Here is a 71788-nt window from a genome sequence, read left to right on the forward strand (position 1 = left end):
CTCAAGCCGATTCCAGTACCGAGAGCTCACAACCCGAAGTTGATGGAGCTATTGAGGCAGAAAGTCGATATGGGTATTCTCGAACCGTCGAGCGCGCCATACTCGAACCGATGGTTCACCATACCAAAGAAAAACGGAACATTGCGCTTCATTCAGGACCTGCAGCCGGTCAACAGAGTGACCATCCGGAACGCAGGAATCGGACCGACCATAGACGAGTTCGCGGAGGCCTTCGCCGGAAGGTCGATTTACTCGGTCGGTGATCTGCACTCGGGGTACGACCAGTTCCAGCTAGTTGTGGAGAGCAGAGACATTACGACAATGCGAACTCCCCTCGGCCTAGTGCGAATGTGTACCCTGCCACAAGGAGGGACCAACTCGGTGGCCCACATGGTGAATGCAATGAACAAAGTACTGAGGGATTGCATCCCGGACATCACCATGCCGTTTCTAGACGACATCCCGATAAAGGGGTGCCCGGTGGAGGAGAAGGACGAGACAGTCAGGCCGGACGGATGCCGCCGATTCGTGGCAACACACATCGACGACTGCGAGAAGGTGCTACAGAGGCTAGAGGATGTGAGGCTCACCTTCTCCGGGGAGAAATCGGCCTTCGGGCAATCAGAAATCCTGGTGGTCGGACACCTATGTGGGCCATATGGCCGGACGCCGTCTCCGGCAAAGGTAGAAACCATCTCCGCGATGAAGACCGACTGTAGCTCGGTTACGGAAGTTCGGAGGTTCCTGGGGGCATGCGCATTCTACCACATATGGATCCCGCATTACGCCCACGTTGCGGAGCCGCTATACGGGTTGCTAAAGAAAGGGCAAAAATTCGAATGGCAAAACGAGCATACGGAGTCGGTCCGGAAGCTGAAGGAAGCTCTTGCGGCAGCACCGGCGCTCCGGAAGGCTGTCTACGGGAAGGGTACCCCGGTATACATAACGGTGGATACGAGTCCGACCGGGATCGGATGGGTCATCAACCAAGAAGACGAGGACGGCATTCGGTTCCCTATCCGATTCGGCGCGAAGGTCCTCAGTGAGCGACAGCGAGGGTACGCCCAGGTTAAACGTGAACTCTGGGGTATCGTTTCGGCAGTAAAGGCCGACAAAGACTACCTGATCGGGGCAGAAGTGATTATCGAGACGGATTGCCTGCCAATTCTCGGCATGGTTTCCGGATGCGCGACACCGGACCTGGCGATGCTCAGGTGGATAGCGTACATCAAGTCCCTGGACCCGGAAATACGGCACATTTCCGGAAAGGACAATGCCATGGCCGACATGCTTTCGAGGGAAGGGTTTGACGACGAGGGCGGCATGGTTTCGGAGGACGAAGAAGTCGGCGTGGACTTCTTCGAGGCGGCGTATGTGACGACCGATGGGACGAGCACTCCGGCACTTAACGACTTCGACGAGAGCAAGTACGACGGCGAGTGGCTCCAGATCGGTGGATTCTTGAGGACAATGACGCCGGATGCGTCATGGACGAAGGACGAGGCCAACCGGATCCGGAAGAAAGCTTACCGATTCTTTCTCCGGGACGGATACTTATGGAAGCACCCGAAGAAGAGGGACGGCGCTACGCTCCGGGTGGTGGCGATGAAGGAAGAACAGGAGGAGCTGCTAACGGCCTACCACAACAGCCCTTGGGCCGGACACCGTGATACCTGGGCCACGTTCGAGAAGATAAAGGGGAAGTACTGGTGGTCGGGACTGTACCGAGATGTGCATAGATTCGTGACAACTTGCGAGAGCTGTCAGATGCACTCCATAGTCCGACACCAGGACGAACTTCACCCTACGTACCCTCCGACCATCCACTTCAAATGGATGGTAGATCTGGTGACGATGCCAATGGGAGTAGGACAGATGCGGTATCTGGTCCTGGCTCGGGAAGATTTGACAAACCAGGTAGAAGGTCGGGCCCTTCAGAACAAAACGACCGCGGCCGTATGTCGGTTCCTGATTGAAGACGTGATATGCCGGTACGGGTGCGTCGGGAAGATTGTGGCCGATCGCGGGGAGTTGGACGCCGAAGAGGCCGAGGAGCTATTCGACCGGCTAGGAGTCAAGCTCTCGCTTACCACTGCGTACAATCCGGAGGCGAATGGAAAGGTGGAGCGCGGACACGGACCAATCGTGAAGGCGTTAGTTCGGGCATGCAGAGGTCAAGTCGGGAACTGGCCGCAGTTGTTGCCTTACGCGTTGTGGGCGGACCGAACTACGCACAATTCGGTAACCGGATTCATGCCGGCAGAGCTTATGTTTGGGCAGAAGCCGATCATGCCGATGGAACGCACGATCTCCTCGTGGGCAACCATGGACTGGAGAGACGAGATGAGCCGGGAGGAACTGTTGGCGGCGCGCATACGACAGCTCGAGCAGAGACCGGAGGACGTGGAGCAGGCTGCGGAAAAGCTTCGAGTGGCCTGGATGAGGAACAAAGCCCGGTTCGACCGAACGCACCGGCTCCGACCGGTGCTAGTCTACGACAGCAGCCTCGACAACCAGCACCGAGCGACACGGAAATTCGCAAGAAGGTGGTTTGGGCCTTACGTGATACAAAGCGCCAACGACAACGGGACGTACCATCTGGCGGAACTCGACGGCACGAGAGTGGCGATACCAGTAGCTGGGAAACGGATCAAAGCGTTCAAGAAGCGTCGAGACGACGAGCCGGATCCGGTTGACCTGGACCGCGACGATGAACGATCCGAAACCGAGGAAGAACCGACGGGCAGGGAATGAAGGCTGGACAGGTTTTCTCCGTCCCAACACAATTTGGCGCATGCCGGTGGATGCGCGGTTAGGTGGGGGCGGATGTCGTGAAGAAAACCGTCCACGAGCGGAATCGGTGCACCGGAGCGTAGAAACCGACTCTTCATGCACGTGCGACTTAAGGAGATCCTAGGTAGATTCGGTAGGCAGGGAGTAAAGGGGGAACGGCTCCTTCCTTGCCTATAAAAGGAGGGAGACGAGGAGGGTAGAGGAATCGCGGAGAGTCGAGGACGAAGTGTTGTCGGATTGGGCGCGAAGGCTTCTCTCTCTCTCTCTCTCTGGTTCGCAGAATCCATAGCTTCCTTCTGTGCAGGTTTCGGGAGGCTCGCGCTGCTCTGAGGAATGCCCGAGTGCTTCCGGCAGCACCTCTAACCTGTTCCTGTCTTTCTGTGCGTTTACGAACAGGCATCGGCATCTGTCCGCCGGCCTGTTCGGTTGTAACCGACTTCGCGTTTTGTTATCTTTGTGTTCTTGTTGTTTGTCTTGGCAATACATACATACTTTCGTGTCTTTCTGTGTGGTTGTCCCATTCGCGTCTTTGCGTCGAAGGGCCGTGTCCTTGTGAATCTACGCTCGCACGTAGTGGGTCTCTCTCTCTCTCTCTCTCTCTCTCTCTCTCTCTCTCTCTCTCTCTCTCTTACTCTTCGGTACAGGACCCCCGAGGTCCCGCCTCACTCCACGCATCCGCGAGGAATACCTCGATAGCGGTCCGTTTCATCTTTCCTCAGCCGCGCGCCGGCGAGGCCTTCCAGCATTGCCGACCAGAAACCGTCTTTACTCTCCTTTCAGGCCTCGCTGCCCCCGACCTGAATACCGGCTGACGCCGAGTAGTGGATGGCCTCCACGTGTCGGGCCGCTGCCTCTTCCATCAGTCTCTTCATACCTCCTCGCCCGTCGTTTCGGCTCAGGGCCCTCCTGGTGTCGCCAGCGTGCACCCGGCCTTCCCATAGGTACACCACCCGGTTTCTCAATGCCTCTGCGAAATCGCCGCAGTCCTTCCGAATGTGGCCGACCTCATCGCACCACATGCACCTGTTCCCCGCTGCCGGCCGTCGGTCACGAGCCGGATCGCCGCCTTCCCTTCGATTCTGGGCGATCTGGAGATCCTTTATCGCCCGCGTTGTCGTAGTGTATTTTGTACACTACGTGAAAAACGTATATAGTATTAGATTCAATAAAAAATGAAGAAATAGAAGAAAATAGCAAAATAAATGGAACATGCATAGGGCAAGATTCGAACCTTGCACCTCCATGTTAATAATGTAATGTCTTACCATTACACTAGCATTTCATTAGTGTTAAAGCATAGATGTCCCACATAGAAAGCTAAATTCACGCTAGGATAAACATTAGAAAAACGCATAACAAAAGAAAAAGTTACACATACACATCTAGCATGCATGATAAAAAACGCACAAGTTAGAAAAAAAGCATGATCACTTTAGATAAAGCATATAGTCTATCTATAGGAAAAGCATGGGGTCTATAGTTAGAGAAAAAGCATGGATTACTAAGACTTCCTCATCACTACATAAGGATGGGAAGCACAATGTAATTGTGTGTGAAAAATATTTGGAAACTGGATATGTTTCTAAAAAACACCAATTAATAAACTATACTCGTGTGATTCACGAGAATTCTATATCATTCTCTTTCAACCGAAGTTTATATTCTTATATTCATATTGATTAATCTAATACAATACACTCGTGGGATTCACGAGTTTGCTATAACTCTTTCTTACAACATATTTATATTCTTATTAGCCTTAAAACTCTCCTCTTCCTAGTCCAAAACCTCAGTGGTTCCCACCCGACTCACGCAAACGATCCGGAGCCGAAAGGCACGACACAGTTGGTGAACCCGACGTGAAGGCGGGTGGCAAGGAGATGGAGAATCAACAAGAGGCGATGAACATGATGATGATAATGTTTGAGCGGATGCAACAAGAACAACGTGCGATGTCGGAGATGAAGGCGGCAGTAGAGCGGCTTCTGCGACGAAACGGGGAATTCAACGGTAAGGGTGTGTCACGCTACCTACATGAATATAAGGCGGAGATGATGCAATATCGGATACCGGAAGGATTGCAAGTGATATCCTTTAGTCGGGTGGCCTCGGACGAACTACAAGAGAGAATCCACAAGATACAACAACAAAACTCGACATGGGAGTCCTTTGAAGAAGCTTTACGGGAGGCATATGACTATGAGAGATGGACGGGACGAGATCGACGAGAATTCGACGAATGGGTGGCGTCGGAGAAGACTCACCGAAGTGCAACGCAAGCGTTCCTAGAGTTCGAGCATCGTTTTGCTCGACTCTCGGAGCGGGAACGAAGATTGGTGGGAGAAGATAAAGTCTTAATGTTCGTAAGATCGATCGATCGAAAAGAAAGGATGGACATCGGGATCGAACTCGAAGATGATGACGGTGCGAACGGTCTTACCGAGGATTGGGCCAAAGTCGAAAGGGTATGCCGAAGACATGATGAAAGGAAGCTGAGAATCTCGTCAACAACGACATGGCCCATGAAGGATGGTCGATTGAGGAAAAACGATGAAGCCAATATGAAGGCCGAAATACAACATGATGGTACCACGGGAGAAAGAGTGGAACAAGACACCCACTCGTCTTGTGAAAGAACGATGGCGAAGGATAAGGCCGATAATTCAAGTGTAGAAGGAAATTTCGGGATACAAGTGCCCGAGACATCGGGTCAAAAAGGGGTAAGCATAATAGATGTTTGCATAATTGATGCAGATAAAGAGTGTGAAGCGGATGTGATTAAGGAGGTAGCCACAAAAGACGAAATCGAATCGGAGGTGGCTATGGACGAATCAATGGCGGATTGCCATATCGAGACTTCCCCACCACTGATTCCAGAGACTCCGGCGGTTGCGATCGAAAGGCAACGTGAGACCGAAGAGACGGAAGGTGGCGGAGAGAAAACGAATGTCGAAGCCGACGAATACGATGAAGAGATAGCCGAGAAGAATGCTAAGGGTGAAACTACGAAAGAAGGTAATACCGAGGATTCCTACCCACTAATCCTAGAGACTTCGGCAGTTGTGTCCGAGAACCAACGTGAGACCGGAGAGACGGGAGGTGGCAGCAAGAAAGGTAAAGTCGGAAGCCGGTTTGGATGGAAGGTGATCCGGACGGGATTCTGATCCGAAAGAAAGCCGAACCGGGTAAAAGACGATTTGGCCAAAAGACGAACCGAAAGAAAGCCGAACCGGGTGAAAGGGGATTCAACCGAAAGACGACCTGAAAGAAAGCCGAACCGGGTGAAAGGGGATTCAACCGAAAGACGACCCGAAAGAAAGCCGAACCGGGCGAATGAGGATTCGGCCGAAAGACGACCCAAAAGAAAGCCGACCCGAAAAGGGGTCGACTCGGTCAAAACCGATCGACTGAGTCTGACTTGGCCGAACGCGAATATGGATGGAGGCCGACCTAGCCGAAAGCCGATCGGACGAGACCGATCCGGAAAGAAGCTAATCCGACTCAACCGGAGGTTGGACCGGTCGAGGCTGGTGAAAACGAGGAAAAGAAAGCCAACCGAAACCGAAACCGATAGATCGAAACTGGGCCGGAAGGAGACCGACTCAATCGAAACCGAACAACCGATTCCGATTCGTCCTAATATGAATCCGATCGGAAGCCGATCAAACCGAAAGTCGATCGGACGAGAGCGATCCGGAAAAAAGTCAAGGTTGATGAAGACAAGAAAGAGGCCAGTAAAAGACACTACCACGAATGACAAGGGCCAAGAATATGACGAGAGAGAACAAAGAATATGGTGGATCGGATGGCGACAATGGTTCGGGTGGAAAGAATGGATGTGCTCCAAATGGAGAGACAAAGTCAACATAACAAGAGAAGTCGAGGGTACTACGAGCCGGCAACGAAACCAATCGGGTAGAGACCGGACGGAGGAGACTAACAAACACCAACAACTTCGGCACATACCGGAGGATGTGCGGGTTTGGAGGGGGTGAGTGTCGTAGTGTATTTTGTACACTACGTGAAAAACGTATATAGTATTAGATTCAATAAAAAATGAAGAAATAGAAGAAAATAGCAAAATAAATGGAACATGCATAGGGCAAGATTCGAACCTTGCACCTCCATGTTAATAATGTAATGTCTTACCATTACACTAGCATTTCATTAGTGTTAAAGCATAGATGTCCCACATAGAAAGCTAAATTCACGCTAGGATAAACATTAGAAAAACGCATAACAAAAGAAAAAGTTACACATACACATCTAGCATGCATGATAAAAAACGCACAAGTTAGAAAAAAAGCATGATCACTTTAGATAAAGCATATAGTCTATCTATAGGAAAAGCATGGGGTCTATAGTTAGAGAAAAAGCATGGATTACTAAGACTTCCTCATCACTACATAAGGATGGGAAGCACAATGTAATTGTGTGTGAAAAATATTTGGAAACTGGATATGTTTCTAAAAAACACCAATTAATAAACTATACTCGTGTGATTCACGAGAATTCTATATCATTCTCTTTCAACCGAAGTTTATATTCTTATATTCATATTGATTAATCTAATACAATACACTCGTGGGATTCACGAGTTTGCTATAACTCTTTCTTACAACATATTTATATTCTTATTAGCCTTAAAACTCTCCTCTTCCTAGTCCAAAACCTCAGTGGTTCCCACCCGACTCACACAAACGATCCGGAGCCGAAAGGCACGACAGCGTCAACTCCTCTAGCGCTGCTCCTCCGGACGAGCCATTGACCATGCTGGTCGAAGCCGGACCGGTTTCGAGCCATTCCCGGGTTTCTTCCCTTCGCACTTGCGGTGCCGGTTCAAGCCTCCTTGCTGTAATAGAGCCCGCACCAGCCGCCCCGTTGTCAGCCCATTCTCGCCGTTTGTCGAAACGGCCACAGACTCTCTTAACCGCAGCCCAGTCGGTTGTCAGCCCGTCTTCAATTTCTAGCAAGGAGCCGACTTGATCCCGGTCCCGCTCGTCCACCGACTTGACGAACAGTAGGACCCGGCTCGTATCCAGAATGGTTCGGTCAAGCGCCGAAAGGCACGCAAAGCGTTCTTCGAACTCCCGGAGGAGTGCCGACGCGTTTCTTCCTTTGCCGGGGGACTCCACCCATTCCATGAAGTCCCGTTTCGAAAGCCGGAGCGCGTCGTCCAGCCCATATTTCTCTAGGAGTCGGCCTTCGAACTCCTCCCAGGTACGGCTCTCCGCCCGTACCTCGACCACCTCCGCATGGATGCTCGGCATCGCCACTCGAGGGAACCCGGCAAGACGTCTCTCTTCCGGAATGTCCCGCATCAGCATTTCCGCCCCGTAGGACGCCAAATACTTCGTAGCATCCTTTCCGCTGAAACGGCCGATCGTACCGACGACCGCCTCAATGGCTCTGTCGAGGGCACCGGTGCCCTCGCGTGTGCTCAATATCCGATCCATGGCCGAAGCCATGGCCTCTGCAAGATCCGACCCCCTCATCTTCTGCTCTTCTGCCGCCTCTTTCACGTCGGGTTCACCAGATATGTCGTGGTATTCCTCGCGGATGCGTGGAATGAGGCGGGACCTCGGGGGTCCTGTACCAAAGAGTAAGAGAGAAAGAGAAGAGACCCACTACGTGCGAGCGTAGATTCACAGGGACACGGCCCTTCGACGCAAAGACGCGAATGGGACAGCGACACAGAAAGACACGAAAGTATGTATGTATTGACAAGACAAACAACAAGAACACGAGGACAACAAACACGAAGTCGGTTACAACCGAACAGGCCGGCGAACAGATGCTGATACCTGCTCATAAACGCACAGAGGGGAAAGAGTAGGTTGGAGGTGCTGCAGGAAGCACTCGGGCATTCCTCAGAGCAGCGCGAGCCTCCCGAAACCTGCACAGAAGGAAGCTATGGCATTTGCAACCAGAAAGAGAGAGAGAGAGAGAGAGAGAGAGAGAGAAGCCTTCGCACGCAACCCGACAGCACTTCGTCCTCGACTCTCCGCTATCCTCTCCTCTTTCGCGTCTCCCTCCTTTTTATAGGCAGGGAAGGAGCCGTTTTCCCCTTTACTTCCTACCTACCGAATCTGCCCGCCTAGGATCTCCTATGTACAACATAAGGCGCACGTGCATGAAGAGCCGGTTCCTACGCTCTGGTGCACCGATTCCGTTTGTGGACGGTTTTCTTCACGACAACGTAGTGGGCTATTAATAGGGTATTAAACCGTTGCCACATGGCACATCATTCTATTCTAGTACACGACGTGCACACACGCGGGTAAGAAAAACAGGCGCCAACATGCAACAAGAAAACCCCCACCGCATAGAGGTCTTCACATTTCGCGAACAGAGGAGTGCAAACACAGACAGGCGACTAAAGATCATTAGACGTGAGCCCACGCACACAGAGCCTCCTCACACACATCCCTCACCAACGCTCACCGACCTCGAAGAAGCCATGGACTGCCAAGCACTCTCTGAAGCAGCCAAGAAGTGGCTAAGGCAACACGGGTTAGAAGGTTTCCTCACGATCATGGAGGCGCCACTGCACCAGGAGGCGGAGAAGATAGTAAAGGAAATCGACACAGAGCTGATCACGGAGGAGGCCATCCATGCTTTGATTGGCCTTCCGAAGGGGGTCATCTTCACTATCGACAACCCTACCCCAGAGCAGCTCCAAAAATATTTTGGCGAATACTCTCTGGCCAGCAAGGCCTACAGGACACAGGGTGGCGAAGATACATTATTTAGAGAGATTGCCCATGTGCTCCATGAATTTGGACATGTATACCCCCGACCCCCGTGCATGCCTCAGAACCGAGCCGGCTTATTCATAGCAACATATGAAGGCGTGAAGGTGGATTGGCTGGTACTGATTGCGGACGGCCTCTGTGCGGCCATCGACTCTATAAGAGGCAAGGAGGGTCGGAAAATATGGACTGTAGTGGCACAATGGCTCACCCTATTGGCGCCACCTATCGAGCCTGTCAAGACCACGAAGCGGGGGAGAACGATCGAAGGCACCCCGAAAACGGCTTCGAAACGGCAACAGTCGTTGGCCTCTAAGGCACCCAAAGGGAAGGCGGCCAACACGGACAAGGCGGCAAAAGAGCGCGCCAATAGGAAGCGGCAGGCGGAAACGCAGGGAGACACCGGCACGGCCAATCAAGACTAGATTTCACCGACCGGTTCAACAAGAGTCGGACCCCTTGGTAGCAAAAATCAATATCGGGACTCAAGAGGAGGAAGCTGAGGAGGAACCGTTAGAGCACCTCTAGCTGCACCAGAAGGCAAACACCGCAGAACAGGCCGGGGAGCTTTCGGACCCAAAGAAGAATGGAACGCCTCTACTCCGCACTGAGCATCCTGCACCAAGGGTGGAACCGGAACCGGTTTGGACAGAACCGGTCACAGAGCTCCCTGCACAACAAGCTATACCGGCGGGTCAGGATACGGCAAGACCCGAAATTCAAGCGCCGGCAGTACAGTTGCCTCCCGCACCGGCAGGTCAAGAGCAATCAAAGGTGGAGCGGCCAACAAAGGTGCAACCGGAACCAGAACGGCAAAGTGGTCACCAACCAGAGACAAAGTTGCAACTCGACGCAACCGGACAAGACCGACCACTGGCTAGCGGAACCAATAGCCAACCCTCCGTGCAGACGCAACAACAGGGCACCGACAGCCAATGGCTCCGATGGATTGGAGAACAGATTGCCGGAGTGGTGCACTACATAGAGGAGGAAGAGAAAGCGCAGATGGACCGGTTGCTAGTCACAGCCGGAGAACTAGAGACGGCCCGTTCGAGAATCCGGAGCCTAGAGCAAGACTTGGACCTGGACACAGAAGAATTGGCCAAAATGGCCTTAACCAGACCACAGATCCAAGCACTGGTGACTCCGGTAGATGTACAGAATAAAGACACACCAGCACCTGTGCATAGTAATAAGACCCCGGAGACGGAACCAGTCCCAGAGACAGTGGCGGCGCAAGCGAAAGAGCTGGCCGAATTGAAAGATGAACTGGCCGCACAAGAAGCATTACGCACCCGAGAAAGGGACTTGAAGAAAGCGGCAAAAGAAGAACTACAAAAGACTGCTGAGAACCTCCGCTGGGCAGAAGTGAATCTGCGGAAAGGACATCAGGCATATGACCGGCTTAAGGAGGAGAAAGAGAAAGTGCTGCAAGAAAAGGATAAGCTACGATGGATGGCGGAAACGGACATTGAAAGACTTAAAGAAGCACTCCGTCAACAGAAAGATCGGGAAGACCGTGCTCGCCGGCAACTCAACCAGAAGCTGAAGTAGAAGACCGATGATTTTGAGCACCTACACCGGGACTATAAGCACCTGGATACGGAGCATAAGAAGCAACAGGAGAAGATGGCAAAGCTCTAGCAGGAAGTTCATCGAGCCGAGACAGCGCTAGCTAAAGAACGGGCTGAAAGAACAATGCTACTGGAGGAAGCCGCGCAGGAACGTATGGAGCTCCTAAGCAGCATTATGAAGAAAAGGAAAGAGTGACAATGGTATTACAGAGGTTGCAGAACACCTACCAAAACCAATTGTCACATTACCGGGAGCAGGAGGCGGACACGGTGAAGCTGATCAAGCAATTGAAGGAAGAACGGCAAGCCGCGGAGAACAAATCGAAGATGGGACTTGAGTGTATCCAGTTCATTGTCCATGCATGGAGGAACAAGACAAAACGCTTGATTGACGAAAGCTCCGCACAATGGTGGGACAAATGGGCAAAGCACATAACCGAGCTCCAGTTGCTAAGGGTGGCTACGGAAAACCGGCAGAAGGATGGCGACGACTGCTACATGCTAACAAAGGAGGACTTCACCGCCGTAAGAGATGAGTTAGCATAAGATTTTGTAACTCTGACGGAGGAATAGTCAGTAGTGGTCCGGCAACTGGTAGCACAACTAGATGATGATCGACTGGATGCTCAAATCCAGTTTGAAAGCTATGAGTGGACTAGGCTACGGCAAGAAGAAGCAAGGCAAGCGGCGACCGTCAACCTCAGTGATGAGGAGCCATCGCCGGGGCAAGGACCAGACGGAGACAAAGCCAAGGCAAGTCAACCAGAGTCAAATCCGGCAGAGCAGCTGACAGAGGAATCACCACCACAACCACCGGTACCGAGAGCCGAACAGATGCCACCCAAGGAGCAACAATCGGAGGAGCCGGAGCCGGAGCAACAGCAACCACAGCCACAACCGCAATAACAACAAATTCCCAAAGAACCATTGGACACCCTGGAGCAGAGTATTATGGATATCTTGGACGAAGGCTAAGGGCCGGATAGTGGGATTCGACGTACAAGGTACTATCCCACGGGCGTACCTTGTGTTACCCGACCGGCAAAGGAGTGAAAGACCAAAATGTGAGAGGGATTGTTTATTCGGAATCTATATTAATTAAGTAGTTTATGAGACGTGAACAGACGGACCGGAATCGGTATGCCGATCCGGATCCAGTCCAGTTCCAAGCAGGTGCCGATTGGCACCATTTTGTACTCATCACCGGTGACCTATATAAAGGCCCGGTTACAATCTAAAACTTTGACGAATAATTAATAGAGCTTCTTGTTTTATCTTTAAGTGTTGATTACCATTCTGTGTTAATTGTTCTATCATACGCGTGTATCAAGTCTAATGTCATATTGCTAAGTAACCAATTAAAGTCTGATTAATCGTTGAGTCTTAAGTTATCTCGCCGTAACACCCCTTTGGTGAAGTGTCTTCCGTAGACACCCTGTGTTAGGCCATTGTCCGGCCCTAAGGAATAACACTCCGACTTGCACAATCGGGTGAGGGGTGTCGTCTCCGGTTTCGACGATTCCCAGTTGTTTCGGTTTCTCCAAAAACGAGAACCACTCTTCGTGGCTCGTAATGTGGTTTGACGCTCCGGAATCAACACACCATACTTCCTCCGATTTGGAAGTAGTCTTCTTCATCAAGTTAGCCTTGTGCTTCATCACAAAGGTTGACCCCTTTCCGGTTTTCCCGGTTCCAAATCCTTCCGATCCTTCTATGTAGTGCAAGTTTTGCTAGTTTCCCTGTCCGGCCTTGCCGGATCCGGATTTGTCCGAATCGGCGTGCTTCTTCCAGCACTAGCATTCTCTGTGGCCTTTCTTGCCACAATACCAGCATTCCGTGTCGGCCTTCCCTTGCCGGTTTTTACGGCTATTTTGACTCCACTTGCTCGTGGAGGGTCCGGAACTGCTGTTGACACTATCTCGGTGCCTTCGATTATACTCTTTCCGGCCGCCTCCATTGTGTGTTGACCCACCTTATCCTCCATGTGCAAGGGGTCGGCCCGCCTCCGTGTACAACATCCGGTTGTCCGATTGAGTGGTCCTCAACCCACTTGCGTGGTTTTATTCCACCATCAACATTGATTGTAAGTCGAAGAAGGACAGTGGCTTCTCCCGGGTGCAAATTGCCGTCCGGATTGGCCCGTACCGTTGTGTTAGATCACAAAGGCAGATTCGGACCATTTCGTCTTCGTCCACCATCACATTGATGGGCCCGAGTGCATCACAAATCTCCATTATTTTGGTGGTGTACTCCATAACCAACATATCTCTCTATCGGTTGTTGTTCAGCTCTTGCCTGAGCTGCAACTTACGGGTTGTGGTACTTGCGATGAAAATCCTCCGAAGATTTTCCCGTGCCTCCTTCGGCATTTTTGCATCCTTGATGTAGTTGAGCATTTGATCGTGCACACAGGATGCGAGGTAGTACAACACTCTGCTCGCTCCTTGTTCCCATGCTGGGAAGTCCTTGTGTGCCGGCTCCGGCGCTACATTGTTCATTACTGGTGCATTTTATATGACTAGGATGCATAGTTGCTTCGATCGAGCTTTTCTGTGGGAAGCGAACTTGTCATACCTCTGTCCATCTTGGTTCTCTTCTGTTCTTCACCGAGTGTTAGGGTTTGTCTTCGAAAGCGTCTATAGGCTGCAGAGGAGTCTCAACCCTCGCGCTCTGATACCATGTGAAAGTTAATGTGCGGAAGCGTATGACAAACCGGCTCAACCGAATACCAACAAAACGTAGAGAAGAAGGTTTAATGGAGATCTTACACAGAGAATACATGGGAGAGACAGAGAGAGCAAAACATAAACTCAATTCAAAATGATAATACACTCTGTACATAGAATGTGCTCAGAGAGAACTTTTATACAAGTCCATAAAGGAGTGACAGGTACTTCAATGCTCATCCGAGCGACTGGCACTGACTCCCAAAATTGTGCCTACGTACTAGGCTAGATTTGTAGGCTTCTAACGGCCTCCCGGTTTCAATCCGATCCGGCTCTGGCTTATTCAGCCGATCCGAATCCAGTTTAGCTTGCTTAGTCAACATCTCCCTAAGAGGATATCTTCTTCCTTGGTCCTCAATCACCAGTTCCTCCGTTTTTCTTCATCTGAATCTGATTCAAGGTCTTGATCGGTTCCAGTGTCTGATTCTTGTTCGGTTGGTCTGGTTCTTTGTCTGAATCCGACCGGTTCATCATGGTCTTCGGTTGGCATCCGTCTTCCAACTGGATGTGTCCTAGCATCTTCCAATCGTTCTCTGTTGGTTGATCCGGAGTCCGATATCTTCTTCTTCAACTCCCAATAGGCAATAGTCTTGTCTTCCATGAAGACTATGTCATGACTCTAGAAGACCTTCTTGTTGACCAAGTCCCACACTCGGTAGCCGAACTCATCATCGTCGTATCCAAGGAATATGCATGGTTGGGACTTCGGATCCAACTTTGCTCTCTTGTCCTTTGCGACATGCACGTAAGTGAGACAACCGAACACCTTCAGATGTTGGTAAGACAAGTCTTTACCAATCCATACTCTCTGTGGTGTGTCTCCTTCCAAGGGTGCTAAGGGTGATTTGTTTATCACATAGGTCGTTGTCATAAGTGCCTCAACCCAAAACATCTTTGGTAACTTTGCATGTGCTAGCATGCTCCATACTCTCTCCATTATGTTCTGGTTCATCCTTTCGGCCAATCCATTGAGCTCTGGTGTCTTCAGTACGGTGAATTCGAGCCAGATTCCCTTCGACCGGCAGTACACCTCGAACTGCCCCCAATATTCTCCTCCGTTGTCCGCTTGAACTGCCTTCAGCTTCCGGCCGGTTTCCCTTCCCACTCTCATGTGGAAGTCCTTCGTCTTCAGCAGTGAGACCCACAGCTTCTGGTTGTTATCGTCTATGAATGTCATGAAGTACTGTGATCCGGCATGGGACTTCATGTCCACTTGGTATACATCGATATGCACAAGTTCCAGCGGTGCATTCCGTCTCATCGGTGGTCTCGATCGGAAAGAGGTTTGCTTTTGCTTATCAACCAAGCAATCGGTGCACTTCTCAAGATACACGTCTTTCACCTCTAGAATGAGGTTATCTTCGGCAAGTCTTCTCATCCCTTTCTGGCTCATGTGGCACAACCTCTTGTGCCATAGCTCACCAGCATTTTCAGACGCCATGTTCACTTCTTCCTGGCAAATCTGGGCATATAGAGTGTTGATCTTCCGCATATGATTTCCCGATTGATTTGCGGCTCAGAAAAGAGCCTCCATGGGGGCCAATTTATAACCTTTCACCCACGGAGTTAGAGGTTCTTCGGGAATATATCGATGAGAACTTGGTGAATGGGTTTATCCAACATTCAAGATCTCCTGCCGGCGCACCCATATTTTTCGTTAAGAAGAAAGATGGTTCGCTTCGTCTACTCGTGGATTATCGAGGATTGAATAAAGTAACTATTTGAAACCGATATGCTCTACCATTGATTTCGAGCCTTCTGGAACGCCTCAATGGAGGTAAGTATTTCACGAAGTTAGATCTTCGAGATTCTTACAATCTTGTTCGAATTCGTCCTGGGGATGAATGGAAGACTACTTTTCGTACTCGCTATGGCCATTTTGAGTATACAGTGTGCGAGATGTACAATGTTTTTTAGGGTTCGCAAACTTTTATCGCAAGTTCATCAAAGATTATTCAAAGATCGTATTGCCCCTCACTCAACTGACACAAAAGAATCGACCATTTGTGTGGAGTATAAATGCAAACTCTGCATTTGAAGGATTAAAGCAAACATTTACATCCGCACCAATTTTGATGCATGTTGATCCATTGAAGCGCTTTATACTGGAAGTTGATGCATCCGACTTCGCACTAGGAAGCGTATTATCCCAAATTAGCAATGATGGCCAATTGCACCCTGTGGCTTTTCATTCACGGAAATTCGAAGCTGCAGAAATCAACTATCAGATTCACGACAAAGAGCTTCTTGCCATTGTGGATTCTTTTCAACAATGGCGTCATTTTTTGGAGGGTTCGTCTCAACAAATCATTGTCTATAATGATAACAAAAATCTAACGTACTTCCAAAGTGCTCGAGTAATGTATTATTAGTTATTACAATATATTTAGAGTATTCTAGAACATTCTAGGATATTCCATGATTATATTAAATATCATAAATATCTAAAATATTGTAGAACATTCTAGAATACTCCATAAGGACCTATAAATAGGTGTCTATTCATTCATCACAACTCATTCGGTTCAACACCAGTTTGTAGCCCCTTAGCCTACTCTTTGTAATCCTTGCTCTCTTATAATATAAACTCTCTTTCCATTTCTAGTGTTCTTTCTCTCTCTCTCTCTCTCTCTCTCTCTCTCTCTCTCTCTCTACCTTCTATTGTCATCTTATTTTTCTCTCTCCTATTCTCAAGTCACGACACATTATAGTAAATCTCCATGGGGTGCACCAGTTCTCTTGGTTAAAAAGAAAGAGGGCACATGGTGTATGTGTATTAATTACCGACACTTGAATAAAGTGACAATCAAGAATTCGTATCCATTGCCCCGGGGTGACGATCTAATTGACCGTCTCCAGGGAGCTCAGTATTTTACGAAATTTGATCTCTGTACTGGCTACCATCAAATTCGTATAAGTGAGGATGATGTTCCTAAAACGGCATTTCGTACACGCTATGGCCATTATGAGTTTTTGGTTATGTCTTCTCAATGCTCGACTACATTTCAACAAGAAATGAATGACATTTTCCGAGAACAACTTGGAAAATTTGTCGTTATTTTCTTGGATGATATTTTAGTTACGTGATTTTAATATCGAATGTTTTCATTTATGGGGAAAGGATCTTGGTGGCCGTCCTCACATTTTTGTGAAAATGGCGTTGTCACCATCCCTTTTTTCAACAATGTTTTATTATTGACATTCTCGTTGGTGACTTCGATTTTATTACGTAAAGAAATGCCTATAGCCACAATGATGTTGAGAACGTAGGGCTTGACCCACTTCATGTGAGGTCGCTCCTATGACACACATATCCAACATCCCTCCCTCATTACATGGATACGATGCCACCATGAGATCATTCTTACGAGAGGCATTCGTAATGACGTAACCATGTGATGGGCCACGTGGGCCTACTACGAAAAGAGGGCTCATTTGGTTTGACCATTAGGTTGCACTTTAACGTATGCCATCATAATTACGAGACTTGAGGTTAGGTAACGTACCAACATATTTTGTAGTAAACGAGGGGGAAATAAGGACTCTTGACATATATGTTTCTTTTTAGAAAACATATATGGGCAAATGCCTCGCATATCACTTATACGCATGAAACATTAAACATTCAAGAAGAGCAACCTACTTGGTTGGCTCCAGTGTTTAATGCATTTGTTCTCGAGGTCTCGAGTTCAAATATAACCAAGACCATACAACATCATTGATACATATGACTATAACACATCTTTAGACTTGAGGTCTAAGTGCACTTCGGTGTCCTCGTAATAGGACTTAAAGAGCCAAAACCACATATGTGGGCACAGAAACATAATTTATTATCAACATTTTTTTCGTGTATAAACTACTCATGACGCGAACATGTTGAGCCTCGAGGAGCCGCCATGAAAAAATTGATATAGAGATAAGGGAAAGACATTAATTTGTCACCCCCATGGTTTTTAAAACACCTTTGTGTTACCATAGTAACCTGATCTTGAACCTCACCTCATACGTCTAAAGGGGTATTGACGTGAGATCATGATAACTATTAATGTTTGTCCATGATATGTTTACATCACGACATGATGTTATGACTATTTGTCTAACCTTATCCTATTTCTTTGCCAGAAATAATCATTCAATGGCTCAAAATAACAACCCAATGTCATCCGCTCAAGTAAAAAGGAACTCAAGGAAATCCTCCTGGACAAATGTCCATTGAGATGTATTTTTCGCAAATAACCCAATACCTTAGTTTCACCACTCAACAGATGACCTAACTTCGGCAATCTCAAAGTGCTCTCGAAGCACGTGTCATTAGTTTACAACATGAGACTAATAAACCTGATGAGCGACAGGGTGAACCATCATTTGTCGTTAAGCCATTTATGGGAGAAAAAAAGGAAAGAACCGAAGAAGCAATCTGCACATGGCTCGGCCAATGGGAGTCTCATTTTGAGCTCTATCCCACGCCAAATAGTACGAAGATTGCATATGTCGGCCAAGAACTAGGAGGTAAGGCTGCCACCTAGTGGCATGGGCTCCGAACTTTGGGGAAATTGCCCGATACCTGCACATATTTTGTCACAGTTTTTAAGGGCCAATTTCTGCAACCTCCCTCTCCAACCGAGGCAGCTCAAGCCTTAATGAACCTCTCTAGCCGGAAGTTTTCCTCGCTAGAGGATTATGTTCACCATGCTAGAACCCAAATCCAAAAGTCGGGTCTAGAAGGGGACAATTGGTTGATAGCTTGTTTTCTCAATGGCATCCCCAATTCGGACTATCACTGGATAGTGCACGATAAGGATCCAAAATCCTTCGAAGAGGCCGTTGAAATAGTTCTTCGCTATCAACACACTTCGAAGAAGGACCACAACAAACCCAACGAAGTGCCTGGGACTAAGCAGTCACAATTCGCTGGGAAACGCAAGACACCCAACGAATTCATGGATAACGATTGTAAGCGACAACATCCTTTTTGCGTATTCTGCAAAAAGAAGGGTCATACAAAAGAACAATGTCGAAAGCTCCAACGGAAAGAGAACGATAGCAAAGCTAAAGCTGCAGACCATAAAGCTCAGATTCCTAATGTCCTTCAAGTCTATACACATCATTTAAGTAATTCTCAATGTTCTTTCCCTCACTATGTATTGGGTCCCAATGATTTACTACGTGCAAACGGGTATATCAATGGATCTCCCGTACCATTTTTGTTTGATTTGGGAAGCTCACACAACTTTGTGAATGATCGTTTGGTTCAGATATGGGGAATCCAACCCACTATAAGTGATCACACCTATACGGTGCACTTGGCTGATGGAAGAGTACAATACATCAATGGGGCGATTCATTCATTAGGAATTTCTATTTATACTTATATAGAGGAAGTAGACATCCATGTAAAGAATCTTTGTACCACTTATGTAATATTGGGTTATCCATAGTTCTATAATAAAAACTCTTCTTTATCTATTGATTGGGGTCATCATTCAATAACATTTATATTGGACGATTGTACTCATTTTATTCAATGTGCAAAAAAATAATCCCTCTCGATTGTTTCCTCTCCATCAATATCCGAGTTGTCTTGTTCTACTCTATTTTATTGTGTACTCTACAATATCGATAATGTCTCGGTTCAATTAACATATTTTGAACAACAACAACTTGATGAAATCTTAAATGATTTTCGTGATGTTTTTCCGAGTGAACTACCAGATGGGTTACCTCCTAAACATAATATAGACCATCGTATAGATATTGTACATGGCGTTGCACCAATAAGTATACCTCCTTATCACTTACGTCGATCCGAAGAGGATGAGGTATCTAAGCAACTCAAGGACTATTTACGAATGGGTTATATACGTTATAGTAAATCTCCATGGGGTGCACCAATTCTCTTGGTTAAAAAGAAAGAGGGCACATGGTGTATGTGTATTAATTACGGATGCGTGAATAAAGTGAGGATCAAGAATTCGTATCCATTGCCCCGGGGTGACGATCTAATTGACCGTCTCCAGGGAGCTCAGTATTTTACGAAACATGATCTCTATACTGGCTACCATCAAATTTGTATAAGTGAGGATGATGTTCCTAAAACGGCATTTCGTACACGCTATGGCCATTATGAGTTTTTGGTTATGTCTTCCCAATGCTCCAACTACATTTCAACAAGAAATGAATGACATTTTCCGAGAACAACTTGGAAAATTTGTCGTTATTTTCTTGGATGATATTTTAGTTTATAATCGTTCATTACAAAAACATGCTAAACATGTCCGCTTTGTTTTACAAACAATTTTATGCGAAGATCTAAAAATGTGAGTTCTTCAAGAAATCAATTACTTATCTTGGACATCTCATAACTGAACGAGGAGTTGAAATTGATCCTTCTTGCATCGAGAAAATCAAGCTTTGGCCCACTCTTTGGAATATTTGAGAAGTTCGATTATTCCTTGGTTTTGTCAGGTTTTTGCGAAAATCTCTTCGTAATTACTCCCAATTGACAACGCCGTTTACTGATCTCCTAAAAGGTCAAACACGTAAGTCTACAAAACCTATTATCTGGAATGCTACACTAGACCTCGCCTTTAAGGAACTCAAGGACCTGGTGTGCAAGGCTCCTTCACTTCTTTTACCTGATCCTTCAAAACCTTTTGAGGTTGAAACCGATGCAAGAGATTATGTTATAGGTGTTGTCTTATATCAAGATGGTAAACCAATAGCATTCGAGAGAAAGAAACTTGATTCTGCTCAATGTCAGTATACCGTTCAAGAAAAGGAGTTATTTGCAGTTATACATGCGCTCAAAACATGGCGCCATTATCTTTATGGAAATCGCTTTGTGGTAACTATGGACCACGAGTCCTTGAAATATTTTTGTGACCAACAAGACCTAAAAGGTCGTAAGGCATGATGGGCTAATCTCATCCAGGACTTTGATTTTTCCATACGATATCGTAAAGGTTCCATGAACACTGTCGTTGATGCACTAAGTCACATCCATGAAGTTAACATACTTAGCTTCACTAAAATGCCATCAGATCTTTATGATCGCCTTCGAGGAAAGTATCTTGATGACAGTTATTTTGCGAAATACTGGGCAAGAGTTCAGTCTGGAATAGACACCACCACATCCTCGAAGGAATACTTCCACATTGCTAATGGTCTGCTCTACCGTAATGGGAAGGTTTGTGTTCCAAATTTGCCTGAGGTCAAAAAGAGAATTCTTTTTTAATGTCATGATGCACCCTCAACAGGGCATCCTAGAATACATCGTACACTCATTCTAATCTCCACTCAATTCTATTGGCCTAAGATGCGCCCTTACATACATAGCTATGTGACTAAATGTCACCAATGTCAAGTTAACAAAGCCGCATGACTTTTACATCCCTTTGACATTCCCAATAATAAGTGGGAAAGTATATCCATGGATTTTATTGTTAGCCTTGCTCGCACCCAAAAAGGCCATGATGCCATCTAGGTTGTGGTTGATAGACTAACTAAAATGGCCAGATTTATTGCTACTAAAACCACAGTAATAGCTCCTGAATTGGCTTACCAATTCGTTGACGAGTGATTTCGTTTTTATGGGTTACCGATGGATATTGTGAGTGATCGAGATCCAAAGCTTACTAGTGACTTCTGGACACAAGTCTTTAAGAAGTTAGAAACTACATTGAGCAAGAGCTCCATGGATCATCCTCAATCCGATGGACAGACAGAACGAGTAAATCAAATTATTGAGGACATGCTTCAAGCATACGTTGGTACAAAACCAACAAAATGGGAACATTATCTCCCAATTTTGGAGTTTGCTTATAACAACTCCAAGCATACGTCGACGGGATATAGTCCTTTTATGTTGATGTATGGTTTTCAGCCACGAGCCCCAATTGATGTTAATATACATCATGATGAGTTGCGAAGTACACAAAACTTTCTTCGGGATATGCAAGATATGTTGCATATTGCACGAGATAATATAAAAAGAGCTCAAGATAAAGCGCGTTTTTATGCCGATCATCATAGGCAACCTCGTGTATTCAACCCTGGACAGAAGGTATTTTTACATGTACCTCACAATTCTAAGACATTGTCTAAGGGTACGTGCGCTAAGTTAGCCCCATGGTTTTGTGGACCTTTTACAGTCCTCAAACGCATTGGCTCATTAGCCTATCGTCTCGCTCTTCCCGATGGTGTTGAAATTCATCCAGTTTTTCATGTGAGTTGTCTAAAAGAACTTCTAGGTTCTTGCGACAATACAGTTACAACTAAAACTCTGGTTACTTCTAAAGAATTATCTTCTAAACCACATGTACAAGGAAGAATTCTCAATATTAAAACAAAAAAATTATGTACTAAAGAAATTCGAGAATTTAAAATAACATGGATGGATAAATCAATAAAAGATGCCACGTGGGAACGCGAAAATTCTCTCAGAACTACCTTCCCTAACTTTCCATTGCAAGAGTGCAATGTTTTAAAGAGGGGGAGTATGTTATGGGCATGACGATATAATATCTTGTGGTGAGAATTTACCGTAGTATTCTATACACGTGGATAAGTGTGAGGGTTGGTTAAACGAGAGTGTAAAGAAAGGGAGGATTACTTTTAATCCTCAGGATTGAGACAACCCATTAGACCAAGTGTGAACTTGCCTGGGGCCTTGGGTATCGCTATAAATAAGAGGCCTAGGTACCCTCATTTCATCATCTTGTTGACTACGTGGAGACTCTGTCTTGTGGTGGGTCAACTCTTGTAGTTAGCGCGCCAGCACCAGGTATGACTCAACGCCACGGTGGTGGTATGGGACGCCGATCGAGGCTGAAGTCCGTCTCGATCCCTTCTCTCAGGGGTGGTCGGGTGGATCGGCACCCTTCTTTCTCTCTCTCCTTTCTGTCTAGATCTATCTTTTATCCTTATTTTATGCTTACATTAGTTCATGTCTCTAACAACTTGCGTCCAACTTCGGTTAGAACGGCATCAAGTGAGCCAAGTTGTTACACTCCATCACAGTTTGTAGCTAACTCTAGACAAAGTGTATTATACCAACACAGGTGGCTTCAACATCTGGCTCGTCAGAGATGAGTCTAAGGAAGTTCGATGGATCGAACTTCAATTTCTAGAAGGAGCAGATGCAAGACTATTTAATAGTCAAGGGGAAAATTGACCCCATTGAGAATGAAGACCCTCCAGAAGGATAAAAGTCACTTGAATGGGAAAAGCTCGACAGAATCGTCCGAGCCACCATTCGAATGCACCTATCGGAGTCCGTGTACTTCACGGTGCAATCGTGTTCGACTACCTTCCAACTTTGGAAGACACTTTTGGACACTTACGAAAAGAAGTTCGTTGCCACCAAGATGCACCTGATTCAGTGCCTTTATAATCTTCGAATGAAAGAGTCTGACTCGGTCCAGGCACACCTGAACGAGTACGAAAGCTTAAGCTCCCAAATTTTGGCCCAGGGGACAATTATCGAGGATGAACTAAAAGCAATGTTGCTTATGAGTAGTCTTCCTCCTTCGTGGGAAACTTTCGTCACAACCATGTGTAATGCGTCGACAGCTGCCGTCAAGTACTCTTCAGTCACAAGTGCAATTCTAACTGAAGCAGCTCGGACAAAATCGTTTGCTAACGATTCAGCCAACAACGCTTACGTAGTACAAGGTTCGACTAACCAATCGAATAGCCATGGAAGAGATTCTTCACGGCAGCCGAACAATCAGCAAAGTCAGAGCAAGTCACGGGATAATCGAGTATGCAACTACTACAAGAAACCTGGACACATCAAAGCCGATTGTCGTGCACTCAAAGCCAACAACAATAAGGCTCAGCGATCCAAGCAGAAGGGTGGCCGACACGAGGAGATCAACTACATCGGTTCTTTGGTCGAAGTATTGATAAACGACCCTAATATACTATCAATTGAGAACCCAATCGAATCAAAAGTTTTGCTTACGACTGAAGAATCGAGCACATGGCTCTTAGATTCGGGTGTGTCTTTTCATGTGACTCATCATCGATCCCAATTTTGGTAATACACGGCCCGACATTCCGACTCATTTCGGGTAGGAAATTCACAACATTGCGACATAATTGGAATCGGCATGGTAGAGCTCAACCTTGCAGGTGTCAGGAATAGTACTAAAACAGAGAGAGAATTAGTACTAGAGAAGGGAAGTACTATTAGTACTAAGAGGACGGACTACGTAAGACTCACGATGTCGTGAAGATCCGTCACTAGGCGCGGATCCCGAGGCAGAACCGCCAAGGTTCTGGACCAGAAGGATCGAAGTTCGCACCAAGCTTAGTGAGAAAGTATTTAGGATAGATTGAGAGAGAGAAAGAGATTAAGATTAAACGCTTGACTTAGATTGAGAAATATTGATATGGCCAAGAGAGAGAGAGAGATCGAGATTAAGATTTTAACTCTTGATTTAAGAAACAAGATATATCATCAATGAATTTTCTTCTCATTAATTTCTTCATTCATACATGGATCCATAATACATTTTCATCCATCCTTTTATAGATGCCCCCATGCATATGATGCATGTTTGCCATTTGGCGCTCGTGTATTACATGTGGTGCATGATAACCATGTCACTCGTTTTAGCTCTCACACATAAGAATTTACATGTAAAAGTGCGATGATAGAAATATAATTTAAACTAAATATCTTGGCTTAGTGGTAAGCCAATTGACTCCTAACTTGGAGGTGCAAGGTTTGAATCCTTACTTGCCCTCCTTGTATATGTATATATATATATTTATATATTTATATATTTATTTATCTAGTCGTCGAACGCCGGTTCACCGGGCGATGTCGTCGCCTCGTCGACGCCGGATGCCCGTCGGTTACCTGTGGCCGCCGCCTCGCCGGCCGGTTCGCCGGATGTCATCGCCTCGCCAGTGCGCCGCCAGATGTCAGTTCCACCAGCTCGCTAGCTCCGTCGGATGTCGGTTCCGCCGGATCACCGGTTGCCGGTGTGCCACCGTCGCTTTGCCGCCGAATCACCGACTCCATCGCCGGTCCAGTTTTAGTTGGCCAAAACCTTTACGAGTGGCAAGGCCACCTCCACTCTTAGTTCAAGTTACCTTGAACTCTCTATGCTCCACACATAGACACAAAGATAATAGCTTTTGCTCTACCTTATATATGATGAGAGTCGTATTTATCGTGCCTATGTGGGATATCTCACAATTTTCTCTTTTTCTTTCGCAACTTCTTACCCACATAAGTTGACACTTAGATGTCTGTTTCTTATGTAGTAAAGTGCACCTCTCCAAGATCTTCGTCTTTTGTAATAAGATATTAAACTTACTTAGAATTAGTATATTCACTATTATTGTTTTATATGATTGACATTTGATTTCGTACGTCTTATGTGATTTTCACACCATTGCCGAAAATCTTCACGACAACGAGAGAGAGATAGTGAAGGCGAGAGAGAGAGAGAGAGAGAGAGGATGATGATAACAGATGATATATTATGTGAAGAGTAAGTACAAAATAGCTATGAGGCTTAAGACTGGCGTTGAACCAATTTGGTTCGAAATAATGCCTTGTGCCTCTTTTTATAGTGTTCTCAGGAATAGTCCTGAACCTTCTAGAATGTTCCAGAGAAATCTGGAATATACACCACAAAGATCAAGAAAATTTGTGACTCACTCAGCCCCATCAACGTGATGGTGGACGAAGGCCCATTTTTGTTTCAATACCTTGAGGATGACAACAATCGATAAAAGGCTATAAAAGAAAAGAACATTTGCAAAACCAATCAATATTAATAATGTTGAAATGAGAAAAAAAGGCCCCATTAATGAACAATGTCTTGAGATGAGGCATTGGGGCAAAAGTGATGAGAGTGGTCGATTATACACACTTTGCCCCCAAACAAGTTTGAGAGTTTGAGTATCACACTTTGATACAATGCTCGCCTTTGATCATATTTGGCCATGTTTTCCACACATCCTTAATTGACTCATCAAAAAAATTCCTAAACTCCATAAATAATTGATCATAGACTAGTTTGTCGGGACTAACAAGTATTATGTTACACTACTATATTCACTTTATTATGAATATTACTTTAATACCATTCATCAATTTTATCAAGATTTAAAATAGTTTACACTTAAAATTTTCAAAGAATTTCTACAGTCATCCAAAAGGATATTTTCAAGATAAATTTATACACATGCAGATTATAGGTATAGGGGAATGCCCAAATCTAGACCTATAATCATCAATAGGACTATTTAGGGAAGATGATAAAATATGCTTTTGTATTTGGTATTTGGGAGATATACACAGAGAGAGTAGAACACAAAGGCTATATTCAAAAACAATATGGACACTCTCTGTGTATACAACTGTGCTCAGTAGCACTATTTATACAAGTCCTCATGGGACTGACAAAAGTACCGCGTACTTCAATGCTCACACGAGCATCTGACACTTACTACGAGACTATAACTACCTAGTAGTCTAAACTAATACTAGGCTTCCAATTACCGATTGGATACGGTTAACTGGCTCCCCAGCTCACCGGCTTACCGATCCGTCTCGCTCACTGGCTCAGGCTTATCCAGCCGATCCGGCTCCAGTTGAGCTTGCCGCTCAACACTCCCCCTCAAGCTCAACTTGAGGTTGGATCCTAGTGTCAACCTCTGTGGCATTCGGTTCTTCCAACCGACTTCTCCTGGCGTCACTCTGCCTTGCTTGCGCTCCTCGTCCGGTCCGGTTCTGTTTGCCGCGACCCCTCTTGTTCTGCGCACCTCGACCTCCTCGGTTGGCTTGTCTGCTCAACATGCCCAATTCAGCTCCCTTGCTGTTGTGACTTTGGCGCGTTCCAGTTCGCCGATTCCTTCGTGTTGGCGTCGACTTTCGCTGCCTTCTCGTCCTCTTGGCCTTGAGTTGATCCGGTTCTTCTGAATCTGTTTGTTGAACCAAATCGATTGTCTTTGATTCGTTCTAGCTCTTGTCCGAATCGGTTGCTCCCGATTCGTCTTCTGGTTCCAAGCCCTTCACCACATCGAACCATGTCCGGGTCTTGGCCTTCTTCCTTCGGTCAGCTCTATCCTTCTTGACTCTGCCACCGTTGCCGCTTGTTCCAACTTGTTTGGACGTGTTGACTCCCCTTGTCGACTTGGCTCCTTTTTTCTTCTTGACTCTCCCTTCGTCGGTTCTTCCCTCACCGACACAATCGGCAGTCTCTTTGCCTTTGCCCGTTCTCCCCCTCAAGTGTGGCACGTCGAGATGTTGAACACCAAGCATTTCGGTGAAGTGTTGCAACTTGTCCGATACGAGTGGTTTGGTGAAGATGTCGGTAACTTGCCAATCCATGTGAACATACCGAAGTTCAACCTCACCGCTCAGGAAACGCTCACGCACGAAGTGATAGTGCACTTGTATGTGCTTTGTGCGAGCATGGAATACGGGGTTCTTAGCGAGTTGCATGTTGCTTATGTTGTCGCAGTAGACCAGAATCGGGGTCGGTACCTCGATCCGTAGGTCTTGTAGTAATCGTCGAAGCCAAATGGCTTCACAGGTGGCAATGGTAGCGCCCCGATACTCAGCCTCAGTGCTCGACAGAGCAACTGTTGGCTGCTTTTTGCTGCTCCACGCAACAGCCGCGCTACCTAGGGAAAACATGTAACCAGAGGTTGATCGGCGATCCGATGCATCACCGGCCCAGTCGGCATCTGTGTAACCGACCAGCTCTTCGGGTATACCGCGCCGGTATAACAGGCCCCGGTCCTTCGTGCCGCTTACATATCACAGTATCCGATGCGCGCACTGAAGGTGCTCCACGGTCGGCTTCTGCATGAATTGACTTATCATTCTAACCGGATAGCTGATGTCGGGTCACGTGATAGTCAAGTAAATAAGGCTTCCGACAATTTGTCGGAACCGTTGCTCGTTGTAGGCCGATCCGGAGTTGGGACGAAGCTTTTGGTTCCGGTCCAAGGGTGTGGAGACAGGTTGGCATTCTGTCATGCCGAACTTGTACAGCATATTCAAGACGTAATGTCGTTGTGAGAGCAATATGCTGTCAGGGGTTCGGATCACCTCAATCCCAAGAAAATAATGAAGGTCCCCTAGGTCCTTCATCTCAAATGCGTCTGACAACTGGGACTTGACGCGGTTGACTTCTGGAAGACCCGGTCTGGTGATGACTAAATCATCAACATATAACAGGATACATACCGGACCGGCTGAGCCTTGCCGGATGAACAATGAAGAGTTGGACTTGGAGGCCGCAAACCCCATCTTGCACAACTGATGCGTGATCTTCGCATTCCAAGCTTGAGGGGCTTGCTTCAGGCCGTACAACGACTTCTTCAGCCGGCATACCGTCGACTTGTTCATCTCCGATTGAAAACCGGAGGGCGGAGTCATAAAGACTGCTTCTTCAAGATCACCCTGAAGAAACGCATTCTTCATATCCATCTAGTGAAGATGCCACCCTCTTGCTGCAGCAACCGCCAGCACCACACGAACCGTCGTCATCTTAGCTACCGGAGCGAAGGTCTCGTCGTAGTCGATTCCGTGGGTCTGCGCGTATCCCTTCGCCACTAACCGAGCCTTCTACCGGTTAATTGAACCGTCGGCGTTGTACTTTACCTTGTACACCCACTTGCATCTAATCGGTTTACAGTGACAGGGAGGGTCAACTAGGTCCCATGTCTCGTCGACATCAAGTGCCCGCATTTCTTCCTCCATAGCGGCACGCCAATTTGCGTCCTTTGCCGCTTCTGCGTAGCTCTCCGGCTCACGCACTTCTGCCACCTTAGTCATGTACGCATAGTGATGCGCCATGTACTCATTGTACCCGTACCGCGTGAAGGGATCCTTCTGGCGGGTGGACCATCATAACTCTCTGTTACCTGGTTTGAGGCCCTTTTGGTCGGTTCAGTCTTCGTTGCCGAAGATCTGCCTTTCTCCTTGCCGGAGTCGGATGCATACCGATCCGACTCATTGTTGCCAATTTCGAATTCCGACATCTTTTTCTTCCCTTTCTCTTTGCGCGTGAACCGTCTCCTTGGTTCCTTGCGCTGGGAGAGCACGACAGAGTCTCCACTACTCGCTGGTTCCTCATCGGACTGGTCAAATTGACTCAGTCTCTCGTTCGGCCCACTCAACCGAAACGATTCCGGACTCTCATCCTGAGTCCACGTTTCATCATCATTTACCTAGGCCGGTTCAGGCTCACTAGCCTCATCGTCCGGCATCGGGTCGGATTCGGAAGTCGGAGCCGGTAAGGAGTACCACGATGCCGATTCATCGAACTCGACATCTCAACTAACTTGGACCTGCTTTGTCCGGGGGTTATAACACTTATAACCCTTTTGCTCTTGAGCATAGCCGATTAGGATGCATTTTTCCGATTTTGCATCTAGCTTCCTCCGCTTCTCATCCGGTACATGCACATATGCAATGCTGCCAAAGATCTTAAGGTGTCTCAAATTTGGCTTTCGCCCGAAATACAACTCGTGAGCTAACACCTTGTCACCGATCTGATTCTGGATGTAGACAGCCGTTCGGACTACCTCCGCCCAGTAGAATTTGGGCATGCTCTTCTCCTCCAGCATTGCCCTTGCCGCATCAATAAGCGACCGGTTCTTCCTCTCGACAACACCGTTCTGTTGCGGTGTGTATCTGTAGCTGAACTCTCGCCGAACTCCCTTTTGCTGCAGATAACTATTGAATTGGCCGGAAAAGTATTCTTTTCCGCCATCCAACCGTAGGCATTTGATCTTACTCTCCTATTCCCGTTCCACCATGCTTTGGAGACTCCGGAAACACTCGAAGACTTCAATCTTCTGCTCAATGAGGTAGATCCATGCGTGCCGCGTATAGTCGTCGATGAAGGAGACGAAATATCGACTCCCACCAAGACTAACATTCTGTGTCGGTCCCCACACATCCGAATGGATAAGGTCGAGCTTGTTACGGCTCCGGTTACATTCGGTAGGGAATGGAAGCCGGTGTTGCTTCCTAAGTTGGCAGGCTTCACATACTTGGGCCTTCCGGCCGCTGAACTTCGGCAAACCGAAAACAACTTGTTTCGTTTGCAAGTCTTGAAGCCTCCGGTAATTGACGTGGCCTATCCGCTTGTGCCACAGGTCAATGTCCAATTCGACCTTCTGTCCTTTTGCAAACAGAGCAGTGCCGACGTCATTGGTGTCGAGGATAAACATCCTCCCGTCTCTGCGCCCTTGTCCGACCGATACTAGGTTCTTCGTGATTGTCGGAACGTGTAATACGTTCATCAGCTTCCCCTTCTGTCTGACGTGGCTCAAAGGGACTTCTCTAACGTGCACGATTGGGTGAGTGTCATCTCCGGTTTCGACTACTCCTGGTTGATCCGGTTTCTCCAAAAAGGAGAACCACTCTTTGTGGCTCGTCATGTGGTTTGACGCTGTCGTAGTGTAATTCGCACACTACGTGAAAAATTACATTTTTGGTTTCTCCGGATAGGATATGGAGTACCCAGTGAGAAACGGATGAAGAAGGCCGGTGAGAGTCGATGAGAAATGGACGAAGAGGACCGGTAAGAAGGATCCAGTAAGAACCGGATAAAGAAAACTGACAAGAACCAGATGAAGCAGAACCGGCAAGAGCCGGATGAAGAAGGCCGGTGAGAGTCTCTCACTAGATGAAGAGACATATTTGTAAATAGAAGAAAGTATAAAATTATAGATTACATGTATAAGGCAAGAATCGAACCTTGCACCTCCATGTTAATAATGTTAAGCCTTATCATTATACTAGCGTATTATGAATTTTAAAGTTATACTAAACTTTATCCCATGTAAAATTTCTAGACATGCATGGTACAAAAAGTTATTCATGTATAGACACTCGAGTTAGAAGAAAAGTTGAGATAGAAAGCTAATCATGCACATGCAGTGTGCATGAAAACTAAAGATAGGAAAAGCATGATGCTTGCATGTGATAAACTTAGACTCTTCCAACACTATATAAGGAAGAGAGAAAGATGTATAGAGGTTGTTGATTATTTTACAAGGATTGGGATCAATCTAATAGATTCGTGGGATTCACGATTTTTTTTTCCATCTATTTCTCTCTTACATTCTAAGTATCAATTAATACACTATACTCATGGGATTCACGAGTTTCATATCTTCTTTCAAATATTTCTCTTTCTTGCAATCGATTCATAAGGAGCCTTATCTCATATTCTTCTTTCTCCTAGTCCAAAACCTCAGCAGTTCCCACCCGACTCATGCAACGATCCGGAGCCGAAAGGCACGACAATGCACCGGAATCAACATACCACACTTCCTCCGATTTGGAAGTGGTCTTCTTCATGGAGTTCACCTCGTGCTTCATCACCAAGGTTGGCCTGTTACCGTTCTTGGATCCTCCCGATCCCTTCGCGTAGTGTGAGCTTTGCCGGCCATCCTTGCTGGCCTTGCCGGATCCAAATTTGTCTGAATCGGCGCGTTTTCTCCAACACTCGCTTTCTTTGTGGCCTTTTTGCCACAGTACCAGCATTCCGTTGCAGTCTTCTCTTGCCGTCTTCCGATGCCACCATTACTCCCCCTGCTCCCAGAGGGTCCGGAACTGCTGTCACCACATTCTCTGTGCCTTTGTTCCTGGTCTTGTCGGCCGTCTCTATTGCGTGCCGACCCGCTTCATCCACCACGCCCACAGGACCGATCTGATTCCCTATACAGCATCCGGTTGTCAATGGGTGCACTAGTTGACACACCGGCATGGTTCTCCTCTACAAGGAGCATCGACTGTAAGTCGAAAAATGACGGCGTATTCTCCCTTGTACACACCGCCGTTCGGAACACCTGAACTTAGACACCAGGCCCCCAAGATAGACTTGTTCCATCTCGTCTTCCTCTACGGTAATGTTTATAGAGGCAAGTGAGTCACATATCTCTTTGATCCGGGCCGTGTAATCTGCCACCGACATGTCCTTCTGTTGGACATTGCTCAACTCCTGTCGGAGTTGCAACTTCCGGGCAGTAGTGCTCGCGGCGAAAACCTTCTTCAGGTTTCCCCAAGCCTCCTTTGGCGTCTTGGCGTCTCGGATGTGGCTCAGCAGCTGGTCTCCGACACTGGTCGCGAAGCAGTACATCACTCTGCTTGCCGATTGTTCCCACACTGGGAAATCCTTATGTGCCACATCAGGCACTGTTTCGTTGACTCCTTCGATGAAACTCCAGTAGCCATGCCCAAGCAGGTACTGGTGCATCTTGTACGACCAAGATGCATAGTTGGATCTGTCGAGTTTCTCCACAGGGAGCGAGCTAACCATTCCTCTATCCATCACTTCTCTGTTTGCTGTTCTCACAACCTGTTAGGGTTTGCTTTCAAGCGTTTGTCGATTGCAGAGGTTCTCAACCCTCTCGCTCTGATACCATATAAGCGATTACTTGCGGAAGCGTTAGAAAACAGAGAAAGCAGAGAATACACAGAGTACACGGGGGAGACAGAGAGAGCAGAACATAAAAGCTATATTCAAAAACAATATAGACACTCTCTGTGTTTATAATTGTGCTCAGTAGCAACATTTATACAAGTCCTCATGGGACTAACAGAAGTATCACGTACTTCAATGCTCACACGAGCATCTGACACTTACTACGAGACTATAACTACCTAGTAGTCTAAACTAATACTAGGCTTTCGGTTACCGATTGGATCCGGCTAACCGGCTCCCCAGCTCACCGGCTTACCGATCCGTCTCGCTCACCGGCTCAGGCTTATCAAGCTAATCCGGCTCCAGTTGAGCTTGCCGCTCAACATTGATCAAACACATAAATTGTCAATGCATGTCATCATTTTGTAGTCAATTTGCCCATTTCATTTTGATACCTTGAAGATGACAACAATCGATGAAAAAGCTATGAAAGTGAAGGACATCTTCAAAATAAATCAATATAAATAATGTTGAAAAGAGAAAAAAAGGGCCCATCAATGGACAACGCGATGAAAGAAGTAATTCCTTGTAAATCTTGGAGCAATCGTTCTTCGGCAACTGCACATGGTAGAAAAGTATTCAGACAAGTTTGTGAATTCTTGTTATTTTAACCAATATTTCATGCTTTGACTTTTTTAGCAACGTATTCGTAGCTATCATGATGCGATTATTTAAAGAATGGTTAAGGTTAGCAACACTCAATGCTCATACCTGTCTCAAATTTATGGAGTCATGATGTCACATGCTTAAGAGTGTTATGCACAGCATAACCAAGTTCCTTATCACAAATCATTTGTGAGCATATATGAGGAAATATTTACAAATGTCACATAATAAGATTGAAATATATATATAATCCAACTTTTCCTTGGTAAGACTCATGAGAAGAGAGTGGAGGATGTTTATGCTAAATTCGGGTTGTATGAGGCTCACATGGAGTTATGCGTTCGGGTAATGCTATGCTCTTCGAATGATGTGGTGTTTTGGAGTTGTTTTTGTGTTTCCTTTACACATATTATTTTCCTTTTGACATGCAAGTTGGCTTGTAAGATATGAGTTGTATATTATCCTATGTACATTGCCTTAACTAATGGAAGTTTTTTTTTTTTGGAAAAAAAAAAGACTCATGTTTTTCTTAGTCTCTTGTGGACCTCATATTGTGTCCATGTTCTTCAACTTGCTCGATTATCATGTAATATAATTTCTCTTAATGGGAAAAGAATATTGTGGTTCAAGACTTTTATGTATCACAAGTGGGACTTGTATTCCCACGTGGATATTTTAGTGGTCACACATTTATGTATTCTTTTGTCGTAATTGTTTATCTTTTAGCTCATATTACATGTCAATCAATGTATGATAAATGTATCAAAGACTATTAAAGAACTTTAAAATCATCATTCATGGTCATTGTTCTTTAATCATTGTATTAAAGACAATAAAAAGACCTTAAAATTGATTTTCATGCTCATTGTTTTTTAATTCTTAATAAAAAACAAGGAAAGGTTTTGAAATCTTCTAAGAGATAATGGCAAGTTCTCCAAGGTACTTGATTTCAATTTGATTCATTCTACCCATAATTAGTCATGCAATGAAATTCATTCATCTTAATAAAGGTTTAAGGTTGCATTTGATTCAACCGTATTTAGCCTTCCATATAACATTAATCTAATCATTGTTTCTGGTTAATATGCTTACTATTACATGAGCTTTGAGTGCATTTAAGTAATAGTTAAGAAATGGCAAGATTTCATCCTTGATAGGGATAAAGGCAGGAAAGGTTTCTGAAATCTTTGAGCAAATAATGGCATTGGCTTCAAGGTAGCTTATTTCATTTTGATTCATTTTATCCATCACTAGCCATGCAATAAAATTCATCAATCATAATATAGCTTTAAGATTGTATTTGATTCAATAGTTTTTATGCTTCCATACAACATTAATTCAATCAATGTTATTGGTTAGAATTTTTACTATTGTATGAGTTTTTCATGATTTATATAATTATAACAGTGCTATTGCTTTAATGGTTATGTAGTTTTTGGCCATGAGTCTCATCATTATTGTAATAAATTTGTATATAGTTTGTGTAAAATTAAACAAATTTATGTTTTTTTCAATGATTAACCTCCTATTTATTCTTTCTAATTTGTATTATTCATGTGGGTTAGGCTCGAGGGCAAAGTAGCCATCATCACAGGGGGGGCAAGTGGTATCGGTGAGGCGACCGCACGCTTGTTTGTTGAAAATGGGGCCTTGGTTGTAATAGGAGATGTCCAAGATGATTTGGGTACCCATCTTGCTAATGAGCTTGGCGGCCATGTTGCTGTTTATAAGCATTGTGATGTCACAATGGAGTCCGATATGGAGGGGCTTGTAACACAAGCAATGGCGAAGTGGGGAAAGCTTGACATAATGTTTAGTAATGCTGGTATTCACACAAGTTTTAAGGGTGGGATGCAAAACGTGGATATAACGAACTTCGACAATGTGATGAATGTCAATCTACGTGGTATGGTCCTCGCCGTAAAACATGCAAGTAAGGTTATGATTGAGACCAAAACAAGGGGTGTTATTATTTGTACTTCAAGTATAGCGGGTGTTACTGCAACGATAACATCTATTGAGTACACAATTTCTAAACATGGTCTTCTTGGGCTTATGAAAGGAGCAGCTAATGATCTAGGAAAGTATGGTATTCGTGTGAATTGTGTTTCGCCATCAATACTCGTAACACCACTATGCATGAAATACTTTCGTGATGTTTCTGGTGATCATTCGTTACAAGACCATGTGGTTCAAGATTTTGTTAACTCCGCTAATGTTCTTGTTGGTCATACATTCTCCGCATCAGATGTTGCAAAAGCTGTCTTATATTTAGCATCAGATGATGCTGCTTTTGTTAATGGCCACAACCTTGTTATTGATGGTGGAATAACTATTAAGGATCGAACATACCAAGAGATAAAGTAACTTTGCAAAGATACATTAACTTTACTATGGAAACAATCTATGATTATGTAATAAATGAGTTGAATAACGTGAATGATGTCTTCAAATGTTAAGGTGGATGAATGTCTCATCTACACATACAAGCAAGTATGTGAAGGCTTATTGTAATTTGTATACAATTTGTAAGTTTATACCATCTTCCTTTGTTACTTGAGTCATATTCACAAGCCATGCATGTGCAGCTACATGCACACACATGTGCACAAATATATCCGAGATCATTTTTAATGGTTACTGTTCTAATTTAGAGAATGATGCAGTTTAGACTTAACTGCATACATTGTCTTGGAGTAAACCCCACTCTATATTTGATTTCTCCATCTGCTACCTACTCTTCCTGCAGATATTATTGCTTGAGAGGCTATTTCGGGAAATAGCAAAAACTTAGGAGCATTTGAGTTTTGAGGGGGGATATGCGCAACTATTTTCCAATATTTTGAATATCGATCTCTTTACTCACCATAATTGAGTTCACCTTCCTCCATATATCTGAGACATCATGGCATAAGCAGCAGAATCGTTGTCATCCAACTGCATTGCCTCCTCAAAAGCTTTCTCTCCAAACTTCACATTGCCGCATTTTTGACATGCACCCAATATACTGTGCCAAACCACAAGATCAGGTGATGATGGCATTTTCTTCACCATTATTATTGCTTTCTCTAATTGACCCGATCGACAAAGAACATCAATAAGGCAACTTTGATGCTCAATAGCCGGACTAATACCATAGTCTTTACTCATTGCCTCAAAGTAAGATTGACTCTTATAAAACAAGCCTGCTCGACTACATGCATTGAGAACGACAACAAATGTTATCGGGTTAGGCCTTGGTCCTTCCCCTAGCATTCTATCAAACATACCGAAAACAATGTCGCTCTCGCCAAGTTGGGCGTATCCAGCCATGAGTGCATTCCAGGGTACAATATTCCGTATAGGAAGCTTGTTGAACACTTGTTGGGCTTTCATGAGGGAGCCACATTTCGCATACATATCGACTAATGTGCTCCCGACATAAAGATGAGTTTCTAACAACCCTTTACTTTCAATCTCAGCATGAATTTCACCTCCTCTGGCTGTAGCTCCTTGGTTTCCACATGCTTTTAAAGCACACATATAAGTAACTGGATCCGGTGTTATACCTCCCTTTTTCATATCATCGAAGCAACGGATTGCTTCATTACCATGTCCATGTTCAGCATATCCTGTGATTAATGCATTCCATGATACCACGTCCCGAACCACAAGACCATTGAACACTTCTTGTGCTTTTGCAAGGTAGCCACATTTGGCATACATGTTGATTAAGGCATTCGCAACCACAAGGTTTTTTCCCAACAACCCTTGTTTTACAATCTCTTCATGTATCTTACTTTCCTTTCCTGTGATGCCCAAGTTACCACAAGCTTTTAAACAACAAGACAATGTGATGTCATCTGGATTGATACCATCAAAGCTCATCCGTTCAAAACAATCGAGAGCTTTTTCACTGTGACCATTTTCAACATAACCTTCAATTAATGCATTCCATGACACAACATTTCGAATCAGAAGCTTGTCAAAAACTTCCTGTGCCTTTGAAAGGGAGCCACATTTAACATACATATCAATCAAGGTGTTCCCAAGCACAAGGTCTTTATCAAGGAAACCCTTCCTTTCTATCTCGTCATGCAAATACTCTCCTTTCTCTAAGTCTTTCATACTACCACATGCTTTCAAGCAGCAAATATAAGTGACATTATCCGGAGAGATGCCCTCTGCTTCCATCTCTTCCAAACATATAAGGGCTTCTGACCCATTACCAGATTCAGTATATCCTTCCATTAGTACATTCCAAGACACCACATTTCGAATTGGAAGTCGATCAAACACATGCTGCACAACATAATGTAACCCACATTTGGCATACATATCAACTAATGCATTACCTATCATGACATCACTTTCCAAGAAACCTCGCTTTTCAATATCAGCATGTATATAATGTCCCTTTTCGGCATCCGGTACATTTCCACATGCTTTCAAAACCCAAATAAACGTAACACCATCTGCACAAACATTTTCTTCTAGCATATGTTGATAGTTTTCCAATGCTTCTTGACCCTGGCCATTTTCAACATATCCTGAAATAACTGCAGTCCATGAGAACACATCCCGAACCGGAAGCTTATCAAACACTTCACAAGCTAAGACAATCGAACCACATTTCACATACATATCAATCAAAGCATTGCTGACGAGAATATCTTTTCCCAATTTTCCTCCTTTTCTTTCAATTTCTACATGAATTTCCTGACCCTTATTTAGGGCTCTGATGCTGCTACAAGCTTTTAACGCGAAAACAAATGCGACTGCATCCGGAGAAACACCATCTCTTTGCATTAGTTGGTAACATTCTAGTGCTTTCTCACAGTGGCCATTATCAACATACCCTGCAATAATCATTGTCCATGAAACAACATTTCGAATCTGAAGCTTACAGAGCGTTTGATGAGCTTTTGAAAGAAAACCACATTTCACATACATATCAATCAAGGTGCTTGCAACAAAAGGATCTGTCTCTAGGATTCCTATTCTTGCAACTTCAGCATGTATTTCAAGAGCTTTTTCCACATATTTTAGTTCTACGCATGCCTTTAACAATGCCACAAAAGTATACCCATTAGGATTCACGGACTTATCCTTTGTCATTTTCTCATAGATGATGAATGCATGTTCAGGGGTGCCAATTTCAACATAACTTGAAATGAGAGTATTCCATGATCTCTCATTTCGATATACTAATTGATCAAAAAGATGATGCGCATAATGAGTGATTCCAACATCTATCAACATAAGGAAAAGTGTGTTTCCTAGAGATGGATGAGTTTCAAGTCCGTTTTCATGCATGTACACATACAATCTCTTTGCGTATCCGGGGTTCCGAGCCAATCTACAGTTGTTTAAGATGCACACCAAATCCTCGAGAGTAGGATGAGGCAACAATCTCTTCTCCAATGTAAGCAAAGATGATGCTAAGCTAATAACCTTCATGTCATGAAAAGCACACTGTTTTGTTGAATCTCTACGTTTGCTCTTGCCATAGCCTGTTCTTGAGCCCCTGAACCCTAAACCTTGTATAGTACGTACCAAAGCTTAAATCAATCTTACCTTATTCGTCCATAAGCATGGTAATGCTTCCATGTCCTGTTTCTCTATCCTCTGCCATTGCTGATCCAAGCAAATTCAGGGTAATTTGCAGAAGTAGTCCTGAAGTCGGCCCAATTCACATGTCTAGCCCATGGCAAATTCTCCCCAAGGACGCCCCCAAGGTTTTTGACTCTCTTACTCGTTTGCCGACCATGGGACCCATCGAGAGGAGTATGTATACAAAGGGTTGGCTCATCATACGAAACTTGCTATCTTGTTTGCGTGAGAGGAAAAAAAGGGGTGGTTTCAAAAAACTCTCAAATACTACATTGGTACCATTGTGCTTAGATGAATGTAGCTTAGTAGTTATGATGGTTCAACAAAGACCACACTAATGGTCATGTGTTCTTTGGTTGGCAAGGAGAGAGAGAGAGAGAGAGAGATGGCTTATCAATGAGGCATGTCCTTTGTATATGTTGAGAGAGAGCTTCGTTTGTAAGTTTGTTTGAAGGAGACTTGAAAACTATGTGTCTGGTTCCTAGATTAGATGTTTGTCGCTTGAGTTAATGAGGTTATTTGGTAGAGACAAAAGGTCATGCATTTGACCCTTGCATTCAATTTATTACAATCGTAGACTACTGATAACGTAATTATTGAAAAGACTAAGGAGAATATAATGGTTTAAGGTACCTAATCAAGGTAAAATGTTGTCATGGATTAAGAATGTAAGTTTGTTTGAAGGAGACTAGAAAACCATGTGTCTGGATTAGATGTTTGTAGCTTGAGTTAATGAGGTTATTTGGTAGAGACAAAAGGTCATGCATTTGACCCTTGCATTCAATTTATTACAATCGTAGACTACTGATAACGTAATTATTGAAAAGACTAAGGAGAATATAATGGTTTAAGGTACCTAATCAAGGTAAAATGTTGTCATGGATTAAGAATGTAAGTTTGTTTGAAGGAGACTAGAAAACCATGTGTCTGGATTAGATGTTTGTAGCTTGAGTTAATGAGGTTATTTGGTAGACACAAAAGGTCATGCATTCAATCTATTACAATCGTAGACTAATGATAATGTAATTATTGAAAAGAATAAGGAGAATGATGGTTTAAGGTACCTAATCAAGGTAAAATGTTGTCATGGATTAAGAAGTGATAAAACTTATGACAATCATTTATCACATTCTTTCAACCCCCTACTTAGGTCCATAATGTTGATTCACCTTGGCTCAACTCATGATTTGCTTGACACTTTTGTGCTCAGTAATTAAAGCTTATTATTTATTTGATTTATCTCTAATCTAACACTCTTGTACCCTAGACTCTCTGTGCCATTAATCTCTTCGTAGCCCACTTATCCTACTTTAACCCTCCATTAACCTCTTCTTAATTCACCATATCCTCCTCCTTATTAATCATACTCCATCCAAACTTTTGACATGATCTACTGAATCACTTCTTAAAACCAAATGAATCTGTCTTTAACACCTTCATCAATTGACGTGCTCGACCATGTTAATCTCTCCAAGAGTCGTAACCCTTCCACTTTGGTAATCATACCCCGTTTCGGAAATATCTCTTTCCGGATGTACTCAAATTGATCGGCAATTGAAATACTTGTGTATTCTGGTTCCTCGAGAAATAGCCCCATCGAGAAGAAGAAGAAGAAGAAGAAAAAGCAGAGCAAATAAATGAGACCATCTCACCAAGCAGGTTCCTCAAAATGATCGGAAGCCTATTTTTGTAGTTTCCTCAAACATAATATATACACGCACTCTTCTTCTTCTTCTTCTTCTTCTTCTTTGAAGTTCTGCGTGTGTGCAGGTTTAATGGCGATGTCGGAGCAGCAAGCCGAAACAGCAGATAATGTCGACCTCGATGCTTTCAGACGTCTGTATCCTTCCGAATTCCTTCTTCAGTTCCTTAGCGATGGCGTTCGTCCCGATGGTCGCCCACTTGGTCGAGCTCGCTCCACTTCTATCTCCATCGGTAATGTCCTCTTCTTCTCGGAATATGTAATTCCTTGCATTCTCCGTAATTTCGTTGGTCACGTTTTTACTTCTTTCCTGCTCTCTTCTGTTTTTCCATGCCTATTTCATTTCCTTCTCTCCTCTTTCTCTTTCTCTTTCTCTTTCTTTTCTGCTACATCTTTACGTTTTTCTGGTCTTTTTATTAAAAAAAAAAGGCTTTGTTTTTTCTTCTCTTTTCATTCAGGCGCTTTGCCTAACACAGATGGTTCAGCAATGGTGAAGCTTGGAAACACGGTATGTATGCTTTTCTCAGTTACATTTCTATTGAAATTAATGAACCAAACTAAAAACATTTATTTTCATGCATTTCCTGGGACCTTTTACTCTCTTTTTTCTAGAATGTCAAGATCATTTACATTTTGTTTTGTCAACTTCTACTTTGTTGCACTGTAGTTATCTTCATTTCATTTTTTTCGTTGAATTTCATGCATTTTCTATTTATCTTGGGATACATTCTTCAATGATCATTTGCATCTTCATTTTTGTCATTGGCTGTCAAAATTTCCATTTCAATATCTCTTTATCTTCTGATGCATTTCACATAAATCATTCACATAAGTTTCTTTTATGATCTTTCTCAGACCATGGTTTCTGGGATTAAGTTGGAAGTAATGTATTCACATCAGGTTTTATTGTGATTCTTCTCAGACAATGCTTGCTGGCATTAAGTTAGAAGTTATGTCTTGTCCTGCCGATGCCCCCGATGAAGGTCGATTAGGTGAGCCTATTGTCCACACCATATATAAAAGAGAAGCCAATACATGATCTGATTGCACATTATTTCTTTCATGATGTGTTTGATACCCATGAATTGGACACACAAATTTTCTTTCAGAATGAGTCTGACATGAATTGAATTTGGCCTTAACAATATGTGCAAAATAAATTAATTGATTGCTCAAGTGTGCTTTCTCAATTTTTTTGATATACAAAAGGGAAACTGAGTACATGAAATGATTGCTCAAATTATTTTCTTTCTATATGTGCGGCAGTTATTGAGTTCCAGATGCCACCAGTGTGCTCTCCCTTGGTGCGTCCTGGCAGACATTCTGAGCTAGAACCGGTGATTACGGAACAGTTAAAAAATGCACTTTTCAGGTCATTGTCTGGTAGTTTGTTTACATTCTATGGAAGTCTATGGTGAATTAGCTGGAATGATCACATTGCGATGATTGGTTGAGACTTTTACCACATTTGCTTGAAAATTTTAAGATTGATATGCTTATATTTGAATGTAGAATGTAAAATGAGAATGATATGTTGTGCACAAATACCATTTTCTTAATACTGTTTTCCTGTGGTCAATTTGGTTACTGTGGTATAACTGTGGTATAACTGTGGTTTCTGAATTGTTTCGAGGTTTTAACTGAATTGATCCTTAAAAGTTGTGGTTTACAGTTCTTCAATGATAGATTTGCGAGACTTGAGCATTGCAGCGGGAAAAGCAGCATGGACAGCTTATCTGGTATAAGTCACTTTTCAAATACCTGATTATAATATTTAACCAAAGCAAGAAATATATGCATTATGTTCTTTTGTTTCTAATGTAGGACGTCTATTGTTTGGATGCTGATGGGTCCCTCTTTGATGCGGCTTTACTTGCTGCCATTGGAGCTTTAGGCCATCGTCAGTGAATTTGTCCTATATTTATGCAATCGTGTGGTATTTAGTGTAAACATAATTTCATATTTCTTTGTTTTCACTGCTGTTCTATGTTATCCGTGTAGATATCTCTCTCAGGAACTAATGGTAAATGTAGTCTTCTATTTATAGGGCAGAATAGGAATGTCACATTCTTCGTTGCATAATTTTTAGGATACCCAGCAATCAGATGATGACTTACATGCAAGCATTCATAATGGAAAATGTCAAGGGCTCTTTTCAGAAATCGAAGTGTCTCTTTTTATAACAATTGATTTTTCGTCTATTGTGAATGGAACGTGAATGTCTTTTATTGTGAATGGAACATTTCGTCTATTGTGAATGGTTTTACCTTTTTATTGGAACGTTTGTTCTTTCAAGTTCACCATCAAACACTTATTCTACTCTTTAAGTTGAGATACATAGATACACATACATACATGTACAAAATATTCAAAATTGCAGGCGAAATGGTTATGTTAGGATTAGATTCCTATGCTTAAGTTGACACAAGATACAATGAAGAGATATTAATAACATTGGTTCTTGAATGTCATTCACATAACTGGGTGGGAGGAAGATTGATTGGGTGATTCTTTCTTCACAGTGAAAATTCCTGATATTGCTGTTAGCGAGGACGGTAAAGTATTTCTACCCAACATGAGCAATGGGGAAGGTGCTCAGAAGCTACAGAACGTGCAAGGTAGGAAGTTGAAACTCGGAAGAATTCCAGTGGCATTGACATGTGCCATTCACTCCAAGTATATACTTCCAGACCCAACGTCAGAAGAGGAGTCTATACTGAACACTACTCTCACTATTGTGTCCGACTTCTCTGGCAAGTTGATATCATTCTATAAACCTGGTGGTGAAATTTTGGCAACTACTTCAACTATTCAGGTAAAATATGTATCTTTTAATCTGTGTACCTTAATCCTTTCACACTTGAAAATTCTTGCTTTATATGCTTGCTGTCTTGTTTGAAGGTATTGGCTTAAATCATGAACAATTTACTTGTGAACATGCTTTTTACATTTGAAAAACATTGCTTTATGTGCTTGGATGTGTGATACCTGGTATAATTGCTTTATATATGTACTCGAGTATATTGATAAGCATCATATGACTGTGAACAGGATTGCATTGCTTTGGCAAAATTCAGGATCAAAGAACTCCAGAAGATCTTTGATGAAACATTTTCAACAGATTCTGAGACTGCTATGGAAGCTGATTAAAAATTCATTTCCATATTTATATATATCTTAGATATGTAGCTTAGACAAGATATAACTATATAGCATTAACAGAGTCTAGAAACTCAGTTTTGACACACAGGCCTTGATTCTACTGACTTCGACATCTAGAGTTTTTTTATTGGATCCTTTGTATTGTCTCACAAGGAAATCAAATGTGTTTAAATATTTACTTTCAACATTCTTTTCATTTTTCCAATGTTTGTTGAAGCAATGAATCTTCTTGAAATTCATAGCAATTTTTGCTTGTTGGAGCTTCAAAGAAAACGTTAGCAGGATGTGTTGAAAAAAGCACCACACCCAAGGGCTCATTCATTACTATCTCAAGCTAGTCTACGATATTAATGAGTCTTGATCTTTTAAAAATTGCGGAATGTTAGTTTAAATGCACAATTTGTTTCCATTTGAGGCATCATTTTGTAGTTGACACATTAACAAAAGATCAAAAAATTCAACCCGGCAATTACATAGCCATGGCATTAACCTTCAGCATGCCTCTTTGTTAGTCTCTTGCGTAAGTCAGGGTGCTAACAAGGGTGTTTTAGGCAACTTAGCTTAAAATAGTCAAGAGAGTAGTATCACTCTTGTAAAATGGTCACGGAGTTGATATGATGCAGTATCAAGCTCTTGTAAAGAGAGTAATAAGAGTAAAATTCAAAGGGAAATAAACAAATGATTTGTATGCTAAACACATCAGTAGTTACAAGTTGATTTATCAACATGAGCTTTTCAATAGGTTCACATTATTATTATTCGTCTCATCATGTTGCCCATGAGGTTGCTTCATTTTGTAATGAGGAAGTCCTTAGTTACTTTAGTACTTGAAGAGTCTATAGCACAATGATTTAGAATAGTTAAGGCTCTAGATATGTCAATATTTTAAGTGAGGGTTTTGTGATGAAGGTACATCTCTTAGTCTTTTCATCTCATAATTACTTCCACAACGGTCATATGCCAGAAGACTATGTTTTGTAACTTCAAATTCTCTCTCTTTTGTCTCTCTTTAATAAAAATATCATTTGTGTTCCTCTTTCTCTTTTGTTAAGCCAACTCATTGGGAGGGCAACTATCAAAATTTCTTGTGTGTTTCACATGCACATCAAACTCCACATTTATTAACAAAAAAATTGAATAATCATTGACATAGCATTTAAAACATAATACGAGTTGGATCAAAAAACTTTAAACAAGAATAGTTTTATAATTCACATCTAGCTTATCACATATTTGCACTATGTTTGTGGATAATTTTTAGGATAGGCACATGTATTAGTACTTATAGACCATGCAATGTAAATGTAGATTGTCTAAGGCCATGTGGCTGACCTGTGAATCATGATAACAAAGACAAACTTTGGAATAAGGTCAAGTATGGCATCATTGTGTGTATCACGTTGTTATGGTTGGGTAGCTCTTTGATCAGATCCTTGATAAACATATGCATTTGAAATTGAAAGCATGGGCATTCACTATCAACTCAAAAGTGGTCAAGTTGAGCATGTGTCAATGCCTTTGCTATGATTGATATAAAATTCCATTGATTGACTAGGGCATCCATTAATACTTACTCTTCAAATGTGGAACAAAGAAAAATGGAGGGAAATTTTAGTACATTTCATGATGTGTGTGTGTGTGTGTGTGTGTATCTTGATGATAAACTTGGATAGAAATTGCCCAAGTGCTTTGTCGAAGAGGTGGTACCACTAATATCAAAATCTCTTGGTGGGACATTGCACTATCTACATGTAAGTGCACTAAATTAACGTCACAAGTTTGCTAGCCATTCTAGTTCGCAAAACACATAAGAACACACTCCCCTCAAATAGTACTTGCAAGAGTGCAATCTTCAATTATTTTAATTCCTTCATAACACAAAAATTCAATGTTCTCATTGTAAAGGAGCTTGAGACTTGCCCATTGGAACTAGTTGGAATGGAAGCGTGGTGTTAAATTCATTCAGTTGAAGGTGTGGGGTGTCTTCCCATCTTCTTGGTTGGGATGAAAAGGAAACTTGAAGACCACCGTTTAATCACATGACAAGCCTTGTGTTAGCAAGGAATAACATAATGCTTTCTTGTTTCCTAGATTGATGATGTTGATGTATCCACTCTCAAAGTTTCTCTTATGGATCTTGAGTACAACAATCCTAGCTTAATATGTCCCTCGAAAGCCTCGAGCCATTGCGTTTGGTACATGACTTCATAGTGGAAATTAATCAACCAATCAATTAATCATAGTTCCAACGATTTCGTACTTTCTACCACAATTGCCCCATGGGAATAAAAGTCATTTGAATGACCAAGTTCATTCAACAAAAAGTATACAATTGTGGAAGAAAAGAGTGACAATCATGGGAGTCATGTGTTTGAGGTGGGAAGTGCCCTTGAATTTGGAGTATTATATAGTGATGAAAGGGTGTGTGTAAGAACTCGATCTGGGTTTTGGTAGCATTACTCTCGCCAACAATCCATCAACCAATTCATCACTCTAGTCTTTGATTTCCTCAAATCCAAATGATCAATTGATCGATTGATCACTCTAGCCTTTGATTACCTCAAATCCCAACGATCAATAGGGTCTTTGATTTACCTCAGATTCCATTATTCAAACCTCAATACCATCCATTGAACAATCAATCTGGTCTTTGATTACCTTGGATACCATTGATCAAACGACCACTTTGATCTTTGATTACCTTAGATGCCATTGAATGATCAATCTGGTCTTTGATTACCTTGGATACCATTGATCAAACGATCACTTTGATCTTTGATTACCTTGGATACCATTGATCAAATGACCACTTTGATCTTTGATTACCTTAGATGCCATTGAACGATCAATCTGGTCTTTGATTACCTTGGATACCATTGATCAAACGACCGCTTTGATCTTTGATTACCTTAGATGCCATTGATCAAATGGCCACTTTATTCTTTGATTACCTCAGATACCATCATTTGAACCTCAAATACCATCTCGATCGAATGATCCTTGGATTACAATCGATGGAACCGAGTCCCGACCACTTTGTTCTTTGATGCCTTCGGATACTAAATAGAATAGGAGCTGCTTATTTAAGATAGAGAGAATTGCCCATTTGGGAAACACAACAGAGAGACAGACAAAGAAGAGTGTGTGAGACGCAGAGGAAGAGCGAGAGACAGTTTGTGAAGAATTCTTTTTAGCTATGGCTACCAAGAGGTCGAGCCTTGTGTCAGATCACTTCTCTCAGAAGAAAAAGAAGCAGAGCGAAGTCCATGCAAAAGCTCCCTCGTCGATTCTCAATGGAAAAAAGACCATTGCCACCTTAAATGCCCCCAAACTGCAGAATGTTGCTCCTTTCTCTGATCCTAGGATCGACCTTAATGGTAAGTCTCTTGAAACCCTAAGTTTTTCTGTATTCTTTTTTTGCTTCTTGAAATCCTAAAGTTTCCTGATGTTTGTTTTGTTTCTCCTTCTTCCAACTGTAACCTCTGGAAACTTTTTCCCCTTTCTGTTTTTTTTTTGTGTAGCTCGATTCTTATTGTTTCCTTTCGAACCCTAATTTTTCAGATTTTTTTTTTTTCAGTCGTCTTTTGTAACGAACAAAAACTCGAACAGTTCTCATCTTCTTTGATACTTCCTACTCTGTAAACCCTAACTTCTCCTGATAATTTTTCTCTGCCTTCTCTTCTTTGTAAGAAAGAAGGGAGCTTCCCCCCCCCCCCCCCCCCCGTGTCTGATGCTTGCTTTCTTCTGCAACTAAGAAACGAAGTGGAACTATTCTCTCTTATCTTGTCTGACGCATGACTTCATAGAGTTAAACCCTAACTTTTCCTATCTGAAACGATTTGTTTTTTTTCATTTTTTTCATTTCTGTAATCTCTATTTTGGAGCAAAGTAGTTTCTCGGAACCCTAACTTTTCCCTGAGTATTTCTTCTTTGAAGTAAAAAAAGAGAATGAAAATGTTTTCCCTGATGATTTCTTCGTCCAAAACATATGAAATGGCGAAGAAAGTTTTCCTGGAGGTTTGTTTTTTTCCTGATGGACATGGTGATGTCTTATACAGATCAATACGATGACCTTGAAGAAACGCTTAGACAATTTGATATGGACATGCATTATGGCCCTTGCCTCGGATTGAAAAGATTGGAAAGATGGGAGAGAGCCCATAGAATGGGAATGCAACCCCCAATCCAGGTGAAAGAGATAATTGAGAGAGTGAGTGGAGCCCCTACATGTGTTTGGGAGAGCAGAGTCTAAATAAATGGATTCGATGCTCTTCATCAGATGATGGATTCGCTTCATTTCTTGCGAAGCATTATTCCTGCATAGAAGTCGTTGATAGGGTATGGGGAAAAACTCCAAAATATCCACGAGTCTTTCCTTTGTATTACCCGAATGCCCCTAAGGCTCTTTTTTCCCTCCAGGATTTGCTTCACATCTTTATGAAGCAATTTTGTCTGTTGAAACTGTGCTCTACTTTTGATTCTGGTAGAAAATTTGAGCCCCAAATTTACAGATTTGCATCATTTCGTTGAGGAGCATTTTTTGTGGTGGTTTCTGTTTCCCCTGTTTGTATGAGTTTAGGTTGTGTGAATGAATTCCAATTGTAAGTCTAGCTTTTGCTTTTTATGGGAAGACATATCTTCTTCTTTGTTCTCTCCTGTTGGAAATGTTAATGTTCGTTGATTGTCTCAAGTAACTTTACATGATATAATTGTAGCTCCATTAATATAATCTTCTGTTGGTATCTCCATATATGGATATTGGGTCCTAATTCAGGACAAAGATCTCAAAGTTTGCACTTATACCCCAGGATGTATGATTTTCTGAACTGATTTAATCATGTGTTTAGTCGTAATTTCAATGTGATTAACCTACAACCAAGCATGTGTAAGTAATTTCCAATTGTGCAAGCATACATGGTATATGGGTGATTGGTCCTATTTAATAAGGCAGCCTAATACACTAATGATTGTTAACCAGATGTACCAGATGAAGCTGACCATGGAAATTTTAGATAATGTGGGTAGGCTTTTCATGCCATAAACAGATTGGTTGAGCTGACCTTTGTGTATTGGGATGGGGCTTGTAATTGGTGCCAAGGAGTAATAATCAATAAGGATAATTAGGAGTTTTGTGTGTTGTTTATCATTAATCAACAACAAAAGTTTATTAATAACCATCCTACCCTCGATCAATCATGAATAAAGTCCGAGTACAGATTGAGTAATGCTACTTTCTATGACTTTGCCATTAGGTTCCAAGGAATGGAAATATTTGGGTACTTAGGAGGTTCCAAGGAGTTTTATTTGTTTAGTTTATTTCTGTCTCCTTTTGCAACACTTCTACAACCTCCTTTAACCATAGCTAAATTCTCGATCCACTAAGAACTCATATTTGTGCTCTTGTGCACTACTACCTCCTTTATTGTAAGGGAAAGAGTCGTCCTTTTGCAATAAATGCAGTTAGGTGGAGTTTGCATAGGTGAGTGTGAGCTACATATTCCAACGAGGTACAAAGAATGTGGAGACTTTCTAGATGTCATAAGAATCAATAGGTTAAAGTACTTTATTGATTCAATTAGGATTGTGCGACCATTCTCAATTGTTGGGCTATTTTGCGTGGGTAATCCCATTAATAAACGGAACCTTAAAAATGTAAACTTGTGGATCATCATGACTAGTTAAGGATTGCCAAATATCTAAGGACTTTTAGTAACTAAAATGAAAGGAGAAAGTATGAAAGAATATAGAGGTTTTCCACTCCTTTGATTGGGAAGAGGATCATGTCAAATGGTTTTGGAAAATAAAACTATCAAAAGAGAGAAAGATCATTAGACACAACTCTTGTGCCAAAGATGATGATCACATACTAACGATGATTAATAAGTGACAAGGATTAAAGAAATAATATATTAAGGATGCTTAACCACACCAATTACCCCTACCTAAGCAAAAGACAAAAGTTAAATACAAATCTCTGCAATATTTGATACCACCAAATAAACACCCAGTCTCAAGTTCTAGGATAATTGGTTTCTCATTTATACCGCTACATCCATGAAAATTCTCCTATAAAATCGGTCTCATAATAATGTACCATTTTTTTTGTCTAGAATGGGAGGCATATAGCCCATGAAGGAATGTATAAGACAAACAATTAGGATGATTGACTACTTGTCTATCAAACAAGATTGTCAATGATTAAAAACAACAATGTCTTGTAGAGCTTGGTGAAAATGTATATCCGACAATACATTGTTTATAGGAAGGGATGCTGACAATGCCTTAGCATTTGGATGAGCGCTAGCTTTTGTTTGCATATTGATTCAACAAAACTTCCTATTTTTAATTGATACGTAAACCTTGAAGTATGAGAGAGACAAAATATGCGATGAAGGAACACCATGAACGACGACTTGTCTCATAAACTCACCTACCATTTAGTTTCTTAATGACTCGATGGGAACAATCATGTGTTGAAGAAAGTAGAAGTTTAATCTACAGGGACAAAAGCCATGCATTGTTTGAATGCATGCATTCCAGTTCAAACCAAAGATAATCTGGATGATGATGATTATGATGATGCTGAGTATATATACCCTTGACATGGGAGCATCATCCGACGCTTTTCCATTCGAGAAATGCATCATCATACGTTGTGTGTGCATGTGTGTCGCATACATGCATACATGTGGATGTGTTTGTGGATGGAGCCCTTGATGCCATGCCGATCTGTGTCATACATGCATGCATACATGTGGATGCGGGTGCAGATGTAGTCCCCCCCCCCCCCCCCCAGGGATGCAATACGGATTTTATGTAGTGCATGCATGCATGGTACATTTGTGCATGTATGCACAACTGTGAGGAGGGGGGGGGGGAGCATTTTGGGAAAGAAGGGAAGGCTGGAGGGGCATTAGTGAAATAAGGAAAGGTTGGAGGGGTATGTGTGGAAATTAACGGAAAAGAGGGAGGGGCATTTCGGGAAATAAGGAAATAGTTGGGAGGGGCATCTGGGGAATTAACCAAAACGCCTGTCACGCAGCCTTTCTTCTCTGGCTCGATTCCATTCAAAGCGTTTTGTTTTGGCGGCAGCTAATAGCTATGGCGAAGAAGCAGCAGCCCACCAATCCTCCCTGCAGAGACGTCTCTGAGGCCGATGGCGCTCGCAGCTATGTCGATTTCCCCGTCTTCTCTCCATCCCCCAGCGACTTGCCCCCACGCAGAAAAGCTCAGCCCCCCCGCGCCAAGACGGACGCCACACCTGTACGTATTGCTCGAAACCGTAGAATCACCCTTTCTGGCTTGGTTCCTAACAGATCGGATGCGAAGAAGAAGGTACATACCTCTACAACTGTGAGTTTAGTTTGTCGTGTACCTCCTGCTCCTCCCTCAAATCATGACCAGGCCCAAGCTTTGGTCATTCCTGATCGCAAATCGAAACGATTGTCTTTCCCGTTTCCTACTGTTTCCCAACCTTCTGTTTCCAACACAGCAGAAGAAGCTCCATTCCTTCATCACCATTCAGAATCTTCACGTCATCAATGTAAAGAAGAAGTTTCTTCATCTTATACCACTACTATGTCGGCCAAGCATCCTTATCATCACCAGATACATCGGGATAAAGCTTCTGCAACTGAGATTTATAATTCAAGTAAGTTTGCCTACGGATCTCCTCCCTCATACAATCGTACATTGTATAATGATTTCGCCTATGGTTCTCCTCCGCCTTCTATTGGTAGCCATCTGAGACAGAAGAGTAGAGAAGAAGATGTTGATAATAGATTCCATTCTTCTCCCCTCGACAATGATGATCATCCAAGTGATCAGACTAGAAAAGGAGTTATAGAACGTTCCCTCTATAATGATGACCATTGGCGAAACCAGAATAGAAAAGAAGAGTATGAAACTTCCCTCTACAATGATGGCTATCAGAGAAATCAGACTAGAAAAGGAGATGTGGAAATCTCCCTCTACAATAATGATCATTCAAGAATGCCGACTGGAAAAGAAGATATGGAAAATCTGATGTATAATGTTAGTCATCTTAGTGATCAAACTGGTAAGGAAGACATGGAAAATCCCTGCTATAATGATGGTCATTTGAGAGATTGGACTGCAAAAGAAAATGTGCAAGATGGTTGTGGCTCAAGAGAGTATGTGCAAGATGGGTCTAGCTCTCCTCTCTCATATAATCATGGGTACTGGGAAGGGGATGTGCATAGATCAATGACACCATCGAAGCAAAAGTCACCATCATCATTCTGTCTTCGGGCTAATGAGCATAGTAAAAGTGTGTTAGATGTTCACAACATAGCTAAGCAAATGGATCTCAAAGAATCACATTTCCAGAAAGTCTCATCAAGAATGAGGGTTAGTGAGGTTAGTAGAAGTATTCAAGGTGTTCATAACCGAGGGAAGCAAATCGATAGCAAAGAATCACATGTTCGAAGAGCAGTCAATAATGAGCTGAATCAAAGTGCTCAAAATGTTAACAACTTGTCCCTGGATTTGAAGCAAGTGGATATCAAAGAATTGCATACCCAGATAGCTCAATTGGAATGTGGCCCTAATGAGCACAATAGAAGTGTGCAATATGTTCACAACTTAGCTAAGCAAATGGATCTTAAAGAATCACATATCCAGAGACGCTCATCAGAATTTGCAGCTATTGAGGGAAATCTAAGTGTGCAAAATGTTCACAATTTATCTACAGATGTGAAGAAAATGGACGTCAAAGAATTACATTTCCGGAGAGTTAAAGAGATCAATCAAAGTGTGCAATATGCTCACAACTTATCTACAGATGTGAAGAAACTCGACCTTAAAGAAGCATATTTCTGGAGAGATAATGGGCTCAGTCAAAGTGCAGATGATTTGCACGATGTGTCTACAGATTTAAAGCAAATGGATAAGAAAGAATCACATATCCAGAGAGAATCATTTGGACTTGCAATGAATGAACTCAGTATAAGTGGAAACTTTGAGCAGGAAGATGAATTCACCAAATTTGTAGAAACCGGAGAGAAAAGTAGTGCAGCTAATGAGCTCAATAGGAGTATTGAGCAAGCAGATGAGCCTACAGGGTTTGTAGAGTTCGGATGGAGGACTAACAGAAACCCTATATTTCCTTGGGAAAGAAGACATCAGGAATATTCATTGCGAAAAACCACATGTCACCCTTTTATTTCTCCCACTATTGGCCATTCAGAAGAGTCTACGCATCAGGAAAAACCAGCGTTTGATACATGCCCTGAGGAATTTTATGAACATGATATAGACTTTGGTGCTAGTGTAAGCATGACATACTCGTCTGAACTACTTAATGTTTCCGCGGATTGCAGTTCCTGTGGTAGTACTGACACATCTGAATTAAGTGCAATTCTCCAAAATTACTGTGATAACCATGCGGAGGCCAAAGGACGAACAGGGGAGGAGAGATTAAAGGAACAAGCAGTGAATCAGTCTTCATCTGGTTTAAGGGAGAGTGCGGAGAGCAAATATTTTTCGGCAGAAAGCCAGGTATTGAATTGCACAAAAAACTCAAAGGAGAAGAAACATAAGAAGGTCAAAGGCTCCAATACTGAAGCTTTGGATTCAGGAATAGAGAAATCTTTATCAACTCAAGAAGGAAAAGAAAGCATGGATTCTGAATCTCTCTTCCATGAGGCAATAAGAACAGCAAGAGCTTTCCTTAGGTTGCTATCCATGTCTGTAATGGAGGCTTCTAATAATGAATATAACCAGCTTTTCCAAGTTGCTGGCAAACCTGCTATCATCTTCGCACATCCTCATCATATGAAGTACGGAGCACAAGCTTTAATCAATAAACTGATATTTCAAGAGTTTGATGAGTCATCTTATAGTGGCACAAATAGGAATGTGGATCAATCAATTCTGCTGAATGAGTTTAAAAGAATTTCCATGACAGCTTCGATTGACGCTATTGGCCCTTCGAATGAGCATTATGATGCATGGTTCCATAGGTTTTGTAATTGGAAGCTTCTGCTAATGGAGAAGAATATGCCATGGCTAATAAGTTGGAGATACTATCTCTTGGAGACATTCTTAGAGGCTATGAAGCATGTATGGAAATCACACCTATTAGCCCAATCCTCACATGGGGTTATCAGTTTGTATGAAGTGAAAGAGAGGACGCGATTTCATGGTGTGATTATGGAAGTTGTTGATCCTGACCATGATGATACATTATTTCTACCTGAAGTTCAGCTCTTGGTTAACCCGGGGTTTCATCTCCAGTATAGCACTATAAAGGCTCAAGTGTATTTGCTTCCTAGAATTGCAAGTTTCGATAGCCACATTGTAGTTAAGCACAGAGATTGAAGAGAGGCTATTAGGATCTTTCTTAAGAGAGCTTATCATGTGCATATGTCCTCTTTCTCTTTGATTTTGGTCATCTTGTGTATTGACTCACCATAGTGGCTAAGAATCCTATGGCTGTTTCTCATCTTGACCATGTAAATTCACCTCCAAACCTGTGGTATATATCTATCCCTGCTCTAATCTTTTATTCCAAGATGTTGTTTTGTGCTATGTATATTTCAATGTTTACAATATCACTCCAATTTTCAAATAGCTATCTATATTTCAATGTTTTGATAGCTGTCTATACATGTCGTGCGAGTTCAAACAAATATTGTGTCAGTTCTTGTGGAAGCTTGAGATTTAGGGGGGTTAGTTATTGGCTAAACTCTTGCTATAGAATGTGTATTGGTACAGTGATACATGTATCTAATGGTATGTATATTTCCAGCATAACATTTTAGATGTAGTGTTGAAGGGATTATGTTGGTCTTGAAAACACTTAAATCTAAAGCATATAATAAATCAAGTAAACAGAAAGTGAGGTGTACATCTCCAACCTACACTAAAGATCCAAGACGTTTCAGAAAGATGTCTTAACAATCTGCAATTTCTTCGTGCATTTACAATAAACATACAAAATGGATATTAGCTTGTAGATTAACAAAGATTAATTTGTGTTGGTTGACATATATGGTGCTAAATGTTTCTTTCGCCACGAGAACCACAACAACTTCCTAGTAGGTACTTTTATCCTAAAATGGTTGTAATGTTACAATTGAATTCCATGGAATAGGTTAGTATATTGTCAAAAAATTGTGGTAACACGTCAAATTAATACCATACTAATGTGAGCATTTAGTAGTTGTGTTGAATCATGACATTATTGGATCAATTGAAGTCCCCTTCCCATCGTTGAACCTTTTAATCATCATTTATCTTTGGTTTTTTATGTCATCTTGTTTCATAAAATCTTTGTCATTTAGGTGGTCCTTATCATCTTTCGTTAATGAGAACATTCAATTATATTGTGAGAATGCAAGGGCCAAGATATTTGTTGCACTAGTTTGAGAAGCAAACCACCTTAATTGGAAATGATGTCCTCTACCTCATTACTTATTGGCAACATATTCTTCTGTTCATTGAAATCTCCAATACCGATAAGTGATTTCTATTTCTAGATGTAGGACTTAGAATTGGGAAATGTTTATACATCCATAGATATATATTTTTACCGACATTTAACATTGTTTTGATGGCTATCCTCACCCAAATATGGATCCATATGTTTTTGTACTTCCTTGTAACTTTGTTTAAGATCATGTTCAACTCAAGCTCTTCCTCGGTCATTGATAGGAGAGCGCAACAATAACCATCACTCCACGACCTCACCTAAATAGCTCACTGTAGAAACAAATAGCGTGCAGAAGCAATAGAAAACAGAAAACAGAAAACAGGTTTAATGGAGAGCTTAATAGTACATGGGAGAGACAGAGAGAGAGATCACACAGAAACTCAATTCAAAAATACTACTCAGTCTGTACATAGGATGTGCTCAGTGAGCACTTTTATACAAGTCCATACGGACTGACAGAAGTACTATGTACTTCAATGCTCACACGAGCATCTGACACTAACTACGAGATATTAACTCCCTAGTAGACTAGCTGCTACTTGGCTTCTGGTTACTGCTTGATCAAGCTAACCGGCTCCCCAGCTCACCGACTCACTTGCTCATCGGCTCATCCTTCTGGATGCCGATCTGGATCCGTTTGAGCTTGCCGCTCAACACTCCCCCTCAAGCTCAACTTGAGGTCGGATCGTAGTGTCAGTCTCCATGGCAGCCGGTCCATCCACCCGGTTCCTTCTGGCGTCACTTCGCCTTGCTCGCGCTCCTTGTCCGGTCTAGTCCCGTTTGCCGCGACCCTTCTGTTTCTGCGCATCTCAACCTCCTTGGTCGACTTGTCTGCTCAATAGGCCCAAATTAGCTCCCTCGTTGTTGTGACTTTGGCGCTTGTCGACCCGCCGATTCCTTCGTGTTGGCGTCGACTTTTGCTGCCATCTCGTCCTCTTGGCCTTGAATTGATCCGGTTCTTCCGAATCCGTCTGTTGACCCGAGTCGACTGTCTCCGATTCGTTCCAACTCTTGTCTGAATCAGTTGCTCCTGATTCGTCTTCCCCTTTGTCAGTTCTTCCCTCACCGGCGCAATCGACAATCTCTTTGCCTTTGCTTGTTCCGGTGTCTTTGCCCGTTCTCCCCCTCAAGTGTGGCACGTCAAGATGTTGAACACCAAGCATTTCGGTGAAGTGTTGCAACTTGTCCGATCCGAGCGGTTTACAGTGACGGGGAGGGTCAACCAGGTCCCATGTCTCGTTGGCATCAAGTGCCCGCATCTCTTCTTCCATAGCGGCACGCCAATGTGCGTCCTTTGTCGCTTCTACGTAGCTCTCCAACTCACACACTTCTGCCACCTTGGTCATGTACGCATTGTACCCGTACCACTTAACAAGTTCCTTCTGACGGGTTGACCGACGTAACCCATTGTTACCCGGTTTGAGGCCCTTCTTGGCCGGTTCGGCCTTCGGTGCCGAAGAACCGTCATTTTCCTTTCTGGAGTCGGATCCACTCTGATTCGACTCATCATTACCGGTTTCATAATCCGACATCTTCTTCTTCCCCTTCTCTTTGCGCGTGAACCGTCTCCTCGGTTCCTTGCGCGGGGAGAGCACGGAAGAGTCTTCACTACTCGCCGGTTCCTCTTCTGACTGGTCGGATTGACCCAGTCTCTCGTTCGGCCCACTCAACCGAAACGATTCCGGACTCTCTTCTTGAGTCTCGGATTCATCATCTTCTATCTGGACCGGTTCAGGCTCACTAGCCTCATCCTCCAGTATCGGGTCAGGGTCGGAAGTCGGAGCCGGTAAGGCATACCATGATGCCGTCTCATCAAACTCAACATCGCTGCTAACTCGGACCTGCTTCGTCCGGGGGTTATAACACTTATACCCCTTTTGCTCATGTGAGTAGCTGACGAGGATGCACTTCTCCGATTTTGCATCCAGCTTCCTCCGCTTCTCATCCGACACATGCACATATGCTATTCTGCCAAAAATCCGAAGGTGTCTCAAATTCGGCTTGCACCCGAAATACAACTCATGCGCGGACAGCTTGTCACCGATTCGGTTTTGGATGTAGACGGCCGTCCGGACCGCCTCCGCCGAGTAGAAATGGGGCATGCTCTTCTCTTCCAGCATTGCCCTTGCCACGTCGACAAGCGACTGGTTCTTCCTTTCAGCCACACCGTTTTGCTCCAGTGTGTATCTGCAGCTGAACTCTCTCTGAATCCCTGTTTGCTGCAGATAATTGTTGAATTGGCCGGAAAAATATTCTTTTCCGCCATCTGACCTGCAGGCACTTGATCTTCCTCTCTGATTCCCGTTCCACCATGCTTTGGAGGTTCCGTAAACAGTCGAAGGCTTCGCTCTTCCACTCAATGAGGTAGATCCATGTGTACCGACTATAGTCATCGATGAAGGAGACGAAGTATCGACTCCTGCCAAGACTCACATTCTGTGCTGGTCCCCATACATCTGAAGGAATAAGGTTGAGCTTGTTACGACTACGGTTTCGTTCGGTGGGGAATGGAAGCTGGTGTTGCTTCCCGAGTTGGCAAGCTTCACATACTTGGGCCTTCCGGCCACTGAACTTCGGCAAACCGAAAACAACTTGTTTCGTTTGCAGGTCTTGAAGCCTCCGGTAATTGACGTGGCCGATCTGCTTGTGCCAGAGATTGATGTCCGATTCAATCTTTTGTCCTTTGGCGAACAAAGCGGTGCCGATGTCATTGGTGTCGAGGATGAACATCCTCTCGTCTCTGCGCCCTTGCGCAATAATCTGGCCCTCCTCCTTGATGAAGCACCCGAGGTGCGTAAACCGCACCTGCATTCCCTGGTTGACGATATGTCCGACCGACACTAGGATCTTTGTGATAGTCGGAACATGTAATACGTTCATCAGCTTCCCCCTTTGTTCGATGTGGCTCAAAGGGACATCACCGACATGCATGATTGGGTGAGGAGTGTCGTCTCCGGTTTCGACAACTCCCGGTTGTTCCGGTTTCTCCAGGAAGGAGAACCACTCTTTGTGGTTCGTCATGTGATTTGATGCACCGGAATCAACGTACCACACTTCCTCCGATTTGGAAGTGGTCTTCTTCATCGAATTTGCCTCGTGCTTCATCACGAAGACTGGCCCCTTACCGGTCTTCCCGGTTTCGGATCCTTGCGCGTAGTGCGAGCTTTGCCAGTTCTCCCGACCGGTTTTGCCGGATCCAGATCTGTTTGAATCGGTGCGCTTCTTCCAACACTCGCTTTCTCTATGGCCCTTTTTGCCACAGTACCAACATTCCGTGGCGGATTTGTCTTGCCAGCTTCCGGCGCCGCCTTGACTCCCCCTAGTTGTGGAGGTCCCGAAACTGTTGTCGGCACTGTCTCTGTGTCGTCGGTCTTGCCCTTGCCGGCCGCCTCCATTGTGTGCCGATCCGCCTCGTCCACCATGCCCACGAGGCCGATCCGCCGCCGTGTACAACATCCGGTTGTCGGTGGGTGCACTTGTTGACGCACTGGCGTGGTTCTCCTCTAGAAGGAGCATCGACTATAAGTCGAAAAATGACGGTGTATTCTCCCTCGTACATACTATTGTCCGGAAAGCTCGGAACTTAGACGCCAGGCCCCCAAGATAGACCTGTACCATCTCGTCTTCCTCTACAGTGACGTTGATAGAGGCAAGCGAATCAAGGATCTCTTTGATTCGGGCCATGTAATCAGCCACCGACATATCCTTCTGTCGGACATTGCTTAACTCCTGGTGGAGTTGTAGCTTCCGAGTTGTAGTGCTTGCAGCGAACACCTTCTTCAGGTTTCCCCAAGCCTCTTTCGGCGTCTTGGCATCTCGGATGTGGCTCAGCAACTGGTCTCCGACACTGGACGCAAAGCAGTACATCACTCTGCTTGCCGATTGTTCCCACACCGAGAAGTCCTTGTGTGCCGCATCAGGTGTTGTGTCGTTAGCTCCGTCGACATAGCTCCAGTAACCATGCCCAAGCAGGTACTGGTGCACCTTGTATGACCAAGATGCATAGTTGGATCTGTCGAGCTTCTCCACCAGGAGCAAGCTAGCCATTCCTCTATCCATTTGTTTTTTTTTTCTATTCTTTACAAAGGTTAGGTTTTCTTCTTGCGAAAGCGAATGTCGGTTGTAGAGGTTCTCAACCCTCACGCTCTGATACCATGTAGAAACAAATAGCGTGTGGAAGCAATAGAAAACCGAAAACAAAAAGCAGGTTTAATGGAGAGCTTAACAGTACGCGGGAGAGACATAGAGAGAGAGCACACAGAAACTCAATTAAAAAATACTACTCAGTCTTTACATAGGATGTGCTCAGTGAGCACTTTTATACAAGTCCATACGGACTGATAGAAGTATTGTGTACTTCAATGCTCACACGAGCGTCTGACACTAACTACGAGATATTAACTCCCTAGTAGACTAGCTACTACTTGGCTTTCGGTTACTGCTTGATCCAGCTCATCCGGCTCATCCTTCTGGATGCTGATCCGGCTCAGGCTTATTCAGCCAATCCGGATCCGATTGAGCTTGCCGCTCAACACTCACCAATCAATTTTGGAGTGATGAAATGCTTGCAACATTATGTAGGTGGGGACTATAAATTCATTGAAGCAAGGATGTGGTTGCTAGTTAACAACCGTTGGAAGCCAACTTATGAAGAGCGATGGGAATTAATGTAGTTTGGTTTTCAATTGAGTAGCTTTATGTCAAAATCAAGATGCATATAGTAAATTCTATGGGGAATTTGTATTGTTGCAACCTAACGCCAAAGAGGTCTGGGCAATTGAGACGATTATCAATGCTCTCATCAAGACCCCTATAATCATTTGTCCAACCTATTTTGTCCCCAAAACTAGTTCAACCACCATTGTCACCATTGATTGAGAAGGTGGGGTGTGTATAATTTTGTATGCTTATGTGAATGTCTATATGTGTTTATATGTGTAAGGGTGTATTGGTATTTGGGGAAATGACAACTTTACCTTCATTTGGGGGAGAAAGAGACTGAAAAGGTGGGAAGCAACAATGGTTGGCATATCAGTGATGTTAACACACCTCATCAATGCAAATTTGGTATTGAGTGGCAACCAATGACCAACTTGCAGTGGCAGTAGTGGCTATGTCACCTTGGAGGGGAGACAATTGATGGTTACTCCTTTGTACTTCGTCTTTTCCCCTCGCTCCGACATCTTCCTTTCACCTTGTTCCCACGAGACTTCGTGGAATTGTTGAACCATGAGACGAAGAGTCCCTTTTTCATGAATGTGGTGGCAAGCACCCAAGTTTCCTAGGTCGGTGTTGTGGGTTTGATTCTGGTCATCCATCAATTTTTTTCATTTGTAATTTTTACGGAAGACACTGACCACAAAGCACTTTGATGTGAGATACAAAATCCATCTCTTGCCAAAATTAAGGCAATTTGACCTGTAGAGTCACATTCTGTGCTTAGATTTTCAACCCAAAAATTCAATTGTGATCCTTGTTAGATGGAGATTAAAATGAATTCAAGTTTATGACTCATTCCCTTTTTCCTGAATATAAATTTTGATGCATAATTTTTTGATAAAAATCCTTGATAATTAACATCTCAAAAGGGTTAAGGTCAAGATATAACTCAATTTACCAATGATCAACCCAAATACAATAATTCTAAATGGTTAGATCCAAATAGACAATTGTTTTTCTAAAAAAGAGATTGACTCTGATACATCCATGTATGAGAGATTGAAATAATGGAAAGAAAGGAGATCAAAGGAGTGTTGGGAGGAGATCATGTAGTTTGGGTGTAGCGAGTCTACAATTGCCAGTCACGTCACCTCATGCCATCATACATATCATATATGGCCTCTTGAATCACAACCCTACGATAAACCGTTTAATGACAAAGCTAGGATGTTTCTCTCCAACTGTAGTTCAATGGCAATGAAGTCTCCTTGTGCTTTTATAGGTTTTACGAGCCCATCTACCCAAATATTGTATAGTCATTACTTCTCCAAGAAGGGAAATGCAGCTACAATGCACGCATGACAACAAGGAAGTTGAGTAAGTGAAGACATTCAGGAAATATGCCATACATAAATGTAGATGGTCGACATATATTTTGCTTGCAATACCAGACACCCATCCAAGCTAGTCGAAAAAGTAGTGGCGCATGCTAAGAAGAGAGGTTTCAATGATATATGACAAGAGAACTCTTGAAATCTATAAAATGAGGAAAGGAGCTTGTTGCTAGGCTGTACATTGTGTTAAATCTTTATTTCTTCTTAGATTGGAGTATCATTGTTTGTAATTGGAGGGTTGACATCACTTGTTGACTCACCATTCTGAATCAAGGATATCCTTGCGACTATTTTCTTTATCACATTGCTTCCATCCCATGTACACGGTGCTTAAATCTTATATTTTTTGCTTAGATAGGGGTGTCTTTGTTTGTAATTTGAGGGATATATTTTTGCTCCTTCCTATTGATCTACTTTAACCAAAAACATCGACCAAACTTTCTAATTGTGTTTTTAATATAATAACTAAATGATAATCCAATTTTTTTGTCATTTGCCTCCCCCAAAGGTTGGACATGAGGGAAGCCCCTCATAAAGGCTCTCCTCAATGAAAGGACACACGTTCTCTTGTGGAACCCATGAAGTTGATCTCTCATGGTCGACATGAAAGAAACTCCTTATAAGGGCTCTCCTGGAGAGGTTGGTCATTTTTCCATGGAACCCACAAAGTTATTCTGTAGTGAAAGTCAAAATGAGCTATGTGTTGAACCACTAGTTGAAATTGATTTGATCTATTTGCCCTACTTATTTCCCTTGTCCTTGTAAGGCTCCCCATGAGAGAACACACTCATTCTCTCATAAAACCTATGGAGTAATTCACCAAGGATGGCACATAATCTTGCCTTTGATCAAGATGCCAACATTGACTTTCTCAAACAATGTAGTTGAAATCTCCACCGCATGCTAGTTGTTGCATTAGATGGTCATGCACACACACACACACACACACACACACACACACACACACACACACACACACACAACAAGAACGTATCAAACAAAGCCACAAGCATGCACAACATGCCGCAGGGACGAAAAAAATGGGCTCGAGGTGTCAATCTCTTACGAGAGATGAGCAAATCCCATATGGGATCTACCCATGATGTGTTGGTGTAATGGTAATGGGGGGACACTCCAACCGCTAGGTTGGAGGTTCGAGTCTCCCGCACCAACATACATGTGGTACCTAAAAAGGGCGGTTTGTGCCCGTAAGTGAGGACAACGAAGATAGTGGCAACGATGCAAATGGTGACAGTGAAGGGACGCGGGTTGTGATGCAAATGGTGACAGTGAAGGGCACTGTGCTCGTAAGTGACGACGACGCAAAAATGGTGATAGTGAAGGGACGTGGTTTGTGCTCGTAAGTGACGACGACGCAAAAATGGTGACAATGAAGGGACGCGGGTTGTGATGCAAATGGTGACAGTGAAGGGTGGTCTGTGCTCGTAAGTGACGACGACGCAAAAATGGTGATAGTGAAGGGACGTGGTTTGTGCCCGTAAGTGACGACGACGAAGATGGTGACGGTTTCGACGATGAAGAAGGTAAAATGTAGCATGTCTACAAGTTGCATGATGGAACGTGGTGCGAGTCTCATCATATCCTAGAGGTCATCCTGTGCATGTATCACACTCGTACCGAATGGTACACCCTTGATGGACTATGTACTGCTAATAAAACATGACTTCGAGCCAAAGATAAAAAATATCTTATAAACAAATAAGAAAAAAAAATTTCCCCCATCATGGAGGCATATGACCATGGACAGTCATGTGGAGTCTCTAGATATGGGTTGGGGGTCAGTCATGTGGAGTCTCTAGATATGGGTTGGGGGTCACACAAGGTTTCATTTTGGCTTCATTAGGATAAATATACATACATACATACTGTAGTCTGTAACATACATATACATATTAATAATATATATAAATATTATGTACAAGGATAGAGAAACAGATAGGAAGGAGGAAAAAGCACAAAAATGGGGACAGATATATAAATATATGTAAATACCGTATACATCTATATATAAAGTATGGACCACGAGGATTAATGTTTCTCTTCTTCTTCTTCTTCTTCTTCTTCTTCGAATAAGACGAGCGAGCGACAGAGATAGATAGACAGACAGCATCGCCATCGCCATCGCCATCGCCATCGCTACTTCCGCCTGCACCTCCTCCTCGAAAGCCTCAGGTCTAGTGTTCCTTCCTGAGTTCGATTCTTACTTTCGTTCCTATTTTGTCTCCATCTCGTTTGCTGCCGTCTGTTTAAATCTCCATCTCGTTTGCTGCCTTCTGTTTAAATCTCCATCGACCTTTCTATCCTCTCTCTCTCTCTCCCCCCCCCCCCCCCCCCCTCACCGGGAACGTCCCCGTTTTTCTCAGAATTTCTTTTTGAAAGTTTCCAATGTTCCTCTCATATCACATCTATGTTTTCCTCTTCATGGTATTCGGTTCAATAGCTCAGCTTCGAGGTTAAGGTCTTGCTCTTCATTTTCACTGCTAAAGGATTCCTGTGCACAACTTCGATCTTTTCCACTTCAAGCAGTGTTTTGTTCTAGAAGGCTTCTCACTGTGTTTTTTCTTCTTCAACACTCTTGGTCGAAATATATGCACTCAGATTAATCTTCAGCAATCTGGTTCAGGCACTGAAATTAAGGATTTAGTAAACTTGTTCAAAACTCAGATTCAGCGTTGGAAATCTGGTTCCAATCTCTGCACTGAGGTTAATCCTCAGTAATCTCGTTCAAAACTGTTATAGAGGTTAATATTGAGTAATCTAGTTCCAAATCTCGCCACAGAGGTTAATCTGGCTCGAAGTCTCAGTTTAAGCTTCAGTCATCTTGTTCAAATATCACGCCTCAGGTAATCTTGGTTCAAAATCTTGACGCTCAGGTTAAGCTTCACTAAACTGGCTCAGAAATCTCAAATTAAACTTCAAGAGTTTGGTTCACATATCTGCACTCTGGTTAGGCTTCAATAATCTGGTTCAATCTCTCAGTATTAAGGCCAGTATTTGGTAATTTGGTTGGAAAACACTGGTTAAACCTCAGTATCCTGGTCGTGAAATGCGGTTTATTATTCATGAATCTGGTTCAAAATCTAGGTACTCTGGTTAAACGTCAGCAATCTGGTTTTTAATTGAGGTTAAGCTTCAGGAATCTGGTTCAAATTCTAGGCATTCAGGTTAAACTTCAGTAATCTTGTCCAAAGTCTCAGCTTAAAAGTTAAGCTTCATTAATCTGATTCAAGAATCAAAACCATGCTTTAGCATTTTGGTTAAAGCTCTTGGCACTTTGGTTTAGCTCTCTGTCCATTGTTTCATTCTGCCAAGAAGTTTCAACATGCAAAGAAATATTTTTGGCAGAAGCAGATAATCTCTAAGGAGGAGGATTGAAGCATTGTGAAAAATAGACTTGAAATTTATTGTCAGTTAATCAAGTCATTAAATATCAAATATTTCCACTCAATTAGTTCGGGTCATTTTCTGAAGATATCCATGATATAATGATTTATATTGCACCTGGCCAGCAGTTTTTCACGACATATTGAAGTTATCCAATTATGTCAGTGGTTTCAGTGGCTTTTCCATGATGAAGCATCCCATAAAGCTGTAATCTACCAAAACCCTGTGGCCATTTGTAACCATTTCCTTTCGACTTGTTGTCTTCATTGCGAATGCTATCCAGAAATCAGTTATAAGTGTACAGCACAGCAGAATGCATTAGAAACATTGGGAAATTGAGTGTCTTAAATTATACACCTTATCCATTAGACAGGTTATGAAGTCTAAATTGTTGGCTCTCTAGGTTTTTGTGCTCATATACGTATTATTTTGACAAATAAGCTCTGAGTATAAGATATGGGGCAAGAAGATTCAGAGAGCAATGGTGTACTTGGAGATCTCCGAGAATCTACCAAAGCTGTGAAGAAGTATGTACTTTCTACCTATATCTGTGTTCATTGTGTCCTTTCTTGCATATGTTTATGTGTTTATGATATAGAACAGAAAAAATGAATTTTCTTTTTCATTTTAGTTGTGCAACAAAGTTGGTCTATTCCAGAGACTTCCTTTTATCTCTAGCTGAGCAGGAAAATTGCAGGCAACTTCCTGAGGGAATTGACCCTTCTCTTTTAAGGTATTAAGATTACATAAATATTTTCCATTCATAATCACGTATTTAGGCTTATAAAATTGGAAAATTGGTTTACCAGAGATCGCTCTTCAGAATCAGTGGATGGTGCAATTGCAATACCAGCAGCTTCTTCTAGAAGTTTGATCCGTGGAAATAGAGACAAGTATAACTGCCTTAATATTCTAGTTACATTAGTTAGTGTAACAACATCGTATTTGAGGATAATTATTGCAATTTTGACCTGTAATTGTGCAGTGATGCTTATTCAGCCAGCCCTCCTGATATGCCAGAATGGAGAAAACCTTCAAGTCTTCCTGGAAGCTCTTTTGTGCAACAGGGTCTTAGGCAACCTGAACCCAATAATATTTCCAGTGGTAGATCTGGACATTTGCAAGGAGATAATGCTTCTTCTCGTAATGTGGAAAGACCTGGATCAAATAGGTGGGAACCCCGTGTAAATAGGGGAGAGAAAGAAAGAGAGAGAAGCCATCCTCGTCGCGAGGAGGATTCAACAGAATCAGGTGTGCACGAGTGATGTCTTCCATGTTTGTAAGCTGATGTTACTTAGTCATTATGCAAGAACTTCATTTTTCATGAGTAAGAAATATGATATTGATTAAGAAAATTTGCAAAGTGACATTTAAAGTATGGGGCTGATGTTCAGTCAGATTATATGTGATATACTTTTCTGGATACAGATAAACAAGAGGATTTGGATAAACATGGGATATTCCTTGTTAGAATTTGAATTACACAGTAAGAATCTGGCATAGGGAACTGGCATTTGGTTACCCAGTCTACAGCTATTAAATTCAAACTCTAAAATGAGGGGAAAGTGTTTTCATTGTTGGTGTGGATGTGATGAATGTTATGGATTGTACATTCTATATGTGCATATGATGCTTTTTACCTTCGATATCAAGAAGTAAAGTATGTCCCACCATAGATGAATATTGAACTTTTAAGAAAGGTAAACTTCACCCATAAAGTATTCATCTGCTAGTAGACTTCCGAATATCCACATTGCTGGTCATATCAGAGTCACAGTAGCTGTGGAGATTCAGAACCCCTTTACCATAACATAGACACTTTCTATTGGTTCTGTAAAGTTACCTGAATATGGACTTGATTGCAGCCCAAAATTTCCCTCCATGTTGAGACATGAGTCTGCTCACTAGTCCTACTAGATGTGCAATGTCTGAACATGTTGTTACCATAGCATGCATCAATGATCTGCAAGACAAATCATATGGACCAGTCCGCATCTCTTTGGATGCTGCATTAGTTGTGGGACATTCTGCCGTTGGAAACTTTTGTTGAAGTTGAAGAGGTATTGAAAGTGGCTGAGCATCCGCCATGTGAAATCTGTCCAATTACTTCTCAATGCATTTCTCCTGAGGTAGAAATAATGGCTTCTTTTGTCTTTTTTTCCTGATCCTCATGCCTATAATATGATGAGCATGTTCAAGATCTTTCATTGAGAATGCAGATTTGAATTTATCTTTTAGTTCCTGCAGAGTCTTATCATGCTTTCCTACAATTAACATGTCATCAATGTACTGAACTAGTTTGATGGAGCTGCCATCTTTGTCATTCTTTGTGTAGAGACAATTATTTGCCTGACACCAAATGTAACCGTTTGAGAACCCGTGTGTTTGGAAGCTCTTGAAGACGTCCATCTTTCGTACTAAGCCATTTAAGCTAACCTAAAATAATTATTTCATTACTTTTTTTATCGTGTGTGAAAAATCACACGGCACCATAAGAGTCAAATTTCTTGTGCTATTGGTGTGGGAACCTATTTTAGCTCAGAAGACTGTGTCTGAAGCTGCACACCAAATGCTTGTTCTCTGGGATCGTGAATCATTCCGATTGCTTCATACATAGCTCCTCACCAACTTTTCCATGAAGAGTCTGTTTTTACATCCACCTAATAAAATTCCAGATTCAATGCCAGCTATGAGAGCAAAAAGCGTTGCGAAGGTAGTTGTCTTGATTACTGACATAAAAACCTCTTGAAAATCAACTCACTTAGTTACTAGGTGGACCATCAGAATTCGTTACCATATATATCCACTTATTGGTACGGGCATTCCTGCCCTTAGGCAGTTCCACAAGATCCCAAATGCTATTTTCAGGAAATGGTTCGATCTCCGCTTGCATAGCAAGCTTTGACTTATCTGGAAGTTCACATGTCTTAGCCTCTTTGAGTGTGAGAGATTCTTTCTCATCTATAAGAAGCTTCCACAAGATCCCAAATGTTATTTGGAGGAAATGCTTTGATCTCCGTTTGCAAAGCAAACTTCCACTTATCTGGAACCTCACATGTCTTAGCCTCTTTGAGTGTTAGAGGTTATTCCTCATCTATAAGAACCCAATGGAGGGATGGATGTTCCAGTGCAAATAAGAAGTACCTAGTATTTTTACCCCAAAAATTCATTTTGCCAACTTTTGAACTAGGCAATTTGTGATTCTACTGAGAACAATTGTCAGTGACTGGATCTATTAGAATTGTACTGCAAGTAACTGAAGAAGTGAATTACTCTTTAACCGCCTCTAAAGGCATATTTTTCTTAAACCATATTTTTCTTGGAAATAAAGTTTTCTAATCTCAAGATTTGAGCAATGCTTACAGGGGTCATGAAAAAACCATTTATGATCATGTGTTTGCTAATATTGAATGAGTGGAGACTGTTTAGCTATTTTTGTGTACAGGATGCGATACATTTGTTAAGTATAATAGTCTGCGTTGTACTGAAATCAACCAACATTCTTCTCACTAATTTTCTTACTGAATCAAGGTGGTCGCCTTCATGCTACGGGGTTGGCAAGGTCTGGGGTTGTATCACAAGAGCATGATGGTCTTCTAGGTAGTGGTGGTCCAATTGTTCAAAGAGGTGTGCCTCAGATGCGTACTCAAGATAGACATCAAGTGTCTGGGCGAACAGGCAGAATAGGCCGTACTACTGACCAATATCAACCTATACGTGGGGCAAAGGTATAGATTCTACTTGCATAACTACAATTGCTATTTAATAATAAGCACTGGAACAACCTAGAGTCCAACTTTTTGATCTGGCAACGTAAACATGACAGTTTTCACGCCGAGAGGATAGTGATTCTGTCAACGATGAGACTTTTGGGTCAGAAGAGCAGTCAAATGAAGAGAGGATTGAACAAGAACGCCAACGCAGAGGTAATGGAATTTTTTTGCTCGATATTAATTGTTCTATTCAGTTTGTTGTAGTGATGCATTTGATAAATATGGTGTCAAACAGATTTATTTGAGCAAATGAGAAAAGAACAAAGGAAAAAGACCAAAGATATACCAAAGAAACCTGGAGATAACTGGATTTGGGATGGTGAGCAAAACAATGAACCTTTGTTGTCTTCATCACCTGGAACACCACACTCATCATCATCAAAGGATGATACTATCAAGGCACACAGCAGGCCTGTTACAACTCCATCAACACCCCGTCTTCTTGTTCCTCCTGGGTTCTCTAAAGTTGCTCTACAGAAAACAAATTCTTCAAAAGAGAGTGATGAGCCATTTAAGGTACAGTGGATTTCAATATTTTTTCTCTAAACATCAAGATCATGTTATGTTACTAATGATATTTTGAGAAAATTCTTTGAAAAGGCCACTCTATGTTAAAGTTGGCACTTCCATCGTGTAGATGGCTTATGACATTTAGAAAATTCAAGAGAAAATTTGAAGTACAGAAAGTGTGTACTGTAATTTCAGAAATGTACAAACGATGTACAAATGGATTTTCTATATGTTGGCTCATACTCAAATACAAAAAGTATTATTAAATTTTGTGACTTTTTATAATCCTGTCGTCAGCTATTATCTGATTTATATTTTAGCGATACTTTAAGTTCAATAATAGGTGGAAATTGGTCCATCAACACAAGTTACGTGATATATGGTTTAAGAGTGAGTGATGTCTGATAGTGAGTGCATGAGAATTAGCCAAGAGGTAAGCTGTGGCATGCATTTGGGAAGTATAGAAATTCATTATACGTCTTGTGTGAGTGGTTGAGATGAGGATTAGGACCAAGAGCTAGGATTTAGTACACCAGCTTAACACATAATAATTTGGGGGTGATAATTAAATGTGTTGGTTGGAAACTTTTCCACCACTATGCGTGCAGATAAAATGCATCTCACCTAAGCATACAGCCATTCTGATGTTTTGGCTATTTGTTTTCTGTTTTTTGTAGAGTACCGTGTGAAATACAGATGATGGCATTGTAAGCATACACCCATTCTGATGTTTTGATGATTTGTTCTGCTACTTGTAGAGTACCTTGCGAAATACAGAAGATGAAATTGTGCAAGCCGTAAAGCAGACAAACGTTGGAAAGGAGAAAAATGAGAATGTAATCATTGTAATGCAGGAAAACAAATGTTATAGTTTGATTTCGTATGTGGTAATCGAATCATCTAACATTTATATATATTTTCATTTACAGGCACTTTGTCCAAGTGATGATGTACTGCAACCACGAGTTGCATCAAAATCCGCTCACTGGTTCCCTATTCAAGGTACATGATATCACTGCTTTTTGTTTCTTTTCAGCATTTGTAATCATTTGTAGACTGGTAATAGTGTGTAAATTCATGACTCCAGGAGAGCATTTAATGGAAAGTTCAATCCAACAAGCCAATCAAAGCTGTGTTACGACGACAAAGATTGGAACCATTGAGTCCATATGGAGTGGGCAAACGAAATATCACGCTGAAGGTATATATCATAGAACCTGTGGGAACAAACAAATAGTGACAGTATGATTCTGGTTTTATATGCCCTCTGAAGAACCAAAATGAATAAAGCTTCAAGAATTGGTATAATACATGACTGAAACTCAGATAAAAACAACAATGAAATCAGCCAAGCAAACTAGTTAGCAAGTTTGTTGTAATCTGTCGAAAAATGCTGAAATAGCTTGTATCCAAGTCATATAAATCATCTTCTTCACTTGTTCCAAGTATATCTAATAGTTAATGACCAGGATGTCTGCATGTATGGCATCTGACACCTGTATCTCCATATACTTGCTCATATGGGGGTGTAAGTAAAAGGAGGGACTTATACTTGCCCATTTTCGTGCCTTGTTCTTTTTGGATTGGCTATCGTCTATGGTACGAATGTTTTGTTCATTATCATGTGGGTGCCCATCGTATATAATGACCTTAACATGTTTCTCCAATTTTCTGTGTCGCTGAGGGTTGGTAGCGACATACCTCTGTATGGCTCTTGGAACTGTGAATATACATTTTGTCTCTAGAAAGTTTGGGTGTGGATGCTTTTTGTGAGGAAAAATAAGGTTATATGAATGTTTACGAAGGACTGTGTACTCTATTGGCTGCTCATTAAATAGGAATTGATGATCCAACCTATTACCCATGCCATAATCTTGGTCTTATCAAGGTGTATATAGAAATCAAAAGTGATCCACAGAGTACCATGTCCCCTAGAGTTTGAGACGAGTTCATCTGTACAAGGGTAATTTCTTGAGAATCCTGTGAGATGTTGGAAATTCCAATGTATTATTAGGTAGAGTGTTGTGTACTCTAAAGGTTGCATTGAGGTGGAACACCTGAGGTTCTTATGTGGGAAATATGTGAGTCTTTGGAGTGAAATACTTACGAGGACCTGATTGTTCGTTGACAAAGAGTAAAAGAAACAAGAGATTAAAAAATGTCCCACAGTTATCCTTGTTTGAATCTCTTATTGGGGGCCTGGACCTTCCTCGACACTGATTCATAGAGTGCATAACTTCCCATTGCATATACTTTGGTACCATAATAGTCTTCAGTGGTTCATAAGTTTAGCTCATGGCACTGCTTTCTGGAAGTCTACATCTGAAAATGTTTTCTCATTATGAAAAAGATTGAATTAAAATAAATGTAAGTATAAAAGTAAAACTGCTTAAGTTACCATATATGCACCTTAGGAAAGCACGTAATGGTTTGAGCTTAGATGGGACCAAGACATCTGCCTTTGGAAGACCTTAACTAAGCACACAACGGTTTGAGCTTAAATGGGGCCAAGACATTCGCCTCTGGAAGTTCTTCAATTCTCCAACATGGGACGATCCAAGATGGGGAGAGGTACACTGACGGGAAAGTGCTGTCAGTGTCAGGTGATGATGGCCTTGATTTTTAACTAGAAGGATGATGAAGTGTGTGATCTGGATGGGAAGGTCCATGGGGTGATGGTGCTAAAAGGGGTTCTTTGCAGACTTGATTTTGTGGCCAAAATCATAGGCCGATGTGTTTTGATATCTTACAAAAACAGTTGCAAAATATGTTAAGTCTTCATATTTCATTGCCCTGCAGAGTGTTCCAAAGCAATATTGGAACAAGGTAGAGCATTTATATTTATGATATGTGATTAGAACTAATATCAGCACCTGCAGATTCATGAAAGCTTGGTTCCATCCAAACAGATGTTCATTTGGGAACTTTTGCAGTGCATGGTTCTGCCATTGCATATCTACGGGAGTCTAAGGGGCCCATTTGTTCCGGGAGGAAATTGCTCTACACAATGTAACTGTCTTGGCTCATTTGTTCCGGGAGGAAATAGCTCTACACAACGTAACTGTGGGGGGTCCTAGATATCTTAGCTGGTCTATTTCTCATTTGTGTTTGACCCCACAATGTGTATAAAGCTCTGCCTATCAGAATGACTAGAGGTATATGAGAACTCAGTTGGAAGATATTTTGTTAAAGGGATTGCCATACAAACA

The 71788-nt window shown here is 42.8% G+C and overlaps 6 protein-coding genes across 7 annotated transcripts in view; 5 read left to right on the forward strand and 1 right to left on the reverse strand.

The window, feature by feature from the left end:
* Positions 1–33736: 33736 nt before the first annotated feature.
* LOC147867211 (short-chain dehydrogenase reductase 3b-like) lies at positions 33737–35482 on the forward strand. 2 transcript variants are annotated; one of them, XM_087315001.1, is made up of 2 exons: positions 33737–33866; positions 34493–35482. In XM_087315001.1, exons 1-2 carry the CDS (start codon positions 33850–33852, stop codon positions 35292–35294), a joined length of 819 nt encoding a protein of 272 aa, XP_087171127.1. In that variant the 5' UTR covers positions 33737–33849; the 3' UTR covers positions 35295–35482. The 2 variants fall into 2 exon arrangements, with proteins under 2 accessions (XP_087171127.1, XP_087171128.1); XM_087315002.1 differs by lacking the exon at positions 33737–33866 and adding an exon at positions 33903–34142.
* A 146-nt stretch (positions 35483–35628) lies between these two features.
* Positions 35629–38621, reverse strand: LOC147867212 (pentatricopeptide repeat-containing protein At2g03380, mitochondrial-like). The gene has a single exon (XM_087314999.1). The coding sequence runs from the start codon at positions 38364–38366 to the stop codon at positions 35805–35807; it is 2562 nt and encodes an 853-aa protein (XP_087171125.1). The 5' UTR covers positions 38367–38621; the 3' UTR covers positions 35629–35804.
* Positions 38622–40229: 1608 nt separating this feature from the next.
* LOC147867213 (3'-5'-exoribonuclease family protein) lies at positions 40230–43568 on the forward strand. The gene is made up of 8 exons (XM_087315000.1): positions 40230–40454; positions 40680–40729; positions 41144–41213; positions 41488–41593; positions 41894–41960; positions 42046–42121; positions 42744–43036; positions 43273–43568. Exons 1-8 carry the CDS (start codon positions 40295–40297, stop codon positions 43369–43371), a joined length of 921 nt encoding a protein of 306 aa, XP_087171126.1. The 5' UTR covers positions 40230–40294; the 3' UTR covers positions 43372–43568.
* Positions 43569–46492: 2924 nt separating this feature from the next.
* Positions 46493–48031, forward strand: LOC147867214 (uncharacterized). The gene is made up of 2 exons (XM_087315003.1): positions 46493–46760; positions 47442–48031. The coding sequence occupies exons 1-2, from the start codon at positions 46580–46582 to the stop codon at positions 47633–47635; spliced, it is 375 nt and encodes a 124-aa protein (XP_087171129.1). The 5' UTR covers positions 46493–46579; the 3' UTR covers positions 47636–48031.
* Positions 48032–50469: 2438 nt separating this feature from the next.
* On the forward strand, positions 50470–53917 carry LOC147867215 (uncharacterized). The gene has a single exon (XM_087315004.1). The coding sequence runs from the start codon at positions 50485–50487 to the stop codon at positions 53722–53724; it is 3240 nt and encodes a 1079-aa protein (XP_087171130.1). The 5' UTR covers positions 50470–50484; the 3' UTR covers positions 53725–53917.
* A 9285-nt stretch (positions 53918–63202) lies between these two features.
* LOC147867216 (chorismate synthase) overlaps positions 63203–71788 on the forward strand; it is an 11530-nt gene continuing 2944 nt past the window's right edge. The window contains exons 1-10 of the mRNA XM_087315006.1: positions 63203–64823; positions 64928–65029; positions 65106–65189; positions 65282–65547; positions 67828–68024; positions 68123–68222; positions 68305–68585; positions 69338–69415; positions 69509–69581; positions 69667–69780. Of these exons, the coding sequence (XP_087171132.1) occupies positions 64753–64823; positions 64928–65029; positions 65106–65189; positions 65282–65547; positions 67828–68024; positions 68123–68222; positions 68305–68585; positions 69338–69415; positions 69509–69581; positions 69667–69780 (1366 nt within the window). The 5' untranslated portion in view covers positions 63203–64752. The remainder of the gene's footprint in view (positions 64824–64927; positions 65030–65105; positions 65190–65281; positions 65548–67827; positions 68025–68122; positions 68223–68304; positions 68586–69337; positions 69416–69508; positions 69582–69666; positions 69781–71788) is intronic.

This window comes from Azolla caroliniana, unplaced genomic scaffold (assembly GCF_043228905.1).
Source record: "Azolla caroliniana isolate FFs.n. ecotype wild unplaced genomic scaffold, voAzoCaro1.0.p SCAF_2, whole genome shotgun sequence".
NCBI classification, from domain to species: domain Eukaryota; kingdom Viridiplantae; phylum Streptophyta; class Polypodiopsida; order Salviniales; family Salviniaceae; genus Azolla; species Azolla caroliniana.

Coding starts and splice junctions, on each gene's coding strand:
- LOC147867212 (XM_087314999.1), bottom strand. CDS start 38,366: ATGAAGGTTATTAGCTTAGCATCATCTTTGCTTACATTGGAGAAGAGA.
- LOC147867213 (XM_087315000.1), top strand. CDS start 40,295: ATGGCGATGTCGGAGCAGCAAGCCGAAACAGCAGATAATGTCGACCTC. Junction 40,455..40,679: donor CTCCACTTCTATCTCCATCG/GTAATGTCCTCT, acceptor CTTTTCATTCAG/GCGCTTTGCCTAACACAGAT. Junction 43,037..43,272: donor CAACTACTTCAACTATTCAG/GTAAAATATGTA, acceptor GACTGTGAACAG/GATTGCATTGCTTTGGCAAA.
- LOC147867215 (XM_087315004.1), top strand. CDS start 50,485: ATGGCGAAGAAGCAGCAGCCCACCAATCCTCCCTGCAGAGACGTCTCT.
- LOC147867214 (XM_087315003.1), top strand. CDS start 46,580: ATGGCTACCAAGAGGTCGAGCCTTGTGTCAGATCACTTCTCTCAGAAG. Junction 46,761..47,441: donor TCCTAGGATCGACCTTAATG/GTAAGTCTCTTG, acceptor TGTCTTATACAG/ATCAATACGATGACCTTGAA.